This window comes from Oryza brachyantha, chromosome 12 (assembly GCF_000231095.2).
Source record: "Oryza brachyantha chromosome 12, ObraRS2, whole genome shotgun sequence".
Taxonomy (NCBI): Eukaryota; Viridiplantae; Streptophyta; class Magnoliopsida; order Poales; family Poaceae; genus Oryza; species Oryza brachyantha.
In genome coordinates this window covers 4,440,164-4,512,252 of record NC_023174.2, presented here as the reverse complement: position 1 = coordinate 4,512,252, position 72,089 = coordinate 4,440,164, and the positions used below count along the sequence as shown (strand labels likewise).

The window sequence follows — 72,089 nt, the reverse complement described above, 5'->3', positions numbered from 1 at the left end:
TATCCACCAAGTAGTAGCGGGACCCTGGAATTGGTATGCAGGAAATGAGACTTTCTCCTAGTCAGTGCATTGAAAGAGATTCAACTTTTATTTTATGGCGAGCACCTAGTCATTCGCCTCAATGGGATGTGTTCTTCTTGAGAAGATGGGCAGCCTAACTCGGAGGAATTCAGTTAGCTTGGATTAGTGTAGGGGTAGAGGATTTTGGTGTTGGTTTTGGGCTTGCATGACAGTGAGTGCCATCGTGGCTTGTGCAGTAGCAGCGATGACTTGTTGGCTATGTTGTTGCATCTATTGCACCATCATGACCATCGTATGTCTGATTGGCCATAACTTAAGCTATGGTAGGGTTCTTAGCCATTGACGAGGGTCCATTGAATCCATTGGTGCCATTGTCCCCTGCTACAATGTCACCTATAGTGATGTCTTCACCATTGCTTATGCTCTCATTGCATGTGTTCAACATCTGATCACCAACACGAAAAGGACAAGAAGAAAAATAGAAACTCAGCTGGCAAGACTAATTTATTAATATTCAAATTGTTGCTCTGATGTTCAAAATGAGAAACACACTTAAAAGTGAAAGTTGTGGGCCTGTCCTCATTTGAAAATGAATATATTACAACAACAGCAGCAAGCCATTTGGCTCTTGTCAAGGCATTTGGCTGGAACGTCTGCTAGGAGAATTGAGGACTAAGGTACCAGATTATGCGGTGGTGAAGATTGACAAGTCAACTATTAATTTGTGTAAAAACCCTGTAGTACATGATTGAAACAAACATATTGATAGATGCTTCCATTTTATTAGTGTAGAAGGGAAGAAGATAGTCATGGTGCACATCTGTTCTGAAAATCAACTTGCAGATATTCTAACAAGCCACTTGGATGAGTTCGTTTTCTGGATCTGAGAAAGGAGATGGGGCTGATAGAGGTTCACATGCATCAAGATTAGGGGGGAAAATGATACTATTGGTTGTCATCGTGTGCTTCATTTTACATCCTGTCGTATTTGCATAGTTGTATAGTTGTTGCAAAGTCGCTAGTTCAGTTAGCATATGCACTAGTTTTTAGGGTTTTTTCCGTTAACTTGTGACCCATCTTGAGTTCAGTCATGGGATGACGTGATGATTGGATCAAGTGTTTACGTGGTCACTTTCTTGTATGTAACAGACTCCTATTTGATGGAGCATGAATAAAAAAAAGGAGAAGAAAGAATCAAAAAGATGTAGAAGTTCGTAGCACCAAAACTCTGGTTTTGCTTTGTTCTTCAGTTATTGTTTATTATTTAGAAAATCCAGACATGTTTAAAGAGAGTGCAAGTGCAAGATTTAGTAGATCAATTTGTTGATTCCTAAAAACCGACCGGTGCTATGCATGGTTGATCATTGTTGGACCAATGACACCACAACAAAGAGAATTCCTAGAAGGACGCTTCCATGGAGGTTACGACACTAATGACACCATCACTTGTCTAACAACTAGGCATGGTTTTCATCCAGAGGTTCTCACTATGAGAGGAAAGTGGCATATGTACCTCGACAACGCCTCAAATAGAATTACGATGCTCGAAGATATAGCCACTAGCGGGCCAATGGATCACCTAGCTATGCTTTCGCTTCAAAATCCCCAACAAACATGTCATTGTTGTCCATCCCTCACCATCTCATTACCATCATCCAAACATCAACAGCACATGACATCCACCACACCGAATCGATGTTCCTCCGCCAACTGACTTCTAGTCCTATCGTCAACAAGACCGCCACTGCACCCTACTTCTAGAGCCCTCTACCCCTCCACCATTCCTCGTGGGCTAGCTCATGCCTCCTCCACAACCTTCCACTATCCTACTCACTGGATCCAACCTAATTCACCATACTTTTATGTCAGGTATTATTATTAGTGTTGAAATTCCTATATCTGTAAAGTAAACGTGATGCATCCTTTAGTATTATCTTGATAATATTATAAATCAAACCCATTTAAACTTCATGGTATATTTGTTTCTCTTATCCTTCCATCTTTATCTTTACACTATTTGGCATATTCTCACTGTCTCTATCAACATTCTTTACTAAAATGATATATTGTATCTTATATTCTTGATAGTTCATATCCAGTTTCAAATAAAAATATGCCTATCGTTATCAACACTTCTTGATTATTAGGTTTCTTATATTAATTTTATTTTTGTTATTCATGATTTAGACTGCAGGAACTCCGTTGTCATGTTAGTATAGGTTTAGTGATATACTCATTTGTCATGTTGGTATAGGTTTAGTGATATAATTGCATATATTTATTATTTAGATTGGACGGTCAAGCTATATTCCTTTTCTTTGATTAGCATTTGAATTCTAAGAATTTTCAATTAACATGAGAACTTCTACTTATTTTTCCCTCATAAGGTTAGGAGAACAACAAATTAACAATAAGTAACTATCTAAATTCTTCTCTCAATATTATTTATTTGTTTAAAATATTTTCTAAAATGTGTCTTCTTAATGGAGTCTTTCTCTTAATATTATGTATTTTTTTGGATAAAAATTTAATTATTTTCTAAATATTACTCATACATTACATTTTCTCTCCATAATATTTAGATTTATAACACCAATTTTATATATATTGTAAATTTTATTTCCACATGGATTCTTAATCTTAATATTATTTATTTTTAATCTAAATTTCTAAATATTATATATTTCTATATATTATTTCTGCATGGACTCATCTTTTAATTTTCTATATTTTCTATTCTGGGTTCCATAAATTTTAAAATTTAATTCTTCTTAGGTTTCCCCCCTTTTGATTATTATGGGATGTAGTTGCTTCTTTTTCTATTATTTTGTTAAGATAATAGGTATACCAAGTTTTATTGTCGCTTTTGGCTAATTTATCATCTAGATGCAGATGGTAACATGCAAGCAGATGGTAACATGCATGCATGAATCTATCTGAACAATGTATGGCAGATGTACATCTGTATACACGTTAATGTAACTTGATTAGGACATCGTGTGTATATTTTGCCCATATGGTTGTGTTTTATGGGGGGAAATTATACTCACCAATGGAAATAGATACTCCAGTGGTGTTCTGATTTCATGAAGGTAGTGGTGTTCTGATTTCATGAAGGTAGGTTTAGAGTGTTGAACGTATAAGCACATAATGATTTAATCTATCACATAAATAAATCATGACATCGTAAAACGAAAGCATGGTAATACATGGATCAACCAACATGAACATATTTAATCTAAACATGTATGCGAAATAGCTACACACGAATAGATTAAATAGATACATGACTAGATTAAACATAATTAACATGTACCGAAGGTTGTTCTGAGGAGGATCGGGAGCATCACGAACGACTCGCGGTGTAGGATGTTGACGACGGCGAGCCGCGATCGATCGACGGGGGAGACGAGCCATCGTTGACGAGCAGCGAGCAGTCACCGGCGGAGGGGATAGAGTAGACGACGATGGAGGCGCAACACAGAGAAAAGGCAAACCCTGGATTGTTTCCAGGTACGTGCAACAAGGTAAACGTGCACAAGGTAAACGTTCGGTATTTATAGGACATATGATTAGCACGTCTACCATATCGTAACCGACCTATCCGGTTGGAATTTCCATTTCATGCAATAAGACAAAACTGCAAAGAAAGTCGCATCTACGCAAGCATGAGGAGGCAATTTTGGTCATGTCGCTACTCGACCCGTGCCCAAGCCAGGCGAGACGAGCGAGCTGCGCGTGTGTTTCTCTATTTTTTTCTTGCTCAATGGCCTAAAAAGCACTCTCCTATTTAAAAATGTCTCACTCTCATAGGACTAGCAAGGTGGTACTAAAGGTTTACATATATTCTTTATAAGATGGGTTTTTATGATTTTTCTAAAAATTACTCTACATATGGGCCTTAGCCCAATCATTAATTCTAACATCGAGTAGTCATATCCGATGGATAGACCAATTGCCAACTTTAATTATCTTTGATTCTATCCGAAAGTGTCTTAGTTCTGATCTCTCTCTCTCGATCCAATACAAACAACTACACAGGAAAAGAAAAATCCAACCATCCATTAGTCGTGGAGTACATAAATCAATAGTTAAGATGTTATTTTATTAATATGAGAATTTCTTTTTTATTGACTATCCTGTATATTTTTTATTTTTTATAGGACTAGCAAAAATGCTCGTGCGTTGCATTAGTAAATTGATTTTAATGATATATAGATGTTAGCAGGGTTATCATTTAGCACACACCAATTAAGATCACAACTGCCATAGCTAATCAAATGGACATCTAGAGCTAGAATGTCCTTAATACAATATGGCCTGATGATATTTTTATTAAACCCAATGTTTAATTATACTCTCTGAAATTGTTTTAGATTTTCCAGAGCAAATGAAATACTTTCAATGAAAATCATTTCAGCAATTATTTTAGTCAAAAAATCCTTTGAAAATCCTCTCCTAAACTTAATGCCAAATCTGGCCCAGTCTTTTTCTCTTCCTGCCGGCCCAACTACCGAAAGTCTACTTTGTGTACTTGTCCTTGTGGCCACATAAAGTCTGCTTTCCATGCCTCCACGTCGGCCTGTCCATTACTTGCAGCCTATGCAAGCCCGAGGAAAAAGTCTGCCCACCTATAGAGGCTAATTAGGTGGGTAGCCCGCTACCCACTCTGAATCAAAAGAAGTGCTATATCCTTTTTAAAATATAAGCATTTGTGTGTTGTTTATCATAGACAAAGATTCCAATTTAGTAATTTTAGAGGTTATTTTTTAAATTTTAAATTAATTAGATTCTCTATCTGATCATATAATTGACTCTAAAATCATTATAATGATTGAAAATAATAGAATCAGCAAAATACTACTTCTATTTGATATAAGACTTTCTAACTCTGTATAAATTTATTAATATATATATATATTTATTATCATCCGTATGAATCGAGCTAAATTGAGAAACTTACAGATGGAGTATATTTATATTATGGTAACAAATTTAAATTATAAAATTCCTTATATTTTGAAAACTTTTTTTTTTGAGTTAACAGAAAAAGGAGTTCAAGTTTCTCTGCCTCTGTCCGCCGCCTCGTCTGTCTTCTCTCCTCTGAACAAAATTTCGCGCGCCTCGTCGCCGCGCCGCCCGTGCGAGGCATGGCCTGACGGAGTCGCGCCGCACCGCGCAGAGCAGACACGGGGGCCATGGCGACCTCTCACGTCCCACTCCCGCCCCCTCCTCCTCTCGCCACCCCGCTGCCGGCGGCGGCGGCGGCGGCTCTGCCCCGGCCGGCGTGGAACACCAACCGGAACCTCGTGGTGACCCACCCGCTGCTCTCCCTCCTCGAGTCGTGCGCCTCCTTCCGCCGCCTCCTCCAGCTCCACGCGCTCCTCACCGTCACGGGCCTCGCCGCCCACCGCTTCCCGGCCTCCCGCCTCCTCGCCTTCTGCGCGCTCTCCACGCCGCCCCGCCTCGCCCACGCCGCGGCGATCCTCGCCCGCGCGTCGCCGGGGCCGAACGCCTACATGATCGACACCATGATGCGCGGCTTCCTCCGCGCCCGCCTACCCCGCCGCGCGCTCGGCCTCTTCCGCCGCGTCTTCCGGGACCGCCTCCCCACCGACGCGCGCACGTTCGTTTTCGCGCTCAAGGCCGCTGCCGATTCGGAGCACGGCTCGCCCTCAGGCGGCGAGGCCGTCCACTGCGCGGCCCTCAAGTGTCGGTTCCTTGGCGAGAGCGTGCTCGTGGGGAATGCGCTGGTGCACTTCTATGCAAACCACAGGTTACTGGGGGATGCAGCCAAGGTGTTTGAGGAAATGCCTGAGAGGGATGTGGTCTCTTGGACGACGCTGGTGGATGGCTATGCGCGGGCAGGCTTGGCAGATGAGGCATGGAGACTCTTCTGCAGGATGGTTGTGATTGAGGGCATGCGGCCGAACGAGGTGACGCTGGTGGCCGCAGTCTCTGCGGTTGGGCAGATGGGGTTGCTAGCGCTAGGGGTGATGGTGCACAGGTATGTTGCAGACGGTGATGTTGCTCGGAGTGTCAATTTAGAGAATGCACTAATGGATATGTTTGGGAAGTGCGGCTCTGTGAGATCTGCTAAGGAGGTTTTTGATAGCATGGTGGTTAAGGATGTCTACTCCTGGACGAGCATGGTTAATGCTTATGCAAAGTGTGGTGATTTGGAAAGCGCAGAACAACTATTTGAGGATATGCCAAGGAGGAATGTGGTCTCCTGGAGTTGTATGATCGCAGCGTATTCACAGTTGAATCAGCCTGAAGAAGCTGTACGGTTATTCATGGAGATGATTGCGGAAGGTGTGGATCCAGTTGATGCTACCCTTGTGAGTGTTCTATCAGCGTGTGCTCAATTAGGTTGCTTGGATCTTGGCAGGTGGATATATGTGAGATACATTGCGAGCAATAAGATTGAGCTTACCATTAATTTAGGTAATGCGTGCATTGATATGTTTGCAAAATGTGGGGATGTAGGTCAAGCATCAAGGTTATTTGATGAGATGACAGAGAGGAATGTAGTGAGTTGGAACACAATGATCATGGCCCATGCCGTGCATGGTCAGTCTGAAGAAGCTATTCGTTTATTTGAGCAACTAAAAGGAGCAAATGTTGAGCCTGATGGGATCACTTTCCTGGGATTACTTTCTTCATGCAGTCACCGTGGGTTAGTTTCAGAAGGACGACGTTATTTCAAAGAAATGAAAATGTTTTATAGGATTGAACCCAGGGTTGAACATTATGCATGCATGATTGATCTTTTGGGTAAAGTTGGGCTTCTAGAGGAGGCATTTGAAGTTGCACGGGGTATGCCGATGGAAGCTGATGAGGCTGGTTGGGGTGCTCTTTTAAATGCATGCAGAATGCATGGCAATTTAGAGATTGGTGCATGTGTTGCAGATAAGCTTGTAGAATTGGATCCTTCAGACAGTGGAATCTATGTACTTATGAGCCAAATATATGCAAGTAAAAGTAAATGGGATCAGGTGAAGATGCTGAGGATGATGATGAGAGATAGAGCGGTAAAGAAGAATCCTGGCTGTAGTTCTATCGAGGTTGAAGGAAGGTTCCATGACTTTTTGGTGGCAGATGTTTCACATGCTCGTTCAGAAGATATCTATGCAGCATTGAAGAATATTTACTTCCATTTAAAACAAGAAGGTTATGTTCCCCCAACTTGACTGTGGTGAAAATTGCTTGTTTCTCATCGTTCATGTACCTCATAACAACCTTCACTGTAGAAGGAAAAGGAAAATCTAGCAGAAGACATGATTTTACGAATCTAAAGCTCAAAATCCTACTGACAAATTTTCATTAATAACCTACGTTGTTCATGAATCATGGCCTGCAAGTGAGATAAAAATTATACGGCAAGTGAGAAAAAGGTAGTGCAAGTCTGACGAAGAACTGCAGTGACTGTCATGTGCTGAGCCTATTCTGGATTTTGGACGAGATATATCATAACAAGTAACTTCAGTGTTGTTAAGAAGCTTGATTGAACCGAGGCTTGTTTCTTGCCTTATTTGTTGTAAACAAACTGTAAGTCTTCGTTGAGGTTCTTGTTATCTGTTTTCATTGAGGTTCTTATTATCTCTGTTTTGATAATGTGAACACTCTGTTTGTTAAGCAGGCAATTCCAGACGACATGCCACAGAGTTTTTACTGTGTGAAGCAGATCCCCTGCAATGCCCAAAATGCTCATCCAGAAAACGCCTTTCTTAAGGCGATTCAGTTCCAGGTATATAACATGAGATTTTTCTACTAGAATGTTTATGAGGATGGAAACCATATAGCTAGTGCTACTGTCGCTGTTCCCCTGTTTTTGTGTAATATAATAAATGCATCTATTGACATGGAAAAGAACCATACAGTATTAACAATTGATAAACTCTCATCTCCTGTAGCTTTTATATGTTTAGGGTGAATAATTGGGTTAACGATTACGGAGCACACTGATGGAATAATATATAAATGAATCTTCCAAGTTATCATTCTGATTTTGGTTCCTGCTTACTGTTCTGCTTGAAGGTGCACTGATAATTTAGATACTTTGTCAATGTCACACCTGTAGAGTGTAGACTTGTACTTTCCTGACTGTTTGATATTGACAAGACCACCCATGAATCGACTTCTCATTTTCTCTTGGACCATTAGTGTAGTAACAATTGTCTAGTACCTCCTGCAGTATTAGTTGGTTATGGTTGAGCAAGTTCGTTCCAGTCATAAATGTGAACTAATAAGCTGTTCCCTTCTCTGCGATGACCTAGATTGTGTACCCCTGAAGGCCTATCCAGATTCATGGATGTACAACTGAAACCACCTAACTTTCTTGCCAACAAGCCCGCTTAATATGGTATAAACGCCAAAACCCCAATTGAATGCCGCCTTTGCGGCGTATTTACACCCATCTCCGGCACATTGTGGCACCACAGATCACTTCACAGAGACATGTCAACCATTCATGGCTTGCAACTGCATGTCACTGTGCATGATTTAACTCGGCACATGTTCACTGCTCACCACCACCACCACCACATATCTCATGAACCATCTTCTCTTCTCTTCTGCCACATAGATGAAACACTAGCTACAAATGTTTTCGAAAAAAAAAAAAGCTTTTCTACCTAAGGGTATAAGAACAGGTGAGCCTTTCTACCTAAGGTGTAAGAACAAATGAGCCACGCCCTGAGGGCGTTTGGATCCAGTGATTTTTTTTATCCTTTATCACATCGGATGTTTGGATATTAATTAGGAGTATTAAATATAAACTGATAACAAAACTAATTGCATAAATAAAGACTATTTCATTAGACAAATTTTTTAAGCCTAATTAATCTATGATTAGCAAATGTTTACTGTAGCATCACATTCGCTAATCATGGACTAATTAGGCTCAATAGATTTGTCTCGCAAAATAGTCTAGAGTATGAGGTGGGTTTTATTAATAGTTTATATTTAATACTTTTAATTAGTGTCCAAACATTCGATGTGATAGCGACTAAAAAAAAGTCCTGGGGATCCAAATAGGTCCTGAATGCTGGGAAGCAGGCAATGAGAAAGGTAGGCTGGGTTGATATCTTATATTTTTAAAGTAGATTTTCAATTTTAAAGTAGTTAATTCATTGTTTATACCATAAATAGCTATTACGACAATCAAATAATCTTTTATCCAACAAAATAACGCAACCGTATAGTCTGGCCTGCATGTACATGTCCAGATGAAGATTGGACGCCTTGCGCAGTTGCGCTTGCCTTGGGAGGGCACTGGCGTTAGTTCTCACTTCTCAGGACTGATGTATGCATAGCTTTGCTTCTGCACACTGCAACCACGCCCTCCATCCCCACCTAGGACCCTTCAACTTTTGCTAGCTTTATGCAGTGTCACTGTAGTTCAGGTTGTTATCCTCTCGAGTCAGTGCTTAAACCCCCGTGTGTTTTGGGGAACGGGAGGCAAGGAAAAAGTGATCGAATAGAATGTCCTACAAAGGAGTAGGTGTGGCATTCATGGCCCCTCTTCACTCGGCCCAAATCTACCCTCTAACAGTTTGCATTCTTGAGCAATGGCAGATTGGCAGTCATGGCCTGCGTGCCTCCCGCTGCGGCGCCGTGGAGCTCGGCACCACCCTTCCTTAATGCAGAAGAGGGAGCAAGGACGATACATTCACTGCCCAGCTGAATGCCTCAGTTTCATTGAATCCAGCAGAGCAGCGCAGAGCTGTACTGCTGTGAAGTGCAGTATGTACTCGATCATATGCCACGGCGATGCTGCACCGTCGTCCTCTTCTCCAAGCTGCAACAGTAAGTATACTTGAAGCATTCATCTCCAGCTAGCTAGCTAGCACATCTATCACCATTACTATTAACTAATTGATTAATTAATAATACATTTATATTGTCTCCTCCCCTCACCATTCTATGTCAAGGCCCTGGATTAACATATATAGTGATCAATAATCACCCCCCCCCCCAAACAGTACTAATTGCCCACGTGCTGCTAGGGTTTTTCTTTCAACAGCCACCTGCCCTTTGAGCACGGGGGCATGCATGGAAGCACCAGCTAGATAGACTGCCCTAGTGGAGAAGGCTCAGGGTCTCCAGCGGCTTGACGGCGTCGAGCTTGCGGTGTGGCATGGCCGGTGGTGGCGCCAACGCCTGCACGAACTTGCAGTTGGGACAGGAGGGGGAAGACTTGCAGAGCATGACCAGGAGGTGGCAGTTGGCGCACGGCACGGCCACCATGTTGCCTCCAGGTCCAGAGCTGACGACGGTGCCCTTCTTTGTCTCCTCTGCAACAGCAGCAACTGGGGTAGCAGCTCCGGTGCTTCCGTCGATGGTGGGGACGGCGCTGGCCTGGGTCGTCGAGATGTTGAGCTCCAGGTTCACGCTCTGCTCCTTGGGCCTCATCCAGCTTTTCTTCATGGTCTTCCTGTTCAGGTAATACATCCTTCCAGACTGGCAGAATCATGCATACACATGGCATTAGTAAATAAAAAAAAGAAAAGAGAACGCGACTATTACAAATGATAAGGCAATCATGGCAGCATCATATCATACTACTAGTTTGCATCTTAAGACAGGTGGTACTTCAATTCTGCAAAGATCCCTCGTGAACGTCACAATAGTAGAGCAACTACACGTATCACAAGTTGGCGCATGCAGGTTGAATTAAGCTGCTGCATGCGTCACCCACCAATAACGATGTGGCTGCTGCTTGTCTATCTAGTTGCTCTGCTACTTCTGCCAGCTCAATATTACGTCAGTTTCACGTACGCACGTGCCACGGCGGTGGCAGGTGGACACTCCTAAGAATAGGAGTTGCACGTCATAAATTATATATTTTTTAAAATTTGAAGCACCTATTGAAACGTGTTGGCATCATCACAGGCATAGCCAGGAGCTAGCATCAAGTCATAAACACACGGCAGGATAAGCTAATTGCAGTTGTTTTAGTTGATGAAAGTTATGGAGTATCAGAGTATGCCATGGAATGTACCATACGCATTCTTAACTAGTATAGCTAGTAGTAGGAGTAATATTAGTAATTTTTCGTAACTGTGTTTAGACGTTGGTGTGATGGAGAGGGACTCACTTGGAGGTCAAGGCACTGCTCCCAGTCGAGGGGCAGGGGGTCATTGAGCTGGAGCTCCAGGTTGGCGTGCGACACGGGCTCCTCCCAGGTGAAGTGCTTCCTCTTCTTCCTGGAGCTGCCGTCTGACTCCGACGAAGAGCTCTTGGTGGAGGCGAAGCCCCCCGGGGCTGGCCAGGTCGGCCCGAGTGACAGCTCCGGCTGCACCTCCATCCTCTTCACACTCAGGTACTTCTCCACTCTAAGGAATTCAGTGGTCATCTTGGCTGATGATGCTAGCGCCCAGCCTTATATACACGCACAAGTAGTTCGAGGGTGTGAGCCCTCGAGGGTTGTAGTAAGAGGAGAGAATTCAGTGAGGGGGGGGGGGGGGGGGGGGGGACTGCTCCTCTTCTACACTGGGCTTTTGATTGATGGGGTCATGCAGGGGAGGGCGTGGACACTAAAGAAGGGTTCTTAAATGGCCTTCATCCAACCCCATTAAGGGCAGGGCAGGCCGGGCATTGAAGATGACAAGTAGAGTGACCTTAAATGACTCAAATCTCTCCACCTCCTCCCCATTTAAGGCGGCCTTGCGCTGCTCTACATGCCCGGACTGTACACGTCATAATGCCACACCCAGCCCAGGAGAGCCACCACAAAATCTACAAAGCCCTGCCCTTGCTTGCCTTGTAAGTTGTTGTGTAGGGTGGTAGGATTCGAGCAAGATCAGCAGCTGCTGCTCAGCTCAGGCAGCAGCAGACGCCTGTAACTGAGGTGATGCTGGTGGTTCTGTTCAGAAGTTAACACTACAGCACTGGACTTGGAGTTAAGGAAGGTGGACCCCTGATGATAGAGCAGTTCAAAGAATACTTAGGATACTCCACCTAGTATCAGTTCAAGATTTGCTCGCTCCAGGGCTTTACCTATTCGTTTAGCATGCATTTGCATGGTGTGGTAAAAGCTGCTGGGCCATGCTACTCATATCACTGATGCAATCTCTGTGAGCAAGGAATTAACAGTGCACAGAATTTAGTGCAACTTCCTGCCCAATGGAAAAAAAAACTGGTGCATGTTTGTTGAACCACAAAGACCATATATTGCTGCAATAGTGCTTTACTGGATTTCAACAACACAGGAGTGGGATAGCTAGCGTGTGACTTTGGATATGATGGCTCAATTCATGGTGATGGACACTAGAGTGAAACCTACAAGGCAGAGTCCTCCATGCCTTAAAACCTCTCTTGTACCGTCTGACCATCATACTTCTATACCTACACCATTAACTACGTTGTAATCATGAACTGCTTCTTGTGGGTGAGCATTCATGGCTTTTGCACCCTAATTCTCATAAAGAAGAAGCAGGGGGAGTGAGGGACGCTGATGCATAATAAAAACTGAAGTCTCACCACCCAAGCCCCATGCAGTAAATAGGCCAAGGCATTAGGAAGGAATAAATAAGGCTTGTTGGGCCTTCTACTCCTCACCAGTGCCAACCACGACAATAAATAGAGGCGCCTCTCTCTTTGGTTGTTGGAGGCATGAATCCATTTAAGTTTTGGTGTTCTATCTTTCGCTATTAATTCGTCCGACGTCCTGTGATTTGATGTCGTCTATCCTTCTTTGACAGGCTGATGATGAGTTAATGGAGCACCTCCAAGTGTTTTGACAGTTTTCTGGACCAGGATCTTTTGCAAACATTGTGTGTAAATTGGTTATGATCAGCAAAAAGATGTGCTCCTCCATGGTATGCTTGTCATGCACTCATCTTCTGGTAGTTAAACTTGATTGTAATTTTACTTCTCGATAAATATATAAGTTCACCAAGACTGTTTATATCTGCTAATTTTCTAGTTCACTTTTCTTGGTGGAAGCTGTTCTGGAATTTATAAGTGCTAGTTTGTAATAAATAGACTGCGTGAAGCAAAATTGTTTTTTAGAAGTCATCGTGAAGCAACCCAACTTTTCGTTTCTGCTTATGCTTATAAGCTAGAATTTGAATTTTTATTCTTAAATTTGGAGTAGACTTTAGAGTTTTTTCATTGTAGTTTATTTTTTAGCCTTGACTTTTAGATTGCTAAGGCACGTATATAAAGATTTTATTCGTAAATTATCGTTTGATTTTTTTCCTAAATAAGCCAAACGATTGCCCTTAAGATTACATGGATGAATTAGTACAACTGCTGGACCACTGTGCTACCTACATTTCTAATTTGAAGACCATACTGATATAGCTATATCTGTTAGGTTCAGAATTTGATGATTTTTTTATAGCTCCTACGTGGATAAGAATTAAGACATGATACAGCAATATTATTCTTGATAGATAACAATATAAGTGCAACAGCATTTTAAATTTATCTCCCATACCTCCTCTGTTGCACAATATTAGCTTATTGTCATGAGATATGTGGTTCCACAATCCTCTTCGAGAATTAAAAATGTCGTTATTATAATATGTTCACTCCGTGCCTCTACTTCAATCTAGAAACAAAAGATTTGCAGTTGTAACATGCCATTTAGTAGGGAATATATGATTCAACATCATTATCATTTTCTTCTATATGTGTGTGATTTGTTCAGACTATATGGAAACAAATAAGCAGAAACGACAAATAGCTTTAGTTTGACCATAATAAAAATATCCTGATATGTAGAATACATAATTATAGTTTGACCTTGAAAATAATTGTGATAAGGATATCTAGTTCACACCTCTTTCCATGAATGCACTGCCATATTTTTATTTCAGAGAAATAAATCGGGGATAAACCCATAAGTATGCTTTTGTCTTGCCAGTTGGCTTTCATCAATTATTCTCATATTAATCATACACCTGAAGTAGCAATGAGACACAACCTCCGCAGCATATAAACCACAGCATGTGTGAATAAATACTTTGTACCTTTGTTTATGACAAATAAGAGGGCATACTGTTACTCCTTACTGAATGGAGTATATGAGGTCTTTACAGGGTTTCTGTTGTGTGCAATGATGAGGTCAAGTAGATCCAGAGGGGATCAGATCTCCTTGTCCTTGTCCAGCAGCAAGAAGTTGGGACTCGCCGGTTCGTGGGGGATTTGAGAGTCTAATATTCGAGAGTCTATTCATAGGCGGTGTTTCTTTCTGCATCTTGTTTTCATTTTCTTTTCTCGGTTTTTTCGCACATGTTTTTCAAACTACTAAATGGTTGTTTTATTTTGCAAGAAAAATATCGATATAGAAATTCATCGTGTCCCATTCTTGAAGTTAATTTCATTTATACTTTACACTATTCCATCGGTTATGCTTTACACCATTAATTCCATCTCTACACCTTTTAGCTAGGAAGACCGTAGCCTAAATTCAATTGATTTGGTTCTATAGGCAGGGTAGAGTAAGATGGTGTTTAGAATGAGAGAATTTTTGGGAGAAGTGTTACGTCAAATATTTGGGTTTTCAGACATGATGAAAAAATGAATTTCATAGCTAGCCTAGAAACCGCGAGACGAATCTTTCGAGCCTAATTAATTCGTCATTAGCACATGTTGGTTACTGTAGCACTTATAGCTAATCATGGACTAACTAGGCTCAAAAGATTCGTCTCAAGATTTTTTACATAACTGTACAATTAGTTTTTTGGTTCATTTATGTTTAATGTTTTATTTAGGTGTTCAAAAATTCGATGTGAAGTTTTTTTTAAAAAAATTAGGAACTAAACAAGGCCTAAGTAGCCCACATTTCAGCGGCGACAAACATGATAGACCTACCTGTCAGTGTCACTACCATTGATTGGCTTCAACAGCGACAGGTGAGTTTTTTCACATCATTTTCATCAAGGCAGCTATAACCTATCTATCCGTCGCAAAATATAGTTATTTAGGATGTGTCAAATCTCATCCTAGATAGTTAAATTTTGGTACGGAGAGAGTAGCATCTATCTACTAGCTAAAAAACAACGTGTCATGGCGAAATTAGCTTCCCATGTCGTCATCGCCTGCAAAACTTATTTTCCGACGTGTGTTTTTGCAGGGCAGATTATGATGATCATGATCATCTCACGTCGTCGATCCTAAAAGATGCTCGCATGTGTGCATGAATTAATATGGTCCATGCCGGCCACTGCGGTGTGTTGCACAAATTGAAGGAGCTCGCCTATGTTGTTGGGTGGCGATTGGGTTTGGCCCCCCATTCCGGGCAGTGAATGGACGGACAGGCAGTACCACTCTACTACTTGGCCCCTATTCATGTGATGTGAGCGACTTCTACTTCGACAGGACGTACACATGTGGGTTTTCTCTGCCAAGGAACCTTCTCAGCCTGCCATGGATTTCATCATCCATGATCTTTCTCTTGCACATTGGGGCTAACACATCTAGATGATGTTTCTTCAACCGCACCCATGCAATCAGATCGATCAGTATCTGTTTTGTTCAAGGTAATGTACCACTCAAAACTGTTCAGAATGCAGACGTCTGCCCATGTCTCGTGATAAGAACATGAACCAGCAGCAGTGGAGCTGAGCTCAAATTGGAAGCTGCCGAATACTGAACGGTACATGCATGAATTCGGGAATTCAGGCCTGTTGGTGACCCGTGGAAAATTTTCTTGTTTGAAGCTTGAACAGTATGTGCTGCTACTTATGCTGTGGAGCTGCACAATTCTTGGCGATCCATTTTGCCTTGATCAGTACCCCTCTGTTTCATAATATAAGATATTTAATGTTTTGTTTACTATGTTTAACCATTTATTTTATTTAAAAAAATTATGAAAATATCATTTATTTTTCTTGTGACTTACTTTATTGTCATAAGAACTTTGAGCATAACTTATCATTTTTTATATTTATACTAAATTTTTGAATAAGACGAATGATCAAAAGTTGTAATAAAAAAAGTCAAACATTTTATATTATGAAACGGAGGAGGTAGTATGTTGCTTTGCTGTTGCAATTCCACAGCTGCTGGCCAACCATTTTAGAGCTTATTAACCAGTAAGCACTGCTGCTTACACTGTGCAACAATTGCAGAAACCATGTTGTTTCGTCGGGACAGAGTTCTCCCACGCTGGTTGGACGTCTCATACATGATGAATTCCTCTCACATTTTACCAGGAGCCCCCTTAAATACTCCCATGCACTTTCAAGATGATTATTCTATATAATACTACTATATGTTCATACTACAGTAGCTTCTCACATGCACAATTACACATGCCCAATCATCGCAGTGCATACTACTGCTGCCGATTTGGTTCAAAGATTCGTCATGCCTCCTGTCGGTGAAGTACAGGAGGACCTTATTATCTTCCACTGCTCATGCGCATCATTTGTGTAGACCAACGTATTTTCGCTTATTCCACAAATAAAGGAATAATTAACTTTTTAGCACTCTTAGAAATGGTGTTAACATATTTGTCACTGGGTTCACATGTCATAGATACATGAGAGCGCACATGTCATAGACAGCGGGTGATAAATATGTTATGTGTCATTTTTAAGAGTGACAAAAAGTTAAATGTCCCATAAATAAATGAAACAACATAGTTACAAATAAAAAATAATTTGTGAATAAAACTTTTATATATGTGTTGTTACTGATAAAAGCCAAGGCTTAAAAATAAGCTATGATAAAAAAAACTTTAGAATCAACTTCAAATTTAAAGTTAAAAATTTAAATTTTGGCTTATAAGCAAAAGCATATATAAGAAAAAGATGAGGTTGTTAGTAGTGTTATGTTTCCATCAATGCAACCTCTAGTGGATTATAATGCAAAACAAATATTTTAACATTTTATTTTTGGAACCTTGATTTTTAAGAATAATTTTAGATAAATTGTTTAACTTGTCTCCTTAGCAATTATAAAAAGAGACTTGGGCAATACAAGTGATGGAGAAAAATGATTCTTGAGTTCAAAATTAGCTCCGGATTATAGTCCATAGCACTGCGAAGGTCCGTTTGATAAAGATAATTGATGATGGATCTAATGGCCACACTTGAGTTTATGACTAGTATTTAATTTGAAGGGAATGAATTAAATATTAAAATTTAAAAATTTCATCTAGAAAAGTCTTAAAGAAATACTGATGATGAAAGTTTTCGGAAAATCATACTGTGTACAAGCTATTTAGGAGCTTAGAAAATATATCCGTAATAATCCGTAATACGTAAGCCGAAAAGAATAGGCCGACTATAATAAACACGAGTTAATATAGAAATAGCATTAGAGATGAACCACTAACATGCAAGCAATAGGCACCAAACATTTCATAGTGGCATCAAACAGGACCCATAAATGTGGGTTTAGGACTTAGGTATTGTACTTACCCTACCTTACACCAGTCGGCTGCATGCTAATTAATCTGAATTTGAATGGCGGTTCATCTTTTTCTTCTATATATACTTATAAACCAAATATCTAAATTTTTAACTGTAAATTAGGGTTAATTTTAGATTTTTTATTATCACTTATTTTTCAGTCTCTGTTTTATGATTTTTAGTTATAAATTATTTTTTATTTTTAAATATACGGTTTAGACCATCTAAGTTGGTAACGCTAACATAAGTCTCTCTTTGGTCGTTGTTAATAAGAGTAGTTGATTCGTCGTAATAGACGACCAATTTCAACGCTTAATTTGTACTCACTCAGTTTCGCAAAATAAGGCTATTATTGTCTAGATTTACGTAGATAATAATAAATGTATATATATATATATAGATACAAATGATATATATTCGTCGATGAATGAATCTAACACTGAAAATTCTTATAATATGAAACTTATAAACGGAGGTAAGAAGAAAGAACCGTTAGAAGAATCGTTAACACTAGGGGGCCTACGGACCATATAGACACATATGCCTAGATGTACTTCTAATCTGCACTTGTTGAAGTAGACACGTCAGTCAGGAAACTCTGTTGGCAGCCGTTGGATCATTCTCTATTTATCATGCCACAGACAAAACAACACAACAAGATTATTAGAACATAATAAAATAGTAGGGTAGAACCCTCAATAATATGAAACTAAAAGATAAGAAAATAGATCCAAGTGAATAGCAGATAAAGGAGGAATAAAATAGAACTTTGGTAAGAACAGAGGATCCATACTAAAATTCACTATAGTATTTACATTCATGTCTATACTTCTTTTTATTTTTTTTAGAAAAAACTTTTGAATAAGACAGTAGTGGTGGTGACAACGACTCTGTAACCCCACATACCCATCATAAATTTTACAAATTACCCATTGAATATATTAATATAAGGAAACAATCAAATATAAATAGATGTCTAGATATAAAGTCAAATTAAGGTGAATATTCCTATAAAAAGAAGTATGACATATTTCATGAAAATATATTTTTCTTTATTTTAGGCAATATTAATATATTTTCTTTTATCCATATCAAAGCATGAGTATTCAACTAATATATAAGAAAATTGTTACTGGGATATTGTTCCTAATGTTGTATGAGTCCCTCTATTAATAACAAATATTATATCACACATTTTTTTTCCAATGTAGCCCCTTATCCATGTAACCGAGCATACGAATCTCAAATTAAAATTAAACAACAAACATGACAAATAATTAAATACTGCGACACTCCAAGTACAGTATTTACTTTTTCTACTATGATTTGTGCAGAAATTTGCTAAATAAAATAAAGATCAATCTGATGGCATTTGGCAACAACGTTGTCATCTTCAACACCTGATCATGTTCCTTTTTTTTTTGAATAAAAACTGTATCATATTGGATCATGACTTTAGACAGAGGTAAGATGGTGAAAGTACAAGAGGAATTAATGTTTCAAAATGTCGATCGTCAATCGCAATCATGAATTCATTCATATCTTCCAATAGAAACATGTTTAATTGATCTGCACAACACATGCCAGTCAGCATTCAACAGTTCATCGCACTGGTCACGTTTAACTTATCTGGTCTTCAGGAACAGTCTTATTTCATCGACTAGAATTGAATCAACTATAGTTGTTAGCAAACATTTCATTGTGTTATTCATGTGCATACATCAATCAGTAATTTCATTTATTCCACATACATGCATATGGATTCGAGTTAATTCATGTTTGCATCAATAATAATTTGTCAAATTTTCAGAGTTATAGGCCTAGATATTTTTTAGATAATCTCTAGTCGTAGATTTATATACTGGCATTTTAATTCCATGCATACATATGCATGTGAAGCTAGACCTGATCAATTTGGTTGCATTTATGCATATATAATAACTCTTGAGGTGGATCAGGCATGTATGTATGGATATGTCAGGGCTCTCATTCTGTGATTCTGTCTATGTATCTGTCCAAGTGGGGCAATACATGCGTCACTCTGCTTCTGATCCGATTCAGAACAAGCTGGCTATATAGCAATTGAGAGCATGAGGCTATTAACAAACAAGCCTCCCATGGCATTCACATGGCGCACAGGTGGCGAGTAGCCCAAACCAGCCACGTCGGAGAGAGAGAGAGCACATGGGGCCCACATTTGCTCGCCTCGTAGCAGATGGACCTCGGTGAAGACGCGCGTGGCTTCACCTTGAGCTCGGCGGAGGCACGGACAGGGGCACGCGCTGTGCACTGTCGTTGCCCTAGCGTGTGGTCTCGATGAGCGCGGGAACCGAGCTCCGCCACCTCCACCCACAGCGGCTGCCGCCGCTGCCGTCGCCGATGCCCCATGCTCCGCCTGATCCGGCCGACGCTGCCGCCTCATGCTCCACTAGATCTGACCGTCCCCGCAGCATGGTTGGCCGATGCCGTCACCAGGGGCCACCGGGGGAGGGAGGAGGGAGCGGCGGGGAGGAAAGGAGAGACCGACAGGGGGGGAGTGCCGGGGAGAGAGAGAGGTGGGAGAGGCGGGGAGGAAGGTAGCAATAATGGCAGTGGGTCTCACTTAAAGTTGTCAGCCTGTCACAGGTTTCAATTTAAGTGTCTTTAATTGTAACAGAAGTGGTTTCTAGAGTGATTTCATTACGTGGCACGTGGGGGAGTACCCTCACTGTGAATGCCCTCAGCGGGTGAACAAGCTGGCGTTGTCTTTAATTTCCTTTATTCTTCTGTTTGTAAGCTAAAAAAAATTTAATCTTAAATTTAGAGTTGATTTTGAGGTTTTTTTATCGTAGTTTATTTTTGGCCTTTGCATTTAAATCACTAATCACACATATATAAAAATTTTATTTATAAATTATTTTTTATTTATAAATATATCGTTTGACATGAAAAGCGGAACAATCACCCCTGTAACAACATATAGTCAACCTGGACTGTGACTTTTATTGCACTCTTCTACAGTCCCTTCTATGATATGAGTTCCAGTGTTGCCAGCATATCGATGACTTGAGACAAACTTGAGCTAATTAATTAAGCGTGTTCTATTCGGCTGAATGGAATATAAGGGGTGATTTGTGATAATTTTTCGAGGGTATAAATAAATAAATTAACTATTATAATCTGAAAAATAAATTTAAGTTTTTATATAAAAAATACATTGGTGTTCTTTTTTAAAATCACATGGTTTAAAAGCTTGAGAAGTGTGCTTAGATTAAATCTTCCAACAGTGCTCACTCCAATCTGAACCCCAAAAAATATAAACATGCAACTCGTGAAACCAACAAGTCGGCTTGATCAATCGATATGATGAAAATAGTATAAGAGCGTGGTTTAACAATAAAAGAAGAAGTGTAGTATCGTGAAATTATTGTTCAAGTTAAAATTCTTGTAGTTCCGTAAAATTTATTCAATAGTCTATAGAAATATTTGCTTTAAGTTTAGTTGCACATGTATAAATAAACCATAATAGTAATGCTAATGTGTACCTTAATGGGGATCTGGCCGTACACTTCCCTTGATTCTAACAAGTGGGCGGCAGTGCTGGACTGTTTGGCTATAATGAGATAGCATATGAACCTGCATCATCTTATTATAGGAACCAAATAAATCCCATATATAAGAGTTGATGGAACAACTAAAATCCATGACAAGTGATAAAAGTTTTCATAATACCAGCAATAAATAAATCCTTTAAGCATGACCCCTAAACAGGGTATTAAGATCAAGGTCAATAAAAGACCTCCAAAATATTTCCATGTCATTAATACTAAGCTAACATAGAACTAACTTGTATGATAGTTACACATTAATATATATTATATCATCAATACATGATCCACCTTTCATACATATATATTGTCTTCGATCTTGTGTTATAACTAGCTATAAATCTGTAGCCCACTTTTCTTATCTCTCGTTCTTTCTCTTCTCCATGTAAGCATAAATATGATGTGATCATTTTAAGCTCGCTTACATCACTTATTGTACCCGCTCTAATTGTACCACCCCTCTCAGACATTTTGAAATCCAAGATTTTTCTTGGAAGAAGAATCGTAATGTTAATTAATTAAGAAAATTCCTAGTTTTTCTAGTTTTTCTCTCAGATTAACTAGCCTTGGACACGGGCTACTAGGACACACCAGTAGAACAAAAACTTCCAACAGGAATTGTGAAGCCTGGCTGAAAAACAGTTGAGGACAACCTAAGGTAGCCTCTCATCGCCTGCTCGTTGGGTTTATGCTGCAACAAAAATTTAAATTTTAAATCTTATTTTTAGAATTTTTTTTTACTTTGTTCGCTGTATTTTATTTTTTTAGTCTTGCTTTTTAAACCGCTAATAACTTACATTTTTTTGCAGCGTATCATTTGCAGCTTAACCGATCGTCAGTCATTGTGAACGGCCAAAGTCACTTGTAAATACATGGTGGTGATTGTTTTTTTTAAAAAAGCTAAAAAATATATTTACATATAAAAAAATTTTAATAAAACTTTTAATGAAAAATCTAGCTAAACAATATATTTGCAAATGAAAAATAATTTGTTAACAAAACTTTTAGTGAAAAAACAATATATATGTATTATTAGTAATCTAAAAGCTAATAAAAAACATTTAGTGAAAAAAACCAAAATCAACTCTAAATATAAAATTGAAAATTCAAGTTTTAACTTATAAGTATAAGTAGTTCAAAAAAAAGATGACGCTCGATAATGTCATCCTCAATGTAAGTTTCATGGACACGATTACCTAGAGTGACATGTTATTTAAAAAGTTTGAAACTGGGATAAAACACCCATCTCTCAATACATAGTTTCATCTATTGTTGTTTCCTAGGTTACATGTAAGACATAAGCTGTCTAGGTAACAACGCATAGAAGGTTTTATCTTCATGAAACTCATTTTATCTCTCTTTATTAATATTTTGCCGCATTATCAAAAATATCTACATAACACTCTATTTATTGTCCATAAATACTTCTATTGAGATTGGTCTAACAAATCTACGTGATAATGCAGCACCGTTGCATGCCGGTGCAAAACATATACTAGCACATAAAAGCATATCTGTGCCGATTCCAAACCCCACAGGTGCCAGATTTGCAATTAACACCATGAAAGCGGTAGTAATGAGCGATGTATGGTTATTAATTAGTGCATGCCAATTTTATGACCATCACACATGATGAAACATTTTGGCAGCTTTTTTTAAACACAGTGCAACGCATGCACACTCTCCCCTGAAGAACGCATGCATGCAAACCTTATCCCTATGAGCACATTCGAAGACTGGCCAGTAAATCCTGGAGATTAACGAAGTCACCATAGATGCCTCGCTGTCGACGGATACGTTGTCTACCACTAAAAGTAGTTTTTCACGGTCGACGCATACACACACGAGAGCACATATGAAGGAGGAAATTTCTCATATGTGCTCATACGAGACATTCCTATTATGGGGTCGGTTATTTATTCTTTCGTTTCATATTGTAAGCCTTTTTAGACTTATTTATATTTATCTATTGATGAATATATATAATTTATATATATGTCTAAATTTATTAATATCCATATAAATCTACTCAATGCTACGAAGCTCAATGCTATGAAGTGCTACATTATGAAATGGAGATAGTCAGTCTAGTGACAAAGTGAATGTCCAAAACTCCCCAACATTTTTTTGTTCTTATTGCGCGCCCTAAACCAGTGACGATATATTCCTTGGTGATTGTTTGTCTTTTTCATAAAAAAACCAAACGACATATTTGGAATTAAAAATAATTTGGGAATAAAACTTTTATATACGTATTCTTAGCGACCTAAAAGCCAAAGCTAAAAAATAATTAAACTTGAGTGAAAAATCCCAAAATCAACTCTAAATTTAAGGGTGAAAACTTAAATTTTAGCTTATAAGTATAAGCAAAAGCGAAAAGATTGGTACGCTAAACTCGGAAACTTAATTTTGAGTTACCAATTTAATTTTACCCTTGAATTAATTAATCACACCTCAGACTCTTAATCAACCAGAGCTGAGCTGCGCACACACACGTGCTAGCACGTACGTACAGACTGATCGAATCGATCACTGAATTTAATGAAACAATGGCAGGACCCATGGATGGATAGAACTCATCAAGGCACACCTGCACTGAGCTGCGGCAGAGCAAAGAAATTAAGGATTGGCGAGAGAGCAGTCGGTGCATTCAACAGATTTCCTTCTACTTGGCTCTGATACCATATGCATGCAATATAATGCATACCATATGCATATATTTCATCCATCCATCGATCGATCCGCTACTGCCTGCCTGCCTGCATCTCTGCATTCAACTCTCTCGTATGCATTTCAGCATTTATAGATCCATCCTACCAATCCATCGCCAGAATAAATATACTATATATGCAGCAGATAGCTAGCCTGGCCAAACTTAATGTTATCTGAACCATCATCTTAATTATTATGATCCCTACTCCCGACGACCCCCGTGCAGTACGGCATTTGGTTTGAGATAATGGAGGTCTAATCTTTTGTGTTTTAGTTAGTGGAATAAAATGAAACAATATATTTGCAAACGGAAAATAATTTGTCGATAAAAGTTTTATATACGTGTCTGTAGCAATCTAAATGCCAACGCTGAAAAATAAACTGCGATGAAAAAACCTCAAAATCAACTCCAAATTTAAGATCGAAAATTTCAAATTTTGGCTGCTATGCATAAGCATAAGTAGAAGAAATAAAATGAGGATAAATATATATCGTGTAGGTATGTTGGTATATATTTGTTTCCTTTCTTTAATTGAATGTGAAGATTATTATAGGTATGTTATAAGCAGTTATTCAGCTGACATTTCATTGGTTTCTTCTATGTCTGCTTGTCATCTTATGAGACAAAATTAAACATTTCATTTTAAAACTTGATTTTAGAGATGATTTTCGGTTTTTTAATGACGGAAGTCTATTTTTCAACATTGGTTTTTAAACTGCCGATATCACAAACATAAAATTTTTATCTATAAATAGTTATTATGTATAGCTGCTTCGTTTATTCTTTTACGACATAAACTCAAATATTATATATAAAGCTGATCTGGTCTTAAAGATGAGGTCATGCTGAGGCATGGTGTTATGGGCGCCGGCTTGCGAACGTAGGAAATGTGAGTGTTGTTCAGAAGGACGAGGCTTGGAAGCCCCTGCCCGTGCCGTCCCGTGGCGGCGAGGAGAAGGAACAGGGGTGAGGAGGCTGCACGTGCAGCAAGAAGAGGCAGAACGTAGATGAGAATTTAGACTTTATTTCTTGATTTGATGGCCTATATATAGGCTCGACAATGACTAATTTATATGCTAATCAAACTCCTATTCTATCTGCTATGTATTAATTCGAATCTAACTCCTATATGCACGCCTGTTTGCTGCTGCTGATTTGCTGCTGCCGTTGCCTATTTGCTGCCACCGATCTCTTGCTACTGCTGCCGATCCAATCTGGACTCCTCAATGGCCGGCACAGATATGGACTCTCCTCCCTGGCTCGGGCGCCGGCGGCGGTAGTAGAAGCCGACCATGACACATGGTCACCTGTTCTCTCATGGCGAAAATCCTAGATATATGCCACCAACGAATGCCATGTATATTTGAATAGAGTAATTCATTACCGGGATACGGTTTTCCCGATTCCTATGATCTATCCAATATGCTCACTGATCACTTCAACCAGAGTTTGCCGGAATTTGCTCCAATTCTAGTCCGGCTTCAACTCGAAACAGCCGTTCAACTTAAAGTAGTGTTATATACCACATCCGTTTCATAATGTAAGATGTTTGACTTTTTTAGTTATAACATTTGACTATTTGTCTTATTTAAAAATTTAGTATAAATGTAAAAAATAACAAGTCGTGCTTAAAGTTCTTTTGATAATGAAGTAAGTTACAAGCAAAATAAATGATATTTTTATAATTTTTTGAATAAGACTAATGATCAAACTTTGCAAGGAAAAAAGTCAAACATCTTATATCATAAAACGGAGGGAGTACTTAATATTAGGGTGAAAATTTTGGATCTAATTAATTTCCATTGATTGGATCTTAGTTTGTTGGAGGTATTTCTAGGATGACTTAAATTAAGTTAGCTTCACCACATCTTTGTTACACATCTACCATGCTTATATAAATAATTGTCGTCTATAATGGTCTTGATGGGGGCATGCTTAATTTTTGTAAGGATATAACCTTGCTATATATTGACATTTGTCAAACATTGTTTTTGGAATATTTATTTTGTTCATGAACGCTTTTTCTCATAAAATGCCTTCAGAAACAAAAGGTGTTGGCGACGAATCAAACCCCACTGGAAGAAGTTTCTTATGTAATGGAACTCTTTGAATAGCAGCAAAGTTTTCACACATACGTTTTTCCAGACGTGTGCATGTTTTAAGTATTTGAAGGTGGCTACATAAATTGTCATACTTATTAAAAATGCATAGAAAGACCGTCTTAATCCATTTAACTATATATGTCTATAAGGGCATTTAACTAATGGCATGGAAAAGTAACAGTTGACAAATATACTTGCTGCTATATACTTAGTCAGATCGGCCTGTAGTTCAACTATATAAATTAACTAAATTTTACTTGGCCCATGGGTAATTTTTAGTCGGCTCTAGTTCAACTAATAATTAAATTTTATTTTAAAGCTTCTTTAAAATAAAATTTAAATTTTTTTAGTTAAACTAGAGCCAACTAACAACCCGTGCCCGTTTACTACAAGAAACACTTTGACAGTGGCCATATCTATATACAACCAGTAATAGAGATTGGCATAGATTTGGTAAATGTTTCAATAACTGTTGGTAAGCTACATGGATAATTGAAAATGAATAGAGTACATTGATGCAATTATATTGTCTACTAAACTTGCAACTATCTTGAAGTCATGCGCAGAGAGGTCATTAAGTCAAGGCAGGAAACGTACTAATAAATGGGCATGCAGTAAATTGATTTGGGAGTACGGAAGTCGTCCGGCAAAATTTCTGCAGCGCAAGTACCACAGTGTACGTATAAAATATATCATGCTTTTGGGGAGCATCCCTGCCGTGGTGGTAGGGTCGTGGGTGCATCACTCCATTCACCACGGTTTAAATTAATTCTGATGTTCATAAATATTATATACATGTAAGTGAATTAATATGAATAGAGTGTTGTCATGTGCAATGATGTATACATGTATTTGCCATGTAATCAAGTACATGACAGTAGTATTTGATGAATCCAGCAAACAAGATTTCAATAGTTCTAGATGATCAAACAGAGAACACCGCACAGAAAGTAGTACATACATTTTGAGTTTGGAAAAGGTCTTGTCTCAAATCTGTCTCCTTCGGCCAGAAAAAGAAACCTAAACTTTTCTTCTTTCTGCATTTGCCATTGTAATGGCTCTTTGAAAGCACATTTTTCTCGTAATTATTTTGGCTGTGTATTGCAGTTAGATAAAGTATATATCTTGCTAATAGATATTATTTTCAATAAAAAAGATGAATTACATCTTCCCGACCTTTACTTTTAGGATGAACACAACCAAAGTCATTGTGACAAATAAGGAAAAAATAGTGTGGGGGCAAAGGGAATATTTTTTAAATACCATAAGGGATGAATAGTTTTGTAATAACTATTTGATTGTACAAACAAATTAAATAACTATCTATTATAAAGATGAAAAACAGGTCAAATAGTTTTCTAACATATTCGATATAAAAAAGTTAAAATAACATGATTTAGGAGACAAGAATGTAATATCCCACAGTTCAAGTAAGGATATTTCCAGTAACAATTAATACAAGGTGTGAAAACTTAACGTGTAGAGTGTGCCTTGCCTTAAGAACCAAAGTAGCCAAAATATTAGAATGGTACATGGGTACATGAGTTTTCTTCTAAATAGCTCAACATCATTTGCTATTCTACAAGTTGCTTTGGGAAGAGAGTGCATGTTCTTTGTTCATGACCTAACTTTTCTTTTTGAAGCTTTGAAGTGTGACTGTGGATGAGGCAACTTAGTGTTTCTTTTATTTTCATACCCAATTAATTAGCCATGTATAATGATTCAGATGGAATGCATTTTTGTTAAGTGATGTGTAACTATGTGAAGGGAATGTTTATATTTTGATTGAGGCTGGTTTTGTTTCACCTGGTAATTCTTTTCTACATATTCTAATATGTGAATATTTTTTCAATAGAGTGATGAACCTTAATGTCAAGTTGATTAATGCTCTTATTTTGCCTTAACCATGAATAGTGCTGTTGTTTTCTAGTTTCTTAAAAATAAGAGAAGATATTTTCTCTTTTAGTCATGGTATGTGTATGTTAAATATTTTTCAAACCGACTAGGGATTCATAAGTTTGTGATACCCAAAAACAAAACTTTTGCTCATTTCTTACATATTTTCTAAAAATCTTTTCTGATTTCATATGTTTTTTCCATTAATCTCTTTTGCTTGTACTACATATCGTGTCATTGTCTATCAGTTTCACCTTTTTAAGAAAGTCTTTGTATTTCAGAACCGGTGTTCAAAAGAACAATTTTAAATAGTGGCTAACATTTCTTTTCCTTAGATTAGTCTTCATTCGTAAATCAAATTTAACAGTTTTATTTAGATTTCAATTTGGTTTGCAACTTAATATTTATTTTAATATTTATTGTATACTTAATAATTTTATATTATTTTTTCAAACAAGTGAAGTGATTTGATGGTTATTCCAAAATGTAGGTGGAAAATATATTTGATTTGTTTACAAACTTAGTGACATGGACCGCATTGTCCCATGAATGTTTTAGTTGTTGACAAAAAATATGTTCTTGCTCGTTGGAAAAAGTTTGCTATAGTCTTCATAGTTGATTTCCTTAATATAATATTACGTTAAAATTGTTCATGTGTACGAGAAACTGGACTTATTAATTCATGACCACAAACTAGTAACATGATAGCAATGATTTGAATTTTAGTTTTAGTTATTCAACTTATAGCACGAATGAATTCAATGGCGAATTCGATTGAAGGAGGGAAGAATGTAATATCCCACGGTTTAAATAAAGGTATTTCCAATAACATTTATTAGAAGGTGTGAAAACTCAATGTGTAGAGTGGACCCGATTTGAGTGCTGGGTAACACCCCAACCCCTTTCAGATGGCCTACTCTATATGTTGAGTGGGCCATGCGGATTTGGGGGCTTGGTTGTTACAAGGAGACATGCCACTGAATGGATTCTATTCCATAGACAAGAATACACGCAAAGTCCATATTTAATAAACTAAGAAAGAAAGTGGAAAACATAAGCTAATTAAGTCTATAGTCTAGCAATAATATGTTCCTCAGTCAAAGCGACTGGAAGCCCTTGATGATTGACTACAAATATCTTGCTTAGAGATATAACCAATTCATGGAGCTAGCTATATTCAATGACAACAACAATGTTTACTTCAGTGTCTCTAGTTTTTGGGATAACAAGAGATATACAGACAAGCCATACATAGACATAGGAGTATCAACCCCATGTTGTCTCATGAGAAGATACATACGAGGATAGTGCCAATCACCATTGTGTAGGTCCCTTTGAGCACAACCTTAGTCAACCGCGTTGTAGCTCTCTATTGGTGATGACGACAGTGATGGCAATAACAGCTAGTGGTCATCCAAATGGTAGGTGCTCACTCCCCTTCCTCTGATACTCCCCCTCCTCCTTTGAGGTTTTGTGGTGGTCGGATCAAAGCTTTTTGGGAGCTAGATCTGTGTGTCAGTGACTGGATACACTCACATCTAGCATCACGTAGTTGTTGTTGGGTGCAAGCTTTTAGATCCGACAATGGGCTAGATCTGGCAGCACACTGCATCAACTGGAGGATGTGCCTTGCCCCTGTAGGTGCTAGTGCCAGCCTTGGCTTGTTGGGCCCCACACCACTCCTCTCCTTGCTTGGCTTGTTTGCATCTACATGAACCACTTGGGTTTGAGAGCACTCAGGAGAGTGTCACTCGGGTTGGGACCCCTTGGTATTTTTGGGGATGCCATAAGTTATAGATATCGATAGATCCTATGTTTAGTTGTATTTATCTAAGCATATAATTGAGGGTTACACTTATTATATGAATCTATTCGATACACCTAAGTTTTTATTTTTGATATAGTTTTATTTGATTCTATGTTAATTTGTTTCTCATTTAAGTATAGAGTTATGACTACATCTAATAGGTGCATCTATTCGATGCCTCTATTATTTTTTTTGTGAAGCCCTTCACAACCTCTATATTTCTTTTTGAAGAGAATACACTCTGGAGATGTTCAAGATGCTGCATGAAGATATTCTCGATGATCAAGAAACTACCAGGGAGATTTGTGCGGCTATGCAGCATAGAACTCCGGGGGCTGTTGTGGGATACTCAAACTAGGTTTATACCTTTATATTGTACATATCCATATTGCAAGGGGGGTTCCATGAAGTAAAGGAGTATTCAAAGACAACAACAGTGTAGTATCTGATTAGGTATATGACAAAACATTATTTTATGCCCGTGTTTATGTAACTAGTCGGGCATAGTTGGTTTGGATACGATACATTATTAGCCATACATAGGTATTTATCTCTTATAACCCTACCCTGATATATAAGGAGAGGCTCGTCATGCAACATAAGTTCAAACCTTGGTCATCTAGTCATGAAATATTCACCCATTATCTTAAAAAAAAAAGAGTGGAACGAGTGTGCAAATTAATACTACCTAAGTTTACATTCGATAATTTATCTTATTCAAAACTCTTGCGCAATATACTAAATTATAAGCCTTGTTTAAAGGGCCTTTAATATTTAAAAACCACTAAATAATTAATAGTTATCTAATTTTTAAATAAGACTGATGGTTAAATCAATGACATTAAATAGAAAAACACGAGGAATCAATGGCATTAAGAACGATAAACTCTCCCCGAATGTGCCCACGTATACACAAGTAAAAGCTAGTGCATTCTCGGGAGGGGTCACATCACAAATTCACAATATTGTTGATCTTGATCGAGTGAAGTACACCAGTAGTCCCTAAACTTATGTGCATGTGTCATCTAGATCCCTGAACTCTTAAAATGCATTTTTGGGTCCCCGAACTTGTCCGAGAGTGTCATATAGGTCCAAAGAGCTCTGACCTGCTCCATCCGCTGATGTGGCATGTCATGGTGGCGCCTACGGGAAGGGAGAGAAAATAATAAGGAGGAGAGAGATACTGACATGTGGGACCTACGTGACCCAACCAACACGTAGGCGCCACCGTGACATGCCACGTCAGTGGATGGAGCGGGTCGGAGCCCGTTTGGACCTATATGACACCTCCGGACAAGTTCGAGGACCCAAAAATGTACTCTACGAATTCAAAGACCTAAATGACACATGCACACAAGTTTAGGGACCGCTGGTGCACTTCACTCTCGTTGGTCGGGCCATTCTGTGTTGCATTTCATTGGATTAGATGATGCTATTTCGATGTTGGCCCGGCTAAATTTCAGGGCCCAGTTGATAGCTTTCCTGGGCTATAATTTAACTGGGCTTACTGGCTCACTGTAAATGGGCTCTAGATTCTGGCCTTGATAGCTCTCCTGGGCTTACTCTCTCACTGTAAATGGGCTATGGATCCTGGCCTATTATATAGGTGTACTAATAATAAATTGCGGATTAACAATGTTGGGAGTTAATTAAACCCATGAAAAATGCGAGCTTGCAGGCTTTTCAGATTTTCAAATATTCAATAAATTGCAAGTTTTGTATATAAATTCTTTGTTGCATTGCGCGCATGTATAGCCACTGCTGGATTGATTGCATTCTTTTACGGTTCAGCACGGTGTACCGTATGCAGGGTATCGTCACAACCAAATCGAGTGGATGATGTGGCTCCTCCTTCAGCACTAGTAGACCAATGCCGCGGTGTCCTTTGGCAAGACCTTGACTTCTTATCATGGCAAACGATTTAATTAGGAAAGCATGCAACCAACATCATATAACCATATTTTAGTTTTTATTTTTTCTTTATAACTTAAATAAAAAACAGAAATGTTATATTACAGTCTACTGTTCAACCAGACGGTCAGGGGATGCTTGTGACGGTTAACAATGTCCGGCCTCGCCATGGCATCGTAGCAGCGTTCTGGCTATGATGTCACCGTCGGCCGCCGACGAAGAGCGCCTCGACGGGTTTGGCGGTCGGGGCACCGCAGTTGCCCTTGCGGGCGAGCAAGATGAGGCGGTTCATGAGACAGGCAAGGTCGATGGCAGAGGACTCGGACTAGAACATGGACTGTGGTAGGAGAAAGTGCATCATGGCGAGCTCCAGCGGGTCGTCCGGCCCGAATGGCTCTTGCCTCGGCTGCAGCAGATGTGCACGACAACGATTGAACCTTCATCAGGGGTGAATCTAGGCTAAAATCGACTGGGGGCACCTTATTAGAACTATTAGTACGTTGAAAATATTTTTACTTAATTACACAATAGTAATACACTAACTATTAAATTTGAGCGGGGTCCTAGGACCCCACTCAATTTACTCTGCATCCGCCACTGACCTTCATGATATTGTTCATGATATAACTAGTACCAAACATGATATTGTTGAGGTACCTTACATGGTACGTATGAGGTAGCATGTTATTTGGAAGATAACATGTTACCTGGACATGATACCTTGAGGTATCATATAAGATAGTAAGGTACAATGTTACCTAGACATTGTATCACGTTTGGTGCATTTGAGATTTCGTGTTTGGTACATTTAAGATTTCATACACGATACATGTGAGGTATCATGTTACCTGTGAGGTACCATGCTACTTAGACAAGGTATCATGCCTAGAGTTTATTCCGTAATCCTAACGGTACACCATAGTGTAGGAACCCCTTTTTTTACCTTGTAGCTCTTTCAAAAAAATTTAATCATAAATATACCTTTAAAAAAACTTCAACTCGAAATAGACCATTTTGCTTGGCACCATGGTCATTGGCATTGAGATCCAATGTCTTTGTGCCAAAGACGATGGTGCAGACAAACTTGACCGCTGGAACAACTAAGTCATTGATACGGAGAAGTACGGCGCCATGACCTATTTGCAGAAAAATATGAAAGATAATATATATGTAAGAAAAAATATTTACTAATAGATCCTTGGCATAGTCTTTGCAAATGTTTTTTTCTTACTGATTGGTCTTTTTTTCGAAGTTTTTTTTGTAGATAGGTCATCGGTGCGAATGATGTTGACATCGTCCTTCTCTATTTGTTGGCTGTTAGGGGGCAAGAGTCTCGGCGCCAACTACCGAAGCTCCAAAAAGCTGGACATCAGCGCCAAGATTATTTGCGCCAAGAAAAAGGTCCTTTCTTAATTAAAGTTCTTTTAGGAGTCGATCTATAAAAATAAGTTTTCTAGAAAGGACTAACATGTAAAAAATGCTGACAGCATTGATTGATAATATGCAAATATATGTGTTTACATCTATATGAAAGAGCAAAATACATTTTCTAGAACTTGGGTTGAACACACCACATAACTAACAAATTAACCGTTGACATTATATTAACGCCAGATTTTACCAAATCGCCGCTATGGATTAATTTGTGATTAAAAACCGACTCAGATACGAAACAGGGCGATCGGAAAGAAGACCAGCGGAATACGACTCGGAATCAGCCGATAGAGTATGGATCGGATAAGAAATAGGGTCTGATTGGGCCTAGAATGGTACAGATAGATTCGAGAATAATCAGAGTCTGTGTAATTTAATTTTATCTGTTAATTAGAGTTAGTTTAGATTTTTTTTTGTTATCTCTAAGGTTGTTAGATTCCGATCAGGACTTGTGTGCTAGATATAGAATCTATCTAGAATTTGTTATCTATTAGGAGTTGTATGTCGTGTCCAACTGTTAACGCCAGATTTTGGCAAATGGGCGTTATTGATTGAAACACGGTTAAGGATCGGATCAAATAAGAAAGCTCGAATCGGCTGGAGACAGGAGGTTGGACGCAAAGGATTGCAGCCAATGGAGTCTGAATCGGACAAGGATGGTAGTCCGATTGAGCCCGAAAGTTAGAGATATGTTCGGTGTTTAACCGAGAGTCCATGTAGATTAATTAGGATTTATCTTGAAGTTTATTTACGATTCTGTTGTTTAATTAGAGTCCAAATAATGTAAAGTTAGTTGGTAGCGGATTCTTATCCGGTTAGTTATCTCCCGGGGCTATAAATATAGGTGCCCGAGATCTTTGTAAAATATCTCTCGATCAATTTAACTTGGCGAATCACCTCAAATCTTCGACTTGCTTGAGCTTTCGGCGCGGGGTTTGTCAACTTCGCAATGTAAGTTCTAGCTCATCAAAACCCGTCGATCAATTAAGGCGAAACTGTCTCGGTTGTATCCAATCTTCTGTTTAGTTGATCGGCGGGCTGAGTTCTATCACTATTTTAATTTGTTTTGGTTTGAGGTATTGGTAGTTCTTGATCAAGTTCTCATAAGTTCTTCTGTCTAATCTGTCCGCGTGAGTCCTGCTGATCTAATTATGTCTCAGTTCGGTCCGATCAATTAGGTTTGCTTGGTTCATGTTATCAGATTGGGGTGAGGGCTTGCGAGGGCTTACTGCTGGAGTTCTAGCCAGCATTATCTTGAGAAATTCATTGATTGGTTTATTAATCTTACTGGTCTTCATGTTTCTATCGTTATATTATGCTAAACTGCGTACTGTCTCGGTTAGGTCTGATCTATGTGTGTTTGGTATAATCTATCTATGGAAATATGTCTGATCGACTGAGTTTAATAGGTTAGTTGGTGAACTACGCTGCTGTGCTATCTTATTATTCATGTGCTATAACATTTATCTGATGTCATGCGTGGTTATGCTTAGATCTGTACTGTCTCGATTAGGTTCGATCTTCTAGATCTGGTATGGGCGTACATGTCATTGGTTGATATTATTTTATGCAAGTAATCAGTGTAGCATTCTAGTTTACTATATGAATTTCGTGCTTAGTCTTACATCGGCTAACGATTTAGCGGATGATAACTGTTGGAGCAGTCCGATCGGCCGATTAATCTTAAGACTGTCTCGGTTGAGTCTGATCTTTTAGGATTAACTCGCTGGTTGGCTTATCTAGTATTTATCCTGCTTGTGACTTAGCCGATTAGGCATATTTATAATTGATATCATAAAATTCCTGTAAAGCCGATCGTCTAGTCTATTGGCTAGGGTCCTGGGACGGTATTGGCTATCCAGCTGGTAGCGATTTCAGGGTTAACTATTTTCCATGATTATCTTGTCAGTTACAAGATCAAACTGACTGGCACGCCCAGTATTTCTAAGAATTAGGTCCCACACTGGAATGGTCTAAGATTGATTCCCAGGCCTACGTGTGTGACCGTTGATTGTCATTTTCAGCGTCAACACATTTTTGGCATGCCCGGTGGGACCCATGTCAAGAACCCAGCTTAAGTCAGTCAAGCGCACGTGAAGATAGGACAACAGCAATGGCTGCGAAGGAAGTCAGTGCGGAGAACATTCTCCCCATCACCTTGGAGAGCCTCACCGACGAACAATGGGCCTTGGTGCAGCGCCACATGGATAAGTTCCAGAAACTGTGCCTCGAGTCTTTCAGCATGACGCGAGGCGGGCCAGTACAGAAGTCTCAGCTTCCGACGCCGAGTTCAGATCGTCGGAAAGGAGGTGAAGCAGGAAAATGAGCTGACGCAGAGAAAGGAGGTGGTAGCAACCCTCCCCTAGAAAAACAGCCGAATCTACAGGACATGATAGATTCGGTAGTACACCATGCTCTCATTAACCAATTGGGCGTACTAGTAAGCACCATGTTGGGACTAATCCGGCAGGTGACCGATGGAGCTCCCGATGGAGAATCACACCAAAGGGGCCCTAGATATTTCCCAGATGGCGAAAGGCCAAAGTATCGGCAGTTCAGGGGCGAAAGAGACCCAAGGGAGGACGAGCCGATACCGCATAATCCCCGTGCGCACTTGGAGGAGATCCTAGAAAGACTAAGACAACCCTATCAGGAGAGGACTCCGCCAAGAAACGCTCGCCACGCAGACCCCTATTACCGGGACAACCAACAGTATCAGCTGCCTCCGGCATGGCCCCATCGGCAAGAGCCGATGTCTAAAAATCAGTTTCGTCAACCAGACCCGGTGCCAAGGGGGCAATTCGGGAATGAAAAGTGGACCAACCATATTGCCGAAGTCATGCAGGAACGCTTCAGCCTAAGGCCAAGAGAACAAACGACTATGTATCGGCGCCCATATCCAGAATGGTTTGAGAGGGTGTCGTTACCTCACTGGTACAAGGTGTCGGATTTCTCCAAATTTTTAGGACAAGACGGCATATCAACTATTGAACACGTCAGCCATTTCCTAGCACAGTGTGGCGAAGCGTCAGCAGAAGATGCATTAAAAGTGTGGTTCTTCCCACTCTCGCTGTCTGGGCCCGCTTTCACATGGTTCTCGTCACTGCCTCCGAATTCAGTCAGGAACTGGGCCGATCTTGAAAAACAATTTTGTAAATACTTCTTTGCGGGAGTACAAGAAATGACACTGACCGATCTCACCACGATCAGGCAAAAGATGGATGAGTCAGTCTACGATTACATCCAAAGATTCTGCAACGTGAGAAGTCGATGCTATCGGCTAAACTTAAACGACCAATAACTCGCCGAATTGGCACTCTAGGGCTTGCTCGGCCAGATCAAAGAGAAGTTCACGGCACAGGAATTTGAGAGTCTAGCTCATCTCGTCCAGAAGGTATTGGCTCATGAGATCCGATACCAGGAAGCCAGGAAAGATAAGTTCCAACGCCGCGTCGGATACCTGGCAGAAGAATCGTCTGATTCTGACGTTGAAGAATCCGATATAGGGCTAGCAAAATGGACCAGAAACAAGAAGCCTATGAACTGCCCTTGGGTCAAGGGAGTGAAAGACACGTAGAAGTTCGACTTCGACGTCAACAAGGCCGATAAAATCTTCGACCTCCTGCTACAAGAGAAGCATATCCAGCTGCCGGCAGGACATGTCATACCATCGGCGGAGGAGTTGAAAAAGAAGAAATACTGCAAGTGGCATAACTCCGTCTCCCACCACACGAATGATTGTCAGATCTTCCGTCGACAAATCCAAATGGCAGTCGAGCAGGGTCGTATCAAGTTTGAATAAACCAAAAAGCCGATGAAGATTGACGGACACCCGTTCCCCGTCAACATGGTCCAACCCAAGTTCGGCCATGGGTCGAGCAGCGGCTCCTGGAGACATACAGGTATTGATGACATCGCTTCCACCTCAATGATGAACAGGTACCATCGGCGCTACCAAAGGAGCCTAAAGCATGACAGACCGTCCCGATATGATGATCATTGGGATTGCCCGTTCTTCCAATACTGTTGGGAAGAGAAGATACGGCTGCCATCAAGGGAAGACTGCCCAGAGTGCAACCCCAAAGAGCGAAATTACACCAGCCGGTAGCCATGCCCCAGGAAGTCAAGAATGCCACCACGACGCCATGTGCCAGTGCATGACAGGTTGGGTCCTCGAGAGCAAGACTACGAGGATTACGATGAAGAGGAGATTGGCGAGTTATTTGACGATCAAGAGCAGCTGCCGATAATGAGGCCTGGCCAATGGTGTCCCAGCGGCCTGTTCACAATGAACTAGAAGAGAAGGCTGCAGCGACTTCGCCAACGTGAACTTCAACAGCGTCAAGACGAAGAACAGCCGCTGGCACCCAAGAACACATAAAAAGAATGGCGCGTCAAGTCAGAAGTCCACAAGCCATCGGCCGATGTAAGCATGGCAGTTATTCTACAGGCAGAATTTAGGGCCAATTGCTCTGATGACGAAATACAAGAGGCAACAGCTCAGCTAGTGCTACCCTCACAACCAGCCGTTTTCGAGAAGCCGGCAGAAAAAGACCATCGACACCTTCGACCGCTCTATATCCAGGGGCACGTCGATGGAAAGCCGATGGCGAAGATGTTAGTTGATGGTGGCGCAGCGGTGAATTTAATGCCATACTCCACTTACATAAAACTGGGCAAAACCCCCGAAGATCTTATCGAGACCAACATGATGCTCAAAGACTTCGAGGGCAACTCTTCTGAAGCCAAGGGATGCCTCAATGTGGAACTCACGATCGGAAGCAAAACACTGTCGACCACGTTCTTTGTCATTGACGGAAAAGGATCCTACAGTCTGCTATTCGGCCGGGATTGGATCCACGCTAACTGCTGCATTCCCTCCACCATGCATCAAAGCCTGATACAATGGCACGGCGATCAAGTGGAGACAATTCCAGCCGACCGATCGGTGAACATAGCCACAATAGACCTTCCCACCTAGGAAGCAGAAGGCTATGAGTGCATCTCCGGGAAACCATGGTCAGGGGAATTCCTAAGCGTATCGGACACTAGGATCCAGCCGATACGCGATCAGGAGTCCCAGTAAATACCTTAAGCGGAGCGGTAGATGACTTAGATGGCAAACTAGGCCAGGGGTTTATGTCGACCGACAAGCTAGAGGAAATAGACATAGGACCTGGAGACAGGCCAAGGCCGACATATATAAGTGCAAATTTGACCCCGGAATTCTAGGAAGAGTTAATAAAATTATTGAAAGAGTATGTGCATGGGAATATCATGAGATGCCAAGATTGAGCTGATCGATTGTCGAACATCGGCTGTCGATTAAACCAGTCTATCGGCCCTTCAAGCAATCACCAAGAAGATTCAAACCGGTCATGTATGAACCGATCAAGGCAGAGATCATAAGATTATACAATGCCAAGCTCATCTGGCCTTGTTGGTATGCAGAGTGGGTATCCGACATCGTCCCAGTGCTCAAGAAGAACGCACTACTAGAAAATAACTTATTGCCACCAATTTATTACAACGAAAAATAATTCATGGGTAATATATTATACTATCGCAATGATAATTTTTCTGTGGCAAATAACTATATTTTGTTGCAACGATTTACAATCGTTGTTTTATTCAGTATTTTTGTTGTGATAAGAAATGAGCTATCACCACCAAAAAACATTACTATTGCAAAAAGCATGTTCTATCGCCACAATTTTAATTTATGTGGCAATTTGTATAGTACATGGTACTTTTCACTATTTTCTATTACCGCGATTAACAAATTCGTTGCAATGAAACAATTATCATCTCATAATTTAAATCATTCTTTTCATATGGACACAGATTAGGATACATTTTGTATGAAATTTAGAGCTCTATAACTTAAATTCATGATTCAAATCTCAGATAGGAAAGCTCAAATAGCGCGTGTTTTTAAACAAGATTGATATGTAGGTGGGTTGGTAAAGGATAGCGCGCATGAGGGAGAGATCTTGGGTTCGAATCCTATCCATAACAAAATACTTCAAGGAAAATAGGTTAGGATGATGAATTAATATTAAAATATTTATTTTTGTACGTAGAACTAGTGCCACATATGGAGTGGTGACAATAGTTATATATTGCAACGATGTGAAGTGTTGCAATACATTTTTTTACCACATCCATTTCATGGCAATATCAAAATTTGTTACAACTAAATACAAATCGTTGCAATAATCTATTACTACCCTATTTATTGCCACGGCTAGCAACGATTTTAAGATTGTGGCAACATGTACATATTGCCACGATTTTAGCATTGATACAAAAAAATTTTTAAAGGTGATAAATTATTTTTCTAGTAGTGACGGCAAGCTGTTGGTTTGCATGGATTTCAGAGATCTAAACAAGGCAACTCCCAAGGATGAATACCCAATGCCAGTAGCCGATCAGCTAGTAGATGCATCCTCAGGGCACAAGATGATAAGTTTCATGGATGGCAACGCCGGTTACAATCGGATATTCATGGCAGCAGAAGACATCCACAAAACAGCTTTTAGATGCCCGGGGGCAATCGGTTTGTTCGAATGGGTCATCATGACGTTCGGACTTAAGAGTGCCGGAGCAACCTACCAGAGAGCCATGAATTACATCTTCCATGATTTAATCGGCTCTCTGGTAGAGATCTACATAGACGATGTCATGGTCAAGTCTGGAACAGTGGATGAACACCTGGGTAACCTGCGGCGCTTATTGGAAAGAACAAGGCAATATGGGTTGAAGATGAATCCCACACAGTGTGCCTTCGCCGTCTCGGCTGGAGAATTCCTAGGGTTCATGGTGCACGAGAAAGGAATCGAGATAACCCAAGGAGGTCTCCAAGGGATAAACGACACACGACCACCGAAAAATAAGACAAAATTACAATCCTTGATCGGCAAGATTAATTTCATCTGGAGATTCATATCAAACCTATTCGGGAGAATTGAACCTTTCTCTCCTTTGCTGAAATTAAAAGCCGATCAAGAATTCTCATGGGAGGGAGAGTCACCAGAGGGCGTTCGACAAGATCAAAGAATACCTGAAAAACCCTCCACTTATTATGCCACCCAAAAAAGGGGTACCCTTGAAACTTTATTTGTCGGCCGATCAGAAGACTATCGGCTCAGTACTTATCCAAGAAGTAGACGGTAAAGAAAGGGTGGTATATTACTTGAGCAGAAAATTGTTAGATGCCGAAACCAGATACCCAGAAGTCAAAAGACTATGCCTGTGCATGTACTTTTCATGCACCAAGCTAAGACACTCCCTGTTAGCAGCCAAATGCACAGTCGTGTGCAAAGCCGATGTGATAAAATATATGTTATCGGCCCTGGTTCTAAAAGGCAGGATGGATAAATGGATTCTGGCATTAACAGAATACGACTTGAAATACGAGTCGGCCAAAGCAGTGAAGGGACAAGTAATAGCCGACTTCATAGTCGAACACCACAAGGAAGCCGATTACGTTGAAATTGTACCTTGGACAGTATTCTTCGATGGATCGGTCTGCAGACATGGGTGCAGCATCGGCCTGATGATAGTCTCGCCTCGGGAGGCATGCTTTGAGTTTGCATATCCAATCAAGCCGTATCAGACTAACAACCAGGCCGAGTACGAAGCATTATTCAAGGGATTGGAACTGCTAAAGGAGATAGGTGCCGAAGCGGTGGAAGTCATGGGGGACTCCCAGTTGGTAATCAAATAACTATTTGGGGAGTACGAGTGAAAGACGGCGTCCTCAGGACCTATCACGAAGCGGCTAAGGAACTACTTGGGGATTTCAAGCAAATCACATTGACTCACATTCCTCGGGAGCAGAATATTAAAGCAAACTCCCTCGCCCAAGGGGCATTGGGCTACCGGCCGATGAACACAGAAACCGAAACAGAAATAATGCAAACAGAACTAAAGGAAGGAACAAGCATATTATGCGTAGAAGCCGATGACTGGAGACAAGAGATTATCGACTATCTAAAGGACCCCTCGTCATCGGCCAACCGGAAAGTTAGGTACAAAGCGCTCAAATATGTACTACTCGAATATCTGCTATATTACACGACGATTGATGACGTGCTACTGAGATGTCTAGACAAAGAGGAAGCCAAAGTGGTAATGTGCGAAGTACATGACGGCATATGCGGTACTCATCAATCGGCCTACAAGATGAAGTGGTTGCTGCGAACAGTGAGGTACTATTGGCCGACTATGCTGGAAGGCTGTTTTACATACTACAAGAGCTGTCAAGATTGTCAAAAGTTCGGGAACATACAGAAATTTCCGGCATCGGCTATGAATCCGATCATCAAACCTTGGCTGTTCAGAGGCTGGGACATCGACATGATCGGACAGATATATCCCCGGTCAAGCAAAGGGCATAAGTTCATACTGGCGGCCACAGATTATTTTACCAAGTGGGTCGAAGCCATACCACTCAAAAATGTAACTTCGGCCGACGTGATAAATTTTATAAAAGAGCACATCATATACCGGTTCGGGATTCCCTAGACGATAACCACAGACCAATGATCGGTATTTATCTCGGAAGAGTTCCAACTATTCGTCGCCGGAATGGGAATTAAACTACTCAACTCATCTCCTTACTACACTCAGGCTAATGGACAGGCAGAAGCTTCAAACAAAAGCTTGATCAAGCTAATAAAAAGAAAGATAGCCGAGCAGCCTAGGAAATGGCATACCTCGCTAGCCGATTCGCTCTGGGCTTATCGGATGGCGTGCCATGAATCCATCCAAGTCCCACCCTATTAGCTAGTATATGGGCATGAGGCAGCACTCCCATGGGAGAATAACATCGGCTCCAAGAGATTGACGTTGCAAGACTAGTTGACGGCCTATGAATACTACAATCTCATGATGGATGAGTTAGAAGAAGTCGCCCAATCCCGGTTAAGGGCGCTAGAGAAAATAAAAGAAAACAAGGCTCGAGTATCAAGACACTACAACAAGAAAGTCAAGACGAAAACTTTTGAAGAAGGAGAATTGGTATGGAAGCTGGTCTTGCCGATCGGATCTAGAGATAACGTCTTCGGCAAGTGATCACCGAATTGGGATGGCCCTTTTCGGATTCACAAGTGTGCCCGAGAAACACATATATGCTAGAGGGATTGGATGGAGAAGTGTTCGGGAGAGCTCTAAACGACAAATACCTAAAGAAATACTACCCGAGCGTATGGATAAACACGTGATCGTCCAAAGCCGATTAATGTGAAAGCCGATACAATCAAGTATCGCCTCAAGATGGCCGATGTCAATACATCGCCCTTAGACCAAAAACCTATTACAAATCAAGGCAGAAGATAAGTCATAACCAGAAATCAGAAGACATATCATTAAGCTAGGGGTTGCCGAAGGCCAACAGAAATATCAAGTTATGACAGTTGACCGATTACAGAAGAAAGGGTAGATAATTACAAGCCCAAATGTTTCTTCAGGGCAGCAATCGCGCGCAAGCGAACATTGTCAGCTTCCTGGATAATCTTCAAGTCGTCGGTGTCAGTACCCGCCACTGCCTTCAGGGACCGACGACTACGGACAGCGGTTTGGACTACCAACTTTAAGCTTTGCTCCTGGGCGGCGATGACTGAGGGCAGATCGGTTAGTCTGGTTCTTTCAATAGCAAGATCTGCCGCAACTTGGGCTAGCTGCGCTTCCAGAGCAGCATTTCTTGATTCCAAGTCAGCAATGTGCGCTGATATGGTCAGCACGGCCAACTGATGTTCGTCCAACTTGGCCTTCTCACTAACGGCCTTTTCTCGATCGGCCTCTACCTTGTCTTGGGCCACAACTTGGGAGGCATGGTCTTCAATTCGCCGGCGGGCCTAGATCACCGGAAGTCCGTGAATTTCAATATAACCCGCCGGGGCAATGGCGTCTATCAGGTCATCGGGCAACTGATCTTGCACTTCTTTGATCCTCAACCTGATCGGACCATCGTCATTGATTAGCATGTCGATCGGGTAATCCAGCCTGGCTAGGATGTCACGAAGCTTTGCTTGGACGTCGGCTGGCAGATCGATGGGGTCATTGACATCGGCCTTGGGCGGGTCCAGATATTGGACGACATCAAAAGAGAAGAAATCTCCCAAGTCCTGGATGAGAGCAACAGGTGAGCCAGAGCATAAGTAAATCAACGGGACAAGCCAAAAAGGATTACCTGCGCTACGGAAGCAGCATCGGCCGATGGGATAAGCGCTCTAGCAGGCAGAGGGACTCCCTCTGGGATGGGTGCTGATGTCAGGTTAGTATTGGCCGGTGGAGTTAGCAAACTGGATGTATCGGGAGGCTATCACAAGGAAACAGGATGTTAGCCGAAGACACGAAACCAGATAATAGAAGCGTCATCGGACACGTACCTGTGCGGAGGTGGTAGCCGGCCTAGGAGACCGATGGGCCACTCTTTTTCGCTTCGTGCCGGATTTCGGGGATGGGCCAGATGGCGAGGCTGGACTCGGTGGCGCCGGCGGTATGGCAACAGTAGGAGCCGGATCATCAGCAGTGGGCGACACCGGGGTAGCATTGGCCGATGGCCTAACGAGAGACTGCAGGGAACAAAGTTAGTAATGCAATCGATAAAACATAGATATGAGGATGTGTTATAAGGCAGTTACCCGCAAAGAAAGGAAAAGACAGGCAACCACCTACTGACGGACTTCGATGTCGGAGACCTCCTCGGCAGCGGCGTCAACGGCAGCATCCAAATCCGCTGATGTCGCAGGAACCGGCAAAGCTACTGCCATCATTTTGGCCTTCTTCTTCGGGGCCAGAGTAACCTTCTTACTTCTAAGAGGTCTCTTCGCTAGACTTGGAGGCCCACTACAAGAGATGTGGTTTTTTAACGTTGTACTTATGTCATAATACATAGAATTTATGTCACAATATAAACTTTGTGACATTTAGTTGACGAAAATCATAATGTCAAAAAACCACTGTCACAAATTTGTGACATCTCTACAGTTTTATGTCACAAGTGTATGACAATAAATTTGAATGTCATAGAGATTTGTGACATTGATTTGTTGTCACAAAATCCTAAACCTTACCACATAGACAAACACCACATAGGATGAAAAGTTGACGTGGTGGCCAACATGGCAGGTGACGTGGTCATTGACACGTGTATGATGATGTGGCAGCTAATGTCAGCAATTTTTTTATACAGCCCATTTATTAACAGCCCATTATTTATTTGACGACCCATTAATTATTCAGCAGCCCATTTTTTTTAGAATTGGCCCATTTTAAAATAGGCTCGTTTCAGAACTAGGCCCATTTTGTCAACCAACTATCAGATCAAAGCCCACTAAATAGGCCAATTAAATTTGAGCCCACGAAATTCAGTCCAATTTCTCATACATTTCAAATTCAAACCTAATAACACAAACCATCTCAGATTCAACTAATAATAGATGCAATTAGAATACAAATAATTCAAACAATAGTTCATCTCAGATTCAACCTAATTACAGGAGGCGGCCTGAAGCATGGCTTCCTAAGAAAAACACACAATCAATCAATCAAACCAAGCCAAGAAAGTAAGCGCGCATGTCAGGATCACACTTGATATGAATCAAGACGACGACAACCAGAAGGAATCAGATACCCTGAAAAACATGACAAGAAAAACTCAGGTACAACAATAATTTATTTATAGGTGCAACAAAACCATTGTTAGTTCAAAAAAGTTAAGTTTGTTAAAAATAATTCAATCACTGCATTTGTTCACTCAGGTACAACAAACTTCTTGATAGATAAATAATTAGAATCAAATTACAACTAAGCATATTTCATTTAGTTTCAATAGTTCAGTGATGTTTCTTGACTATTTCAGATTTTCATCGCCTAATTTACAGGAAGGTTTCATCAGATTTCAATCGGTTTCGATCAGCAGAATTATTCTAAATAATTAAGACTTTTTTGTCATGAATCCTAATACAGTTGAAATCAAATGGCATTAAATGTTGTCCCAATATATATATACTCCCAAATCTAATTTGCTACCAACACACCAGCTTAAACTCCATTTAAAACTTCATTTCACACTCATGACACCCTGATTTCTTAATTCTGAGCTGCTAATAACAGAGATATATACTCCCAAATCTAATTATTTTCTATTGAATTAAAAGTTGCTATTGGAATTTTGTAACTTATCTATCCTATGGGATACCTGACAATTGTTGATATGGGACTAAAGATCCAACCCAGTAATTTCAGCTGTTCTAATTTCTGAAATGATAACCAGACCTGAACATCAGTTGATGCTCAAAGGAAGCATGCAAGTAAGCAACCCATAGAAGGGAAAGCAATTTCCCATCTTCTTTGGCACAGACATTTGAGCTGATAGCAGATGTAAATTGTTGTGCATAATATACTGAATAACAGTGTAACACAAATAAATAATTTCTCCAAGTGCAGAAAAGAACAAGGTTTGTCACAGCTCTCTCTGCTGATGTATATAGACCATGATATTATGAGTATCAAATGCTAAACAGGAGGTTTTCAAAACTATCACGACCATGTTCCTCCGTGAGTGCCAATTCCTTACACTTTCATCATTTCCTGTGCATATAGAAGCAAACTATATGTAATTTGCAGAAGGTAGCTACCAAGCAATAGTTTGATACTAATATTACTACACTCAGATGAGACCATAAATAACATCAACTTCAGAGACCATTTACTCCTATGACTCTATGTTTTCACCATCCATCTTTATGAGATAACATACTCATGCACTGAATATACCAGACTATGTTTTCACTATCCATTTTTCTGAGATAACATGCACTGAACTTTATTTTAGCCATAACCAGAGAACTCTCATCTTTCAGGAATTACTCAGTTATCTACAGAAAACATGAAACAATAATTTTCATTTTTAACTTCCCACTCCCAAATCCTAAGCATGCACTTCCAGATAATTAGGAGCCATTCAAAAGAATAATGCTTGTCTGCACTCTGCACTTCTTCTGAGCAAATCAATATCAAGTAGATAGAATTAATAACGAATTGCACCTCCAAGCCAGATGCTATGATAGACCATTTTTATCAGAGAACAATTGACAATGCAATCTTAAATCCATTGAAATTAGTAGGTGCAGAAAAGCAATGAAGAGCTAGCCACCAACGCAGCCAAACTCACCAAACCAGCCTTTGGAATCAGCAATAGCCGGTCTGCTTGAGTCCTCGCGCCGCCGATACCTCACCTCCTCGAACAACAGATCCGCCGCCGTCAAGGTCGGCACTGTGCCTGGCAAGCTGGCCGCCTGCTCGTGACTCGCCTAGTCGCCTTGCAGTCTCTCAGGCGCCCACTGCACAGCCTCAGCCTCCCCTGCCCATCGCGCTCGCCCACCGTCAGCCGCCGGGCCGAGCGCCAGCCGAAGCCTGAACCCTGAAGCTCGCCGTCGCCATCGTCGGCCCGTCGCGGCGTCGCCGGCCCACCGCGCAGTCACCCACCGTGGCACCGCGACGACGCGGCACCGCAGCGCCGCGCGCCCGCGGCCCGCATGCGCCTCGTCGGCTCGCCGCAGTCGCGTCCTACTCCCATCCCGCCTCGGCTTCCTCCGCCGCCGGCCTCCCTCCTCGCTACCTCGCGACCGCGTCGCCGCCCACTCTCGTTGGAGAGGAGAGAAAGAATGAGAGAGGACCAGAAAGGGGAGGATAAAGGAAAAATATCATCAGGGAGGAGAGAGAGAGAGTACGAAGAGAGAGAGAGAGTACGAAACAAAAAAATTTTGAAGCGGTAAGAGGGAAAATTTTCATTTGAAAATTTTGAATTAATTTTTATGGCACCAAATCAACTTGTATGAAAATGTTATAAAAAGAAAAGTTGTAGAACTCATTTAGATCTACCCTTTTTCTTTTGGTCATTTCTCCATCCGAGTTTGACTGAACTATATAAAATTTGAATTTCAAATTATGATAAGTTTTAAAATCATTTTTAAATAGTAAATAATTTTAACTGAAAAATTCATCAACAAAAAAATTGTATAAATCATCAATATCTACAACTTTTGTTTGGCCATTTTGTTATATGACTCTGTTTCAATAATTTGAATTTGAATTTCAAATTATGACAACTTCAAACAATATTTTCAAATACTAAATGATTTCAACTGAAAAATTTATCAACATCAAAGTTGTATAACATATCAAGATCTATAACATTTATTTGGATCATTTCTTCATCCGACAAAGCGGCTTTTAAAATTGTTCATAAAATTTATATTTGTTTTGAATTACAAGAAACTACAGTAAAGACGTATCAATTTGTGAACAATATACGGTCCCACTTTATTAAAACCAACTAAGTTTTTTGTGGGATGCTTATTGACCAAAATTTTATGGTCATGTTAGTTCGTGGAATTTCCGGACCAAGTTTATGTATTATTGTAATTATTATGTGGTAATTTGGGGATAGAAAATTGAATTGTCCATATAATATAGCTTTATTTTCCATCTTTCTCTAATACATGGGCTATAATGGAACATATGATCATAAATATTATTTTTCTGCAATTTTCTATACATCATATGAATTTCTATACATTAAATGAATTTCTACATGATTATCTAAATTAATTTAAAATTGAACTACGTGTGCATCTTATAAGATAAAAAAATTGAAAAAAAATATATTTAGGCTTATATGTTCCATTCTAGCCTACATCCTAAAGATAGATAAAAAATTAAATTGTCTTATAAGGACAATTCAAATTTTTGTCCCTAAATTGCCACGTAGTATTTACAGTAATATATATATTTGATCAGAAAATTAAGCAAACTGACATGACATCATATTTTTGGTTCATGATCTTGCCATAAAAACTTAAATGGTTTTAATAAAATCGGATCATACATTGTTCACAAATTGATAGATCTCTCATGTTGTTAAGTGAAGACAAATATATCTATTTGTGAATAATGTATGGTCCCACGTTATTAAAATCTTTTAAGTTTTTTATGGTAAGCTTATGAACCAAACATATGTTTTCATGTCATTTTGCATAATTTTCTGACCAAATATACATATTGTTGTAATTATTATGTGTTTATTAAGGGATAAAAAATTGAATTGTACTTCCAAGACAAATTAATTTTTCAATACATGGGCTATAATGTAATATATGACCCCAATTATTATTTTTCTGTAATTTTTGGTATTTTATTAGATGCACTTGTAGTTGAATTCTTAATTAAATTCCATAATCACGTAGAAATTCAATTAACATATAGAAAATAGTAAATTAACTCCAAAATTCTTGAAACTTATAATAGACAACTTATACTTAGTCTATTACATATGAAAAATAAAACGATATATATAAGATAATAATTTTTATATGTTATTCATATAATAATGCAATAACTAAAAAAGAAAACATGAGAGGGACTAGAAATGAACTTCCTTTGGGCTGAAACCAAGGAGAAGGGAGGTGAGTTGGGCTCCACTGACCAGGCCGAAAGAGGGGAGAGGGAAAGAGTTCTTGGGTCGAAAATGGCCCAGAAAAATGCCGAGTTTTTAAATATTTTAGATTTAATTGAAACACTGGAATAATGTTTTATTTATTACTCAAATAATTCCCAGAAAAATCTAGAATATAGATAAGCACATAAATTATTTAATAAAATTTTATATTGACTATTTTCATGTGGAAAATTTTCCATAAATTTTAACCTATCATTGCTTTTGCATTTTAAACTTATTCTAAAGAAAATATTGAACAAATAAATTGTTAATTAATATTCTGGGTCGTGACATATTAATTTTACAAATATTATTTTATATTATCATTTTATAAATTTCTGGTTATTTACAAAAACCATAATTGACTTTCAAATAATATATTTTTCGTATTTACTTCACTTGTTAATTCTTTTAACATTTAGTATAAATTCTAGATTTAAATTATCATTTAATTTTTTGATCCGTGTTGTGGCGGATGTCGTCCCATTGACTTCTCATATGGTTGAACTTTGTAGGTGTTAATGAAGTTGGGCTGAAGTAAATAAAAGAAACAAAGAAAAAACAACTTCTGGCGTAACAATAGTGATGCCAACATGGACAAAAAAATAACAATAATTCATTAAATATTTTGTGACACACAACCTTTGTCATATATTTATGACATTACAAAATAGGCCTTATGACAAGCGAATATCGTCACCGGGTGACATTGCAATACCTATATGATATTTGTTGTGACATTTGATTTTTTATTGTCATTAAGTTGAAATGTCCATTACATAATATCATAAAATGAATGATATAATGACATTATATCCTATTGTCATACTTAATACGTCAAAAAACGACATATTTCTTGTAGTGGCCCCGAGAACTTCTTGATGTACTCGCTTGGGGAAGGCGCTCCGGAGCCTAGGGAGGGAAGAGCCGATGAAGAGTATTCGATTGGCTTGCCACTTCTACTGACCGCGGGAATTGCGATGGTTGGATGCAAAAGAAAGAAAAGTCAGTGACCACAGGAAAGACATGGCAAAAGAAAATATGTGAAGTTGTTACAAAAGTTACCTCGGAATCAGAATGCTCATAATTGGAGTCGATCCGATTACAGAAGAAGCCCACCGGTGCTGAAAACAAATGTTGGTGCAGTTCTTTCCACCAGCCAATGTAGAGGTCTAACGTCGTGTTTCCGAAAGAAAAGGAAGATATTGACCCAAATGGGATCGCTTCGGTTATCTTGTTGATCCGGTCAAACTCCAAGGCCGAAGCTACGAGACCCCTCATCTCAATCTTGCCTAAGAAGACAAGATCAGCTGGCAGTTGACCACATCCAAGCTGCCGGGACGTAAGAGCTGGGTGGTAGAACTCATAAGATGGTCTGGCCGATCGACCAGCATGGAAACTGACAGGTAGCAGGCAGGGGGTAAGTACAAATGCAAGATTTTCTAATGAGCATTTGTTAGTTGAAACTTCGTTCAGTCGGAAGAAGCCAAGGATCTCGTAATCCCCGTAGTCTGGATATGCAAACCAGATACATGCATTGGGTTGTGGCCCGAGGTAACACAACTTAAAAATTCGGGCCAGGTGGGCTGTTGACATCCGATGACCGGGGAAGGAGAAAACCACCTCACCATAGACATGCATCGCCGAGTCTCTGATGGCTCTGACTCCAAAAAAGATAAAGAAGGGTAGCTCCGCTGGTGAAAGGTCGACAACTCCAATACCCGGGAGAGATATGAGCGGAGCCAAAGTTGAAGAAACCACCAGGGCCCAGCAATGTGTCCAACTAACTATCCGATGGAGAGCTTAGATGAGACTTGGTGCAGCGTGTGATAAACTGCTCCTAACAGATACTGTCCAAGAGGGCAGGATTCCCATCGGCCAAGCGCTCTGCTAGGTTCTCCATGTTGGTGGTAGGGCCCAAGGTTTGGCCGCAAAAGACAAACCTTTCTAGCCAAAGGTTTAGGAAGGCACCATGCTCCCTGTGGTCGGCTGACCCTGAGTCTTTACGATGAGCCTCAATATATTTGGACCAACCCTCGATGTTTTTGGTCTGCAGCCAATGCTGGAATTTGGTATTCAAGCTAAAGGGGTTTACAGGAGCCATGATGTTCAGGCCAGTCAACATGAGGATGTCCATAAGAGTGGGAGTAAGTATACCATGGCCAAATACAAACGCATTCAAAGCATCGGACCAAAAGCAAGAGGCAGCGGCTAGCAAGGGTTCGTCCTTTTTCTATTTCAGACAAGCTTAACCCTATGTAATGACCGATGTCTAATTCTTCCCACTGAGTCCCATATGTTTTGTACATCCAGTTGTACCAATCCCTCCAGCCGGTCAAGGGGGTTGGGAAGGATCTGAACGATTGTGTCCAATCGGAGGTGTTCAATTGGGCATTCTTAAAGGGGATCCGATTGGTTTCAAAACAGATGATTTCTATGGGATCAGGGTTACCCATCGGCCCGAGAAAGTAAAATCTAGGGTTTGGGCTAGGAATCATGATTTGATTTTTAAGGTGCTAGAAAGAAAACGGTGTGGAAAACAAATCAGCTAATAGATCGACCGATGGCATGGTACGAAGAAAATTCAATAACAGTAAACCCTAGGATCAGAAAACAGGGTATTTAATGGTGGAAGGCGAAAATGGAGCTAGGACGAGAACTTACCTCCGGGATCTCGTAAGGGGTGTCCGGCGATGAGCTGGTGGATGTCATTGATGCCGACGGAAGCTTGACGCAACAGGGGTCGGAGTTCTTCGCTGTGCGGTGACGATGAACCTAGCGGTCCCATAGGGGAGCGCAAACCCAAGGGGCAGTAGGAGTGCTGGGAGCGGGGAATGTTGAGTGCAAGGGATTGAGGGGCAGGAAGAGCGCGAGAGTGAAAGTGCTTAACGCCGGAGAGGAGTGGAGATTTATAGCATAAGCAAGTGGAAAGTGATCGTTGGCACAGCGCCAAAACAGGGGATTCGTTGGGGTAAACCGTTACAACAGTGAGCCGATGGAGGTAATCGGTTACAGAAGAGGAAATTTCAGAACAATGAATTATTCCGAAATTGGGGTGCATGTGTTAACGCCAAATTTTGGCAAATGGGCGTTATTGATTGAAACACGGTTAAGGATCGGATCAAATAAGAAAGCTCGAATCGGCTAGAGACAGGAGGTTGGACGCAAAGGGAATGCAGCTGATGGAGTCTGAATTGGACAAGGATGGGAGTCCAATTGAGCCCGAAAGTTAGAGATAGGTTTGGTGTTTAACCGAGAGTCCGTGTAGATTAATTAGGATTTATCTTGAAGTTTGTTTAGGATTTTGTTGTTTAATTAGAGTCCGAATAATGTAAAGTTAGTTGGTAGCGGATTCTTATCCAGTTAGTTATCTCCTGGGGCTACAAATATAGCTACTCGGGATCTTTGTAAAATATCTCTCGATCAATTTAACTTGGCGCATCGCCTCAAATCTTTGACTTGCTTGAGCTTTCGGCGCGGGGTTTGTCAACTTCGCAATGTAAGTTCTAGCTCGTCAAAACCCGTCGATCAATTAAGGCAGAACTGTCTCGGTTGTATCCAATCTTCTGTTTAGTTGATCGGCGGGCTGAGTTTTATCATTATTTTAATCTGTTTTGGTTTGAGGTAATGGTAGTTCTCAATGAAGTTCTCGTAAGTTCTTTTGTCTAATCTGTTCACGTGAGTCCTACTGATCTAATTCTGTCTCGGTTTAGTCCGATCAATTAGGTTTGCTTGGTTCATGTTATCAGATTGGGGTGAGGGCTTGCGAGGGCTTACTGCTGGAGTTCTAGCCAGCGCTATCTTGAGTAATTCATTGATTGGTTTATTAATCTTACTGGTCTTCATGTTTCTATCGTTATATTATGCTAAACTACGTACTGTCTCGGTTAGGTCTGATCTATGTGTGTTTGGTATAATCTATCTATGGAAATATGTCTGATCAACTGAGTTTAATAGGTTAGTTGGTGAATTACGCTGCTGTGCTATCTTATTATTCATGTGCTATAACATTTATCTGATGTCATGCGTGGTTATGCTTAGATCTGTACCGTCTCGATTAGGTTCGATCTTCTAGATCTGGTATGGACGTACATGTCATTGGTTGATATTATTTTATGCGAGTAATCAGTGTAGCATTCCAGTTTACTATATGAATTCCATGCTTAGTCTTACATCGGCTAACGATTTAGCGGATGATAACTATTGGAGTAGTCCGATCGGCCGATTAATCTTAAGACTGTCTTGATTGAGTCCGATCTTTTAGAATTAACTCGCTGGTTGGCTTATCTAGTATTTATCCTGCTTGTGACTTAGCCAATTAGACATATTTATAATTGGTATCATAAAATTCCTATAAAGTCGATCGTCTAGTCTATCGGCTAGGGTCCTGGGACGTTAAGTCCTGGGACGTTATTGGCTATCCAGCGGATAGCGATTTCATGGTTAACTGTTTTCTATGATTATCTTGTCAGTTAGAGGATCAAAGTGACTGGCACGCCTAGTATTTCTAAGAATTAGGTCCCGCACTGGAATGGTCTAAGATTGATTCCCAGGCCTACGTGTGTGACCATTGATTGTCATTTTCAGCGTCAACACCAACACAACCTAGCCTCAACCCGAGGGGATAAATATGTATGCCTGGGGTCATTGTTTTTCATCTATACATTAATTAGATCAAATACTTTCGGCGCATCGCCACCCTCCTAACCGAGGTTTCAACTCCGGCGGAACTTGGCACCTGACGTGGGGCTGCATCGTCTCGATTTCCAACGGAGGGGTAAGTCCTACGTTCCGCCGGGCCACGGTAATCGTTCAGCTAGATTAGAATTCTCTCGGTTCGTTGTGATCTTTTAATCTAGCTGCGTGCTTACTAGTTATCGTATCGGTTTCAACTTAGATCACTTTCGTGTTTTGAGTTGATCTGGTCAACCACTTTGGGCGATTTACGTGAGTTTGATATTTGCCACTCGACATATTCAATCCAGTACTTTCTCGGTTCAGTCCGATCTAGTAGATTGCGTCTGTTAGATGGTTTATATCAGATCGATGTATTTTGTTCGTTGTTTTATCGGAGTACCAGCCGATAAGTTAGCAGTCATCGGCTCATTGGCTTGATAGCAATCTATATCTGTTTAGTATGTATCCTGACATTGCTAGGTTTAATCTTGAACTGTCTCGATTGGGTCCAATCTTCTATGATTATTCTTAGCAATTTGGGCTAGGTATTTTATAGATCTTGGTCGTTTGTCTGTCGTCTATAACCGATGATTTTTGCCGATCTACGTGCTTATCATATTTACATCGATAGAGTAGCCGATTGCTTTTCTGCAGTATTTCTAGATCAATCGGCTTGATTTAATTTAGATCGGTAGTTATTTACGTTGCACCGGCTTGTGAGAATCGTACGCAAGTTGGGTTTAGCCGATCTTAGCACATGATTTATTGTTTATTCCAAGTAATTCGTCGGTTTATTTATTAGTCTTATCGATCTTCATGTTTCCTATAATCATATCGTACTCGACTGCAAACTGTCTTGGTTAAGTCCAATCTCCGTACGTCTAGTTTGATCTGGTTATAGGGGCTCGTCCGATCGACTAAGATTAATAAGTGACTTGGCGGGTTACGTTGGTCTAATATTTATTTTTATCATGTTTCTAGCCGATCCAAGCTTTTTACAGCCGATCGTTCATCCTATCGGCTAACCATTGCAGCACAACGTCTGATCGGCTGGATTTTTAGTTACCTATCGGCTCGATAGCCTATCGGCTTGTTTTACCGATCATCTTGTCAGTTGCAGGATCAAACTGACTGGCACGTCCGCGCATATTCTAAGAATTTAGGTCCTGCACTGGAGCTATTTAAGATTGACTCCCAGGCCTTCGGATGTGACACGTCGGATCGCTTTTTTGATGTCAACACATTAACAATAAATTATGTCAATGCACAACCACTGTCTCCCTCGAGAGCATCCAAATAAACGAGTGGATTTTGGTTATGTTCTTTTGACTTTTGTCAACTTTTTATTAAAGTATTATTAGTATTTTGGTTATGTTTTTACACGTACGCTTCTTCGACGGGTAAACATGCGTATTTATTATAAAATGTATTCATATAGAAGTTTGTTATCTCATCTTTCTAAGATAGATTTTCTACTTTTTAGTAGTTAATTTTATATGTTATACCGTTAAATAACTATCAAAAAAAACTTTCATTTTTAAGCAAAAAATAACGTACACAACCATTTGTGTTTTCTGCTCCTTCTCAATGTCCATAGTCCTATGACATTCCTAGTTACATGAGCCTCCCAAAACTTAATCTCCATAGAATTCATTGTCCATTGTAACTTATGGATATCTTAATGAAACATGCAAGTAAAAAAACAGGGATCAAGAGTTTACTCTTATCAATCAATTTCCATTAGTCCCAATATCTCTACACCACTTATTATTAGCTAGGTCAAGTCATCAAGCTCGGTAACTAGCTATGTAATGCTAACAAAGCAAGCCCTTCACATTGGGGCTAACACACCTAGCATCATTTATAACATCTTTGAGAAGAGCAATTTCAACATCTCTAAAAAAGCACCGGGAGCTAGGTACTAAGTACGTTAAATTCGGTACCCGAGATATCAAAATTTTTATCGTAAATTTTGATACCTAGCTAGAGATATATACTTTCTCAAATAAGAATATATAGTAAATTTTTGTCCTTAACCAATTAATTGCCTTGAGTTAGCTAGGAGGCTAACAATGGTGATCAATAGAGCATACATTGCCGGGCGGGCAGGCGGTAGGTAGAGGTGGCAGCCATGGTGACGGCGGCGGCGGAGGAGGCAGGGTCGATCACCTGTACCTCCGGCCGCCGCAGCCGCCCTCCCTCTGGCAGTTGAAGTAGGCGGCGGCGACGGGCGCACCGAGGCTGTAGCAGGCGGCGAAGTCCCTGGTGTTGAAGTTGGAGCGCCACCCGGGCGCGTAGATGGACTGCCGTGTCGCCTGCCGGAACACCACGAACACCAGCCGGTGGATCCCCGCCGTCGGCTGTGGGCTCTCGTACGCCACCACCTCCGTTCCTATGTCAAATATATGGAGACTAATTATATTCATTTGTTTCTATTTGCTGATCACCCTGTTTTATATTGCAAGAGTTTTTAATTTTTTAATTTTTATCGATGTATATTGGTTTTTTTATATATATGCAAAAGATTTTTTTAATCTTTTTTAAATCTAGACAATATATACTAATACATTTTACATTGTGAAATAAAGGTAGCATGTATTATTAGCCAGCAAGAGATGTACTATATAAGTTCACGATTTTGATGGAAATTAAACTAGCCGGCTAATTCGATCGACTTTCATTGCCAGACATTAACTATTCTCTTACCATTACTCGTGTCGCCTCCTTCTGGTATGTCTGTCACCAACCTATGGAAGTCAACCAACAACAATTAATACTCTCTGTATGAATAAAATAAATTATGTTATAACTGGTTTAATTACCATTATGCAAGCCAGGTACTTTGCCTCATAGCTCTTGACTACTGACGAGCTAGCTACTACGTTCGTCTGTTATTTTTTGTTCAAACTATTCGGCTTATTTGAATTTTTTTCGATTAATATTTTTATTGTTACTAAATGATAAAATAGAAATAGTACTTTATGCGTGACTAATTTTTTAAGTATTTATAAAAAATTTTCAAATAAGATGAATGTTCAAATCATTGGGCACAGAAATCGAAATATGACTTTATTATGACGGAGGTAGGCTGCGTTCGGTGGAAGACGTAGGTAAGTTAACTTATCTAGCACGGAAAACATAGTAATAGATTAGTATATGATTAATTAATTATTAATTATTTTAAAAAATATAAAATAGATTAATATGATTTTTTAAAACAAATTTTCTATAGAAAATTTTTAAAAAAGTATCCCGTTTAGCGGTTCGACAAGTGTGCGTGCGAAAAACGAGAAAGTTAAGCTTATGTTAACTAATAGGATCCCTTTTCTTTGCAAAGAAGCCCCTTCCCTTAATAAATTGAAAACATCATAAGGCTTTACTAAAAAAAGTAAGATTTGGCTCGGGTGCATCAAAACTTGCAATACGAAGATCCCTTTCAGATCAGCAGGATGAACGCGGCTGTAGTAGTACTTTAAAACATTTTATGGTTGACATGAGAAGAAAAGATAGAGTTGACTTAGAACTAGAACATGACGTGGATGAAAAGTACAAGAGTAGCTATGCTAGCTAGGGGCTAGCACGTACCAATGGAGGTACTCCCTTTTAGAAGGGTTGCTCGGGCTAGGTGCATCTGGATCCACCATTACCTAAGTAACAGATCATAGAGAAAAAAACGTCAATGTACGTCTATGCTAATCTCTCTGTTTTATAATTTAAGATGTTTAACTTTTTTACTTATAATGTTTGACCATTTATTTTATTTAAAAATTATGAAAATATCATCTATTTTGCTTGTGATTTACTTTATTATCAAAAGAACTTTAAACACGACGTGTCATTTTTTATATTTATACTAAATTTTTAAATAAGACGAATGGTTAAAGTTGTAACTAAAAAAATCAAACATCTTACATTATGAAACGGAGGTAGCATAACATTTTTCCATAATTATTAAATTGACAAATAGTAACAATGGAATTTATGCTCTGATTTATATAAAAATTATATGTGATCATTGATAAATTGAGACAGGTAAGACATGAGTGTATTTGCACTTTATTTAGTTAAAAGCCAACTAGCAAAACTTTTTGCCAATGTTACCAATGGCAGAGGCAGAAAATATGAACCATTTCCATTAACTTAATAAAAGCTGCAAAACAACTTTCCTCATATTATTGCATTATGAGAAATTTTACGATATTTGATAACATATATACCGGAAGGTACTGAAATTTTATATACAAAATATTAATTTTAAACTTAAAAATATCATGCCTCTCCATGCTTTCTCCGTGCTTTCTTAATGATAATAAAATTATCCATTAGATAAAATCAACAAATATGGACATAGCATATATACGCATATGTTCCAATTTACGCATGCATGCAGGGGCAAGAATGCATGGAGGTGTAAAGAAACTCACGAGAGTGTAGAGCGCCCTCCCGTCGCGGTCGCCGGAGATGTGGACGCCCGGCTCTCCGGCGACCTGCGACGGCCGCAGCTCCGACCCGCTCGTCATCTCGCGGTTGTTGTAGAACAGCCTCAGCAGCGCCGTCGCGCCGAAGTGGTCCACCACGTCGCCGACGATGTTGCCGACGACCAGCGGGTCCCTCGACATGTTCATCTCCCACGCAGCTAGCTAGCTAGCTTTTGTTATATATGCTCAAGCTAAGCTAAGCTACTTTACTGTAATATGTGATTGCTGCTGCTGTTGTTGTTGGTGGAGAGGGTGATGATATGTGTACTCCTATTTATACCCAGCCCACAACTGGCCTTCTTGGCACATTCCTATGTTGGTTTTCTTCCAAGGGAATAATGGAATTTCTGCATAGATAGATAGATAGATAGCTATAGATGTAGATAGCTTCATCTATCTTATGGTTCAAAGATGTGAATGCGCGCATCTGATCATAATTTCAAAGATCCTAGGACATGCGTGGACCGGAAATAAATCGATATCATCTTATGACATACTACCTCCATTCCTAAATGTTTGATATCGTTGACTTTTTTATAAATGTTTGACTATTCGTCTTATTCAATTTTTTTATCAAATATGTAAAGCTATATATCTGTAGATATATAAAAATATAGTTAACAATAAAGTAAATGATATAAAATAATTAATAATTATGTACTCCCTCCGTTTTGTAATGTAAAATGTTTGACTTTTTTACTTACAGTATTGTATACTTATAATAGTTAACAATATTTTTGAATAAGACGAATGATCAAACGTTGTAAGTAAAAAAGTCAAACATCTTATATTATGAAACGGAGATAGTAAATTTTTTGAATAAGACAAATAGTCAAACATGTATAAAAAAGTCAACGACGTCAAACATTTAGGGAAGGAGGGAGTATATATCATGGAATTATAGCTCAGTGAAAATAATTAATTATCCCTACTCCTCTTATTTGGAGGTCGATTTACAAGCGGACGGCTGATGTGTTGCCACCAGGGAGTCGGTCTCTGATCCAACGACTCAGATTTTAGCGCGTCACATTGGAATATAAGATGGATGATATATGTGATTCTCAATGATCCTTGATGAGTTCTTGGGGGAATCTACTTTTTGTAAAGATCATCTCAATCCTTTAGGTTTGGATAGCGGCTAGTAGTGGGTGGACAGGCCAATTTGAAGCTAAAATCAATGTAATTAAACTGGTGAACAAAATCTTGAGGCTACCACGCCATTTATTCCCTAAATCTGGATCAAATATTGGATGGATGCAATGCACAATTGGGGGAGAGAAAAAAGAAAGAGATGTCGCTTTTGAAGGCTGCTGACCCGTGAGATCACACATGAGCTTAGTATTGAGCCACGATATATATAAATACCGTACGTACCCCAGCAGCAATAGCCTGGTCCATATCCTTTTTGGGTTTTCTTTTTCATCTCTCTTGCTTTTGTTTATCTTGACTTTATGACATCACCTAGATGTGACTTCAGTTCAATTCATTCATATATCTGAACTAAATATTATTTTTATTATCATTATTCTCCTCCTCAATGATGGGGGTATTAGGTTCTGTAGAAAAGTGGTTGAGGAGAAAACAGATAAGGCCTGGTGGTGTATATATTAGCTGTGGAAAAACAATTTAAAATGTGAGTTATATATGCATTAGAAATATATAATGCACAACAGTACCTTCTAATTAACCTTTCAATTTCAATATATATGACGGATAAATTCTAAATTAATTAGTGAAATTTATAGATGAATGAAACATTTTATTTTCTAGTACTATATATGATCAAGCTGACAAACTAACATGTTTAGCATATCTCCCTATGTTTCAAAATATAAACATTCCTAGACAGATACATAGCTAAAAATTAATGCTTATATTTTTGGAAAACATGGAGTAGGAAATTTAACGAAACATACACACACATATATATGATTTTCATGCACAGATGCATGCACCCAATTAACTTAAAACCTAGCTAGGTGCAGTGCACCTTAAGAAAAAGGAGAGCATGCAGAGTTAAAAGTAGTAAGATCTGATGTGCATTAAGGAGAAAGGATTGTTGCTAGTGCACATGCATAGGATGCAGATGCATGTCTAACCCTGTGTGTGATGGAAAATTAACAACTTTAACAAAAGCTAAGATCTGTTGTGATGATCATTGAGACATATACAGATATGCCAATTAAGAGCAAGTTCAATAGTATAGCCAACTACTAGCTCCAAATCATCTATAGTCAATCTAATAGTCAATTTATACAATAGTTACTTACAAAAACATTAATATCTGGTCTCACATGTCATACACACACCGTGTCTTAGAACTCGTGATGCAGTTGGCTACAAATATGTAGCTCACTTTTGCTCTTTTTCCTCTTTTATCTCTTTAAACTATGTTTAGTTTGCTATTGTACTTGCTCTAAGAGAGGTCCTGCAGCAGATAGATAGCCAAGAGTTTTACACCATCCTAGCTACTGTAAAGTGTTTGTGTGCTTTCTGCGCCATCTAGAAGATATGAGAATTTGTGCTCGTGACAAAATAATGTTGAGCTAGGTAGGTAAAAGCAGCCAGAAATAATGGGCTCCAATGCTGTGCTATCTTTCCCTTCTTTTCTCTTCAAAAGGAAAAACTATGGTATATATATATATGCATCATATCTTTCGATTCCTTGGCCCTAGCTACTTTTATTCTCGATCAGTTGTAACATACATATGATCGATCTCCTCTATATTTTGATACAATATTTTTTACAAGACAGTGCAAAGGTGTAGGTAGTGCGTGTCAAAACCCATATATCCCAAGATGTGACAGAAAGATCGTCATCAATGCGATGATTATTGTTATTTAGCATGGAAAGGAATTTGCAAATGAATGGACATTTTGGAACTTCCTTGGTGTGTAACAATATTCCTTCTTTAACAATCTTGTACTTATTACATTTTTTTCCTGCACTACCACAGAACACCTCATTTTGATCGGGCCATCTGTATGTCGGTTATGCTGCAAACCTAGAACTATGAGGCCTTTCCTGCCCACCAAGCATCATGCGTGCATTGCAAGTGTGATCATTTATGTGATTTGAAGATGGTTTGGATTTAACTAGCTTGATTCGACCCGGCCGACTTACTGCATTTTTTTTATTAATTTAGGAACCTATCAATGTTGGGGATTTTGGGTCGGGTCCATTCCCGGTACTTATGAGACTCGAGACCTGACATAAATGGCTTCTTCGTATGCTCATGAGTAATTTGTTTATTAAAAAGGGGAAAGGGGAGAGATCATATTTACGGGACTAATTTTTTTGTGTCTAGATCAATACTTTGTGACTATTTATTTACCAAGAGTGTCGAGTAAATTGAAAAGCTTACCTCCGTTTTGTTGGTCACATAATGGATTTCATGCATCCATGGTTAATCAGATGGATACGGGTATAACGTATGTTGAGTTTCCTGTATAATCCATGGAATTCAATAATATATAGAGCAAATTAGTATCGAAACTTATCTTTCGGAGAAGACTAATTATTTTCTTCACCTACTTATTTACTACTACATATTATTCTGGCTAGCTAGCAACGTTAAAAACTGCATATGCATCTTCTATGATGCGGATCACCAGCTGCAATATTATTTAAGTCAGATATACTGTCATTTAAAGGAATGAGAATATTGTTATATTTTTCCTAAAAGGAAATATCGATGAGAATATGTGTGAGAGATAGATCTCGGCACGAGTATGTGACATGCATAGAATTATGATTAATTATCGACCTCGTTTTATTCTGTGTCATGACGTCTCTGGAGCATCATGACGTCCGGAGGATTTGTATTATTGCTTATATATATATATATATATATATATATATATATATATATATATATGCCAATGCAGTTAGTACTTAAACTGAGCTAATTGCGTTTGCATTAAGTAATACAACTTCATCCCGAAATAAATGAATTTCTGAGTTTTTTTTATCAAGTGTTTGACCATATGTTTTATTTGAAAAAAATATTAATTAAAAACTTAAAAAAATTAGTGGCACATAAAATACTATTTATGTTTTATCATGTAATAATAATAAAAAAAATTAATCATACAAAAAGTTTTAAATAGATGAAGAGTCAAAAATTTTATCAAAAAACTTAGAAATTCGTTTATTTTAGAACGGATGTGATATGACCGATCATTGATCAGACACGCAGATATGGCAGCTCATTACGAATGTTCCCTTTTCCAGGGCATTTTGCAAACCGGATCATTATGCTTTTACTTAGAGCATTTTGAATGGTTCACCCAAATTTCATCCATATTATTATTTGGATGATCATTCAAAATAGGTTCTTAATTTATATCAGTTAACACTCTAATATAACATACATATTATCATTCATATATGGTTTATTAATATTTTACAACCACCTACGCACGTGTTGTTATTGATCTCTAGTCTTGTGATTGGTTGTTGAGATACGAAGGGAGGAGAGAGAACATCTATATTTGGAGTTTCTCTTTCTAATATGGATGATGCTCTATGATAAGATAGATGACCTACTGAAATATTTTTTTCATATCGATCTATTTTTAGAATGGATAATAACATAGATGATCTGCTCGGTGGATTGGCTCTATATATTGCCAAACGGGACGCCCAGCCTGGCTCGGCCCAGGCACAATCGGGCCTATGCCGAAATGCGTTGGGCCAGCACAGCCCGATCAACCTGCCGGGTCGTGCCGTGCTAGCCTAAGGGTGGTACCGACCCAGGCATGGCCCAATACCACTCGGGCCATGCCGGGCCAGCCCGAAGGCACGACGGCGTCTCACTGTGTTTCTTCAATAAATAAGTCTATATCTTATCCCTCTTTTCTTTGGGCTATTGAAATAAGTCTATTTCTCTCCCTCTTCTTTGGGTTGTTATATATATATATTTAGAATAAGTCTATTTTGCATACTTTTCGTTTTGGGCTAGGCCTTATATGAATAAATTAAGTCTATTTTAAGTCCCTAATATTTTTTTTGGAATCGGGCCATTCCGGGCCGGCCCAACATGCCAAGGGTGCCCCAGACATGGCCCAACCATTGGGCCGGGCCGGCCGAGCCCGACACCGATTGGGCCGTGTCGTGCTTGGGAAGGACCGCAACGCCGTGCCTTACACCGGGCCATCGGTCCTCGGGCCTCGTGGCCAACTATATAATGGCTAGCAACTACCTTACATCACATGAAACCAAATTAGATCTCACCTCATTGTTGGCAAGACATCATTTTCATTTATATCTATTTAAATATTCCATCAGTGAAATCTTTTCTACTTTGATAAGTATTTATGATTTACCTCATTTGTTTGAAATTAAAATTCATAATACCAAAAACCTAGAACTGTGAACCAATTTTCACTACCAGATACTTAGAGAGAGATCCTGTTTTGGAAACGCGTGGTAATCAAAATTTCGGTACACAAATTATAATTTGAACGAGAACGCTTCGATTTAAATATAATTTAAGAAAAATCTCATCCATTTTATTCAAATTCAGATGATGTCTACTACCTCTGTTTCATATTATAAGACTTTCTAATCTTGACTAAATCCATCAATTGATGAATATATAATTTATATATGTCTAGATTTATTAGCATCCATGCGAATCTTGACAAGACTAGAAAATCTTACATTGTGAAACAGAGAGAGTATGTAACTAAAGAGGCACTACTATAAATCTTCAAAACGAAATAATGTTTCTTCATTTCGACCGAGTTTTAAAATCCATGTTCATATCTGTATAATTCAAATTTGACAGTAGAATACGGGTTTTTTTCCGTGCGCACACTTCCCGAACTACTAAATGGAGCATTTTTTGCTAAAAAAGTTTATATGAAAGTTGTTTTAAAAAAATCATATTAATCCATTTTTCAAGTTTACAATAACTAATACTTAATTAATCAATGCTAATGGTTATTCTTGTTTTGCGTGCCCTGATTACACCGTTTTGAACTCCTTCGTACGAACGAGCCCTACCAATATTAAGACTGCGCATTTAATTCCTGCACTCGGAAAAAAAATAGACCATGTGTGTGCACGTATCCAGCATTCTGTACGTATGGCAGTTCAGTGCTAGTCCAATTGGTAGCATGGAAGAGTTGAATTGATTTATTCTAAACTGCATAAGTTATAATTAAGTTGATACTTAAGGATAAATCTTACAGAAATCTACACAGTCAGAGACACTCTGAGAACAAATATTAACAACATACTATAGATTTGAGGTCCATATATAGTTTTGGAAAAAATACTGACGTGAAAAAAGATCAAACTGATGAATAGAAAATTAAGGGGTGGCCTACAAAATTAAGGTCGATATAATATTTGAACTAATCATGATGTTTTATTTAAGAGTGATCGAAACGTATAGTAGTGATCAACATAGAGAAAATGCACTAGCAGTGCCGATTTATTTCTTTTATTTTAGTCCCAGATCTCATATATCCACACCCCCATTCGCATAACATGCAGATGCACATTCTCTACCTCTTGAATAATTGACACATTTACCAAGGGTAATTAACCACGTGTCTTTTTATAGCGGGAGGCAATTAACGAAGTTATGTACTACTTGTACAGCTCGAGGCAATTAAGAATGGCTAAATTTTGACTATCCAAATCTAAATTTAACAATTCATATTAGGTTTCGCAACTTCAAATCTAATATACACTCTATGGCTATTCTCACTGGTAGTTTGAAGGACAATAAATAGAGTGCTGTACTGCTATGTAGATATTTTTAATGATGTGGCAACGTATTAATGAAGAGAAAGATAAAATAAGTTTTATGGAGATAAAACCATATATGTACAGTTACCTAGACAGCTTGTGTTTTACATATAACCTATGAAACAACATATGTAGATAATCTGTTCTTGAGCATAAAACAACCAACTTTTAAAAAAAAGAACAAGTGTAGATAACAACCAACTTTCAAAAAAAACAAGTGTAGATAATTTGTTGTTGAGCATAAAACAGTCAGCTTTCAAACAAAAAAAATCATGCAAAAATCACCCGCTGCATCAAAATCATTCTTAATTCATTCATAATTCATATATGACTCAAATCATCAAACATGAACATATACGAATCAATTCATCCGATATGAACAAGTCTAGATATATAATTTGCTCTTCTTGAAAAAAATTGTTAAAATAAGTTCATCCAAAAATTCATCCACTGCATGAAAATCATCCTAAATTCATCCAAGAATTGATCCATTGCATCAAAATCATTCTAAATTCATCCAATAATTCAGCCAATGCATCAAAATCATTCCTATTTCATCCAAAATTTCATCCACCGCACCTCAGAACTATCAGGGATCATCTTTTCATTTCTACAGTCGTTACATAAACACGATATATACATGCTCATCCTACTTTTTTTTGTCACTGTCCGCAAATTTAATAAATTCAGTGACCCCCTCCCTATACTCTGTTGATGAACGATAAACATAGTATATCCAACTCCGATCCATCTACAATAAATAATATAGGGAAATATTATATGATGTTTAATTAGAAAATATTATATAATCAACAACATGGTACATTTAAGTATGTCTTTTTTACCTTCAATTTCTGTAAAAATTCGCCTCACTTGTCCTTCCAACCGAATTGTGAACAGTGCACTGATCGGAATAGAAAGTAGTTGCAGTTGAGGGTATTTATAGCACCAACATACACCTTAGACGGTCTTATAGAAATACCCGTTATAGGTGGTGGGATGTCAACTGTGACGGTTTGCAACTAGAAAAGCCATCATAGGTGACAGCATACCAGTAATGGTTTAAGGTGTGTGGCCCGTCACAAGTGATGAGATATCACCTGTGACGGTTTTCCACGGTGGCCCGTCAGGGATATCCAACACCAATGACAGGCCGCTGCCAGGCCATGTTCAGGCCATAGCAGGATGCCCCCTGTGACGGCTAACACTATAACCCATCAAAGGTGATAGATACCACTAACCAGGCCAGCGACCCAGTGGTATCCCGTCATAGGTGTGGGGTTATGGCCTATTGTATGAAACATCCTATGAAATAGAAAATGTGTCGAACATGCATGCACATATATAGGTGGATGAGAAAACATGATCAACTAATGAATATCGTCCCTGCAGGAATATGACCAGCAGACTGCTGAAATTATTGCACAATACTTGCAGAAAACTTTAGTTTCATGTCAGCAATATATGCATGTGATTTCTGAACTTGTGTGGCAAAACTTCCAGGAGATCGATCGATGCATCATGCATGCATGTGCAGTAATTAGAACTCAAACGTGGCGGATTACAGTCCACATGTTGTTCACGAACGAAGAAACTTAATAATAACTAGCTACATATCCGTGATTTGCTTAGAAAATATATAAATTATACACATGCTATTATTGCTTGAAACAACTTGTATTTTAAAGATAAAAATAAAACCAATACGGGACTATTTGCAATAGTTTATTTATAAAAGAGTAGTCGGTAAGATAATATATATAATAGAGTTGGTGTATGATAGATTCATCGCCACAACAATTTATCTTTTTTTAGAATAGCACATACTCGCTCCGTCCCTAAATGTTTGACGTCGTTGACTTATATATATATATATTTGACCATTTATTTTATTCAATTTTTTTAAAAAATATGTAAAACTATATATGCATAAAAGTATACTTAACAATAAAGAAAATAATATAAAAAATTAATAATTATGTAACTTTTTTATAAGACGAATGGTCGAACGTATATAAAAAGTCAACGACGTCGAACATATAGGGACTGTGGTCATATAATACAAGGTGGTATATACATGTTGATGCATAGTGCTGATCGAGCATGCATGCGTACTACAGGCGATCGATCCACCGATATCTTAATTTCTATGTACCCATCATGGATCGATGATGATATATGGAATCTGGCCTCTTTTTTGGCCTCATTATTTGATGGTTGTCATCGATCGAATCGAATTAAGCGCCGCAAAGGCAAAGGTGATTAGCATGCATGGCCCCAACAATAATTCGCCTAGAATAAAGTGGGCAGTGATGCTGACATATACCTCGTCTCCGCTACGCCAACATAGGACACAAACCAATGATCAACAGCAGATCAGCTAGCTCATAGGTCGTCATGAACACAAGTACACATGCATGTAATGGTCCACTAGAGAGAAAGAAAACATTAAACATATGGTATTTCACTATTTTGATTTTGAAGAACTAGATGGTCAATCGGTGGCTTGATTATTCTATATGATTCAGACACATGTTCTCTTTAATTTATGGGAAAGTTCATGTACGGGACACACCAATGTATATGGATTTTGAAGAAACAATATTGTACTTCCCTCCAGTTTTATATATGTACTTTTCACTTTGACTATTGATGTTTTAATTAATTTTGATGATTAATAACTTCTAAATGTTTAGTTTATAATTAATAAATGATATATATTTATACCAGTGCACAATTGACATTACTAATATACTGTAGCTAACTTCTAAGTTTTCTTTAAAGAAAAAGATAAATGGTCAAAGTTCCAAAATGAATAGTACTCGGTGATAATTTTTTGTAAACAGATAGAGAGAGTATAAAAAAGATATCAGGTTTTCCATTTACAAAACCTATATTATAATCTCTCCTCCTAGCGTAGGTTTAATTCTAAAATGTACGTTGAAAAAGAATAGCTGTGGTAATTAAGGCCAGTCTCAATGCATATTTTATGAGGTGTCATGCACATTAAATTAATAGGGTGCCACATCAAACTTGGCAGGGTCATTAAATGAGGGAGTTTATGAGATGAGAGAGTAGTTTCGTCCCCATAAAACTCATATAGCTTGATTAACTAGTTTACAGTCTTGGCAACCGTGCCATAAAAAGACTGACCTTATGCTATTACGATCGATGGCATGCATCTCTATTTTTTTTTCAGATATTTTTGCCATTAATTGTACCCTGTCCTCATCAGATTTATTCCATCGTGTATATGACAGCCACACACTTAATTAATGGTATAATTAAGCCGCATTCCTGGATGGACGTATATTCTGTTTGCACATATATATATTTGCCTGCCGACAGTTCAAAAGAGACGTCGAGCCATACATACATCGATGGTCGAGGGCACTGCACGTACGTACCCTCGCCCGCCGCAAAACCATGCATGCATCGTCGCTCTTACGAAGCAAAAAGCTATGGCGATTCGACGGCGACGGGCGACGGCGACGGAGACGACGACGGCGGCGCCTCGATCCATCACATATATATAGATGCGGATATGACGCCGGCCGGCCGGGCCCCGGCTAACCTAGCCGGAAGAGGAGAGGAGCGAGATCCCATCCGATGCGACCGTGCGTCGGATCGATCACCGGATATGCTTAGGGATATGGGAATGGGTCAAAGACCCGTGAGTTTTTTCAGTTTTCTTTTTATACTCTTCGTCTTATTCAAAAAATTTATATAATTATTAATTATTTTTATATCATTATATTTATTGTTAACTATACTTTTATGCACAGATTTAGCATTACATATTTGATAAAAAAGTTGAATAATACGAATATTCAGACGTGTATAAAAAAATCAACAGCATCAAATATTCAAGGACGGAGAAGTAATTCTATAAAAAATTAGCTCAAAATTCTATATTATTTTATTTCCAATACGTTTTGAACCTGGCTTTTAATTTTTTAGGCAAAATGGTTAGGCCCGCTAGGACCCCTATAATATATGCCTAGTGCAGCGCGCCGAAAGAGCGAGCCGTCGTCGCCGCCGGCCAAGTTGCATGCGGCGGGCCGGGGGGATCGCCGTCGTATTCATATCCGCCGCAGCCCCGGCGTGGACCACGGTACGCGTCCACGCGACGCATTCAAGGTGTGTGTAGGGCATCGATCGATCGAGTCAAGCGCCAATGATTTAGAGGTGAACACGTACGTACCTAACCATACTCATTCGATCTGAGTCTTTTATTCACCGCCGTTTGTCATTCATCTTATTTAAAAAAAATTATATAATTATATATTTATTGTTAAAAAGTTTTAAAGATTTTTTATAATTTTATTTATATATTTGTATAAATTGTGTGCGTAGGAGAAACGATCTGTTAACAGTGTCAAATAAATAAAAAGAATCGGACGAGCACATAAGAAGAGGGACCCGCCGTCCCTTGTTAGAGGTTCTGTGGGGAGTGGATGTATGCATGATTCCATGGTCTCGGTGAGCACTGCATGACACTGACGGACAAATCATTTTCCCCAGCCACGCGTTAATTTGTTGACACAGCACTAGTATAAACCACAGAGCTAGGCGTGGTGTTAGATTTATATTTATGTGCGCACTCATGCATGCACTTTTTTTTTTCTGTGTGTACTTTTCTAAATGCTTTTGATCAGCACAGCTCTAAGACCAGTTAGAGCACGTACTAATTGAGAAGGATAATCATTCCTAGATCACATCGATCGCTCAACTCAATCAACGTACTCCTGGTCCCTTCGTAAATTCACTATTACATGCATAACAAGGAATTTTTGCACTCTTAACTTTTCCATAATATAAAGCTGCTACCGTTGTGGATGCATGTCACGTCAATCTTAATTTACTAGAAGTATCATGTACTATATACTCCCTCTATCCCTAAATGCTCGACGCCGTTGATTTTTTTATATATGTTTCTCTATTCGTTTTATTAAAAAAATACATAACTATTGTTAAATATACTTTTATGCATATATATAGCTTTACTTATTTGACAAAAGAATTTGAATAAGACAAATAGTCAAACGTGTATAAAAAAGTTGACGGTGTCAAATATTTAGGAACGGAGGTAGTGCTAGTCTTCTCTTCAACCTATTTTCCCCCAAAAAAGACTTATTTTGTTATGGTATAATCACTCCGTTTTTTATTTGACGCTGTTGACTTTTGGTTTATATTTAATTATTTGTCTTACTAAGAAATATATATAATTATTAATTATTTTGTTATGATTTAATTTATCAGTAAATAGACTTTAAACATAACTATAATTTTTCATATTTGCATAAAAAATCGAATAAGATAAATGGTCACATATAGATAAAAACTATGGCATCAAATAAAAAAACCCGGAATGAGTATCACACTACTAAAGAAATAGTACTCCCCCACTTTTTATATCACACCATTGACTTTTGGATCTACATTTAAACATTCCTCTTATTCAAAAGTTTTATTCAAATATGCAAAAATATAAGTCATAGCTAAAGTTCATATAATAATAAATCAAATTGTAACAAAATAATTAATAATTATATAATTTTTGTAATAAGACGAATGGCTAAATATTTAATATTAGCTTCAGCCATATTTACGTCTTATTCAGAAATAATAAGGCATCTTTCAACATCAACGCCAAAAAACACATCATAAATAAGGCACAAAAGAATTATGATTCTGTTTCATCTAGGCCATGTCCACGGCTTCCCAATGGGGTGTGGTGAAAGTCCACTACATAGAGGAAGAGTAACAGTACAAATACAAATCTGTTGAGCTGTTGCTTTTTTTTTTCTGTTCTTCAATTGCATCTTAGCATGCACAATGCCAAATTATGAACTACTTATATATAATGTACTTTTTTTGATAAATTAAGACCTTAATTATATTGGTGTGTGTGAAGCCTTAGGTTCCACGTGTACATGGGCACACCGGGGATTTAAATTTCAGGGCTGTCGTCACCGGATGTGCTATGATTGAAGTAAATTGGTGTATAAGTTTCCCAAATATATTAAGCTTTTCACATGAAACTAATCCTACCAACAAAAACTTTGGTTTAAAGAGCCAAAATCGAAAGGAGAACTGACAGGTCCAACCAAACTAGTATGGGCATGGAGTATTACAATTCATCAATTATAAGGTCTCACATTTTTACTTATAATTAAGTTTATTAGAAAACTATATCCCATCTAATAAACCACAAAGATGGATCCTTTTCATGATGTGCATGTCGTTCATGTGAAATGAGAGTGCAAGTGTAGTGGTTAAACTACTCCCTCCATAGATGAATTTAGGCTAGATCGACTAGGAAGTCTTAAAATGGAGGCAATAATTCACTTGTTAGTTTTATACCCAGTGATTTTTTTTTGAGAAATTGTGAAAAAAATAAATGTAGTGTGGATTGAGAAACCCACTATTGGGGAAGTTGGGCAACAAGGCCAGAACAATATGAGCCCAGAGAAAGGGAAGTGCTTCAACTAGGCTTGGGGTTTCAGCCCAATAGTGAAGGTTGGTGTAGATTCCAAAATTCTTATCAGACTTTTGGTTCCAATATCATTAATTTTTTTCATTAATTGTTGATAAATTAATATTTATTTCGTGGACCTAGTTTAATTGTACCCATTTTATAACTCTTAATTTTTCAGCCCAGGAATCCTAGTTGTGGATATAATATCCAAATCGAATTCCGAAAATAAAGAATCGCTCAGAACGATCGATGTGCAAACGCGTAGTGGAGAGTTTGTACATTTCATTTTCAATAGTTCCTTATAAATTTGGAGTTGTGACGCATGCTTAGCAGCCCAGCCATACAATCGGCGGTTGGGAGGTCGAACGCTCCATCCACACCTGCTTAGACTTTATACACAAAACGATACTCCGTCCGTTTCATATTATATGACTTTCTGGGTTGCCTAGATTCATTCATTATCAATGTATATATTTTATATATGTGTCTAGATTTATTAACATTCGGATGAATTTAGGCAATACCAGAAAGTCATATTTATATCTAAGCATGTCAACTTTATTCATATAAACCATATATATATATATACTTTATATAAAAATACTATATGTACAGATATTATATATATATATACTTTATACACAAAATATATAAATGTTTTTAAAAACACAAAATTTATACATAAAAACAATCAACACACAAAAAGCATGTATAAAAAACCTCATATATATTAAACTCAAACAACCAAATAAAAAATATTAAAGAAACGGTGTACGTAAAACAAATAGAAAAAAAGAGCTCCATCGCCCGGTGTTATTGAGTCATCAACCATTCACCTCAACTTACATCAAGATGGGTTTCTAAGATCAAAATCAACAGCTAGCAAGGCCGATTTTGGTGGATCAAGGATAAGGCTCATCTTATGATTGGACAAACCTATAAGAATAAATTGCTTGTCCTGTGAGAGGAATAGAAGGTTTACAACACAAACCTACAAAGGGATTTGTCCTCTCGTGTCTGATAGAGATGCCTTACGATGCAAACTGATGAAGATCCACGAATTAGATCTAAAACTAGGGTAAAAAGTAGAGGTAAACTAAAAAGAACGATTGAATTAGGCAATTGAATTGATTCTTGATTGTGTATTTCTAATTGAATTGGGCTTAGGCTCTTCTAAACGGGTTGGGCTAATCTCCATAGAACATTCTATTAGGTCCTATATCAATTAACAGTTAGAAAACATCATGCACACTAAAAGAAGTATGAGATAGATCTCAATTGGACTTGGTCTAGAACTCTTATCAATTTGGCTATGGGGTTGGCTAGTTGGATCACCCCT

At 39.0% G+C, this 72,089-nt stretch overlaps 3 protein-coding genes and 1 long non-coding RNA gene across 5 annotated transcripts; 1 reads left to right on the top strand and 3 right to left on the bottom strand.

The window, feature by feature from the left end:
* Window positions 1-5,139: 5,139 nt before the first annotated feature.
* LOC102715079 (pentatricopeptide repeat-containing protein At2g22410, mitochondrial-like) lies at window positions 5,140-10,119 on the top strand. Of its 2 annotated transcripts, none has more exons than XM_015842762.2 (4): window positions 5,140-7,572; window positions 7,664-7,771; window positions 9,601-9,831; window positions 10,032-10,119. In XM_015842762.2, the coding sequence occupies exon 1, from the start codon at window positions 5,220-5,222 to the stop codon at window positions 7,212-7,214; it is 1,995 nt and encodes a 664-aa protein (XP_015698248.2). In that variant the 5' UTR covers window positions 5,140-5,219; the 3' UTR covers window positions 7,215-7,572; window positions 7,664-7,771; window positions 9,601-9,831; window positions 10,032-10,119. The 2 variants fall into 2 exon arrangements, with proteins under 2 accessions (XP_015698248.2, XP_040385702.1); XM_040529768.1 differs by having other exon boundaries at window positions 7,661-7,771.
* On the bottom strand, window positions 9,862-11,474 carry LOC102709974. Its single transcript, XM_006663855.3, has 2 exons — window positions 11,123-11,474; window positions 9,862-10,485 (listed from the first exon to the last, which is right to left on the bottom strand). Exons 1-2 carry the CDS (start codon window positions 11,378-11,380, stop codon window positions 10,105-10,107), a joined length of 639 nt encoding a protein of 212 aa, XP_006663918.1. The 5' UTR covers window positions 11,381-11,474; the 3' UTR covers window positions 9,862-10,104.
* Window positions 11,475-42,206: 30,732 nt separating this feature from the next.
* On the bottom strand, window positions 42,207-43,907 carry LOC102714522. The gene is made up of 4 exons (XR_001551593.2): window positions 43,493-43,907; window positions 43,238-43,423; window positions 43,039-43,167; window positions 42,207-42,973 (listed from the first exon to the last, which is right to left on the bottom strand). It is a non-coding gene; the product is annotated as an uncharacterized LOC102714522 (long non-coding RNA).
* A 10,847-nt stretch (window positions 43,908-54,754) lies between these two features.
* On the bottom strand, window positions 54,755-57,728 carry LOC102714250 (protein FLOWERING LOCUS T-like). The gene is made up of 4 exons (XM_040529591.1): window positions 57,453-57,728; window positions 56,614-56,675; window positions 55,735-55,775; window positions 54,755-55,420 (listed from the first exon to the last, which is right to left on the bottom strand). Exons 1-4 carry the CDS (start codon window positions 57,651-57,653, stop codon window positions 55,194-55,196), a joined length of 531 nt encoding a protein of 176 aa, XP_040385525.1. The 5' UTR covers window positions 57,654-57,728; the 3' UTR covers window positions 54,755-55,193.
* Window positions 57,729-72,089: the final 14,361 nt, after the last annotated feature.

Bases quoted from the DNA above. Each gene is read 5' to 3' on its own strand.
- LOC102714250 (XM_040529591.1), bottom strand. From the start codon at position 57,653: ATGAACATGTCGAGGGACCCGCTGGTCGTCGGCAACATCGTCGGCGAC. The intron at 56,676-57,452 runs GTGAGTTTCTTT...TCTGTTACTTAG, and splicing joins GGAGGGCGCTCTACACTCTC to GTAATGGTGGATCCAGATGC. The intron at 55,421-55,734 runs GTAAGAGAATAG...TATTTGACATAG, and splicing joins AGGAGGCGACACGAGTAATG to GAACGGAGGTGGTGGCGTAC.
- LOC102715079 (XM_015842762.2), top strand. From the start codon at position 5,220: ATGGCGACCTCTCACGTCCCACTCCCGCCCCCTCCTCCTCTCGCCACC.
- LOC102709974 (XM_006663855.3), bottom strand. From the start codon at position 11,380: ATGACCACTGAATTCCTTAGAGTGGAGAAGTACCTGAGTGTGAAGAGG. The intron at 10,486-11,122 runs GTGAGTCCCTCT...TGATTCTGCCAG, and splicing joins AGCAGTGCCTTGACCTCCAA to TCTGGAAGGATGTATTACCT.